General features: G+C 48.4%; 1 protein-coding gene across 1 annotated transcript; it reads left to right on the forward strand.

The window, feature by feature from the left end:
- The first annotated feature begins 33,438 nt into the window (after positions 1-33,438).
- SYNM (synemin) lies at positions 33,439-60,413 on the forward strand. The gene is made up of 5 exons (XM_059371654.1): positions 33,439-34,335; positions 40,994-41,118; positions 51,364-51,431; positions 54,147-56,596; positions 57,470-60,413. Exons 1-5 carry the CDS (start codon positions 33,526-33,528, stop codon positions 57,806-57,808), a joined length of 3,792 nt encoding a protein of 1,263 aa, XP_059227637.1. The 5' UTR covers positions 33,439-33,525; the 3' UTR covers positions 57,809-60,413.
- The last annotated feature ends 535 nt before the right edge of the window (positions 60,414-60,948 follow it).

Below are 60,948 nucleotides of genomic sequence, written 5' to 3' on the forward strand. Positions count from 1 at the left end.
TCTAATTTTAAAAAAAGATATTTTTTTAAACTTCAAAAAAATGGCATTTCTCTGACACATGTGAAACCACTGTCAAAGCTGTCCTGAAATCCCACCTTCTTTAGAAAGCCTTCCCTGATCCCTAAAGTTGGAAGTTCCGGGTCCCATGCTCCTGATGAAAGAGAGCTTGTGTCCAGATGTTTAGCTAGATGAGCACATCCTATGTCACCAGCTAAACCCTAAATTCTGGAAGGGAGCCACAAATTATTTATTTATTTATTTATTTATTTATTTATTTATTTATTTCAGTATGTCCCTTAGAACCTCACACAGCACTTTACCCACTGCACAGTTCAAATAGTTATCTCTATTACGATGCTGGAACAAAGCATACAGGAATTAATGGCATAGTTGATATCAGCTGCTTTGTACACAGTAGGCCCTCCCATTTGTTAAGTGAATGAGCTAGGACTGCTCTGCCCCAAGTGGCCCTTCCCTCTGAGAAAATCAAAGTGAGCATCTTCTCCTTCCTTGGGGACTTCTCGTCTACCAGGCTATTCATCATCTCTATTGGGCAACCCCTCAGGAGGAGTGGCTCTGGTTAGCTTATCAGGGAAGGGTAGCTCTTGGAATTGCTGGGAAGACTGGAGAAGAAGGCATGGAGGTTGGGCGGGAACAAAAGAAGCGAGGCAGAAGCAAGACGGAGCCAAGATCATGACAGACAGACCTCCCCTGGGCACTGCCACTATTCCCAGCGGACAACCCCTGCTATCGTCAGCTGCCCCTGCAGGAAACAGATTCTGTCCTGTCCCTTTGTCTTGGATTCTCTGCCCAAGAGTCAAAGCCTCAGATAGGATCGGCTGGCTCACCCCAAGTGACGTGCCTAGTGGTGTGCTGGTAAGTGTTAGCAACCTGCTCTCCAGTGGGAAAATCTGTGATCTGTAGCAGTTTGCTGATTTCTATGGTGTAAACATTCCCCCCAAACCGATTTTTATCTGCCAACCATTTAACACCCACGTCAAAAGATGCCCGAGAATTTAAGAATTGTTTTTGGTAGGTGGGCCAGTCTTACTCTAGAACACGCCTGTGTGTTGAGGTTCCGATGGTGGGGAAACCACCTGGACAGGTCCATGGATGCGAGGCAGACCAAAAGAAAACAGTGCATATGACATCCCAGAGCGATGCAGGGCACTACCTCCATGGCAGGACCCAATGCATAGATTAGTGGCCATCCCTTCTATGGCTAACAGAAGCTTCTATGGTTAACACCCAAAGGAAAGTAAATGATGGGATTTAAGAAGGTAGAGATGTTCTAAGACAGAGATGGGGGGTAGGGGAGATGTTCAAATCGGCTTCCTTCAGATCTCCAACAGCGCCTCTGCTGGTCCTTGTATGGTCGCCCATGGTCCTCCATTCACAAAGACCCAGCCCTGAATTAGCCAATAAGGAGTCAAGAGACGGGCAAGCCTTCATCAAGAGAGGTTTACCCTTTTCACCAGGTCTCAAGTCCAGGGGCAAGAACAATCACAAACATGGCTACTGGGGTGGACAGAGAGCTCCTTAAGTGTGCCAGGCACTGTGCTAACCTTAGTCCTTGGTCTAGGTGGTTTTTGTAAGGAGAGATCACTAATAAACAATTCCACTGGAATTTGATCTCTTATCTTCAAGATTTTCTGAGCAGCTGTCAGACACCTGCCCACTTGGGTCCCCTTTATAGCATGGGACACATGCCAGGCACTCCATGTGGTCCCTTTGAAGCCCCTCTCTCTCATGAGTGGGGGTGTCAGTACTCTTGGCTCAGTCCTGCCCAAAGAGATGCTCTTTATAAGTGGTCTCTCATATCCAACAACTCAGTTTTTGTATACCCTCAGGTTGATCCTGGTTTCAAGAGTCCTACAACTGGTTTTAGGCTCATTGCTTTGGAATGCAGCCTCTCTGGGCCTTGGTACCTCAGTTGGAAGTTCCAATTTAGCATCTTGCAAGGATTTGCCAATCGAGTGGTAATTACAGGGATCTTGGCCTGATGATAATTTACTAAATTGTACACTTAGGACTTTGGTATCTTTCTTTACATGAGTCTATAAAAATACAGACCAAAAGCATTAAAAAATGTATACATTTACTACCACATGAGAGGTGGAAAGCACTGGTAGAAAGGGAAATGGGTTGGTTCTTGGACAAATAGTGCAAGAAATGTCAATGCTAGTTTTAATCATCATCTGATATTGTAAGGGATTAGCCAAGTACTTGTATTATGCAGGGGGTGGGAGGAGGTGGGTGCTGTTGTGAGTCTGAGGGCACACCCCAAGGACAGGGAGCCTATGACACTGGCTGGTAGGGAGGGAAGATAAAATGAAGTCATACTTCGAATGCTCCTGTTCTCCTTTTTCACCAAAGTGGGAAGAACTATTGAAAAGTCCCCTTAGGACACCTGGGTGGCTCAGTGGGTTAAGCCTCTGCCTTCGGCTCAGGTCATGGTCTCAGGGTCTTGGGATTGAGCCCCACGCCGGGTTCTCCCGAGAAGCAGGGAGCCTGCTTCCCCCTCTCTCCCTGCCTGCTTCTCTGCCTACTTGTGACCTCTCTCTCTGTGTCAAATAAATAAATAAAATCTTTAAAAAAAAAAAAAAAAGGAAAAAGAGAAGTCCCCCTTATAGAGGCTGTGTTTCACCTGGCCCTCCACCTCTTCTTCTGTCTCCTGGCATCTTAGAGGGGAAGGTCAGTCATCAACCATTAGCCATGGTCTGTGCACTTCTGCTGAGAGCCTGTCTCTTCTCTGAATCTCGTCTGCATCAGTCAGTTTGGGACAGATCCCGTGGCAGTAACAAACAACCCCCAAGTCTCAATGGCTTCAAATAGCAAGAATTTATTGCTGGATCATGCCAAGTGCCCATTGTAGGGGGACTGGAGACTCTGCCCTGAGTCATCCTCACTCCAGGTCATAGGTTGACAGAGGAACCATGAACCAGAACATAGCCAGCTGCCGAGCAGAGGGCAAGAGAACTTGGCAAACGGTGCTCTGACTCACAGCTGCTGCCTGGAAGTGACACACGTTGCTTTCTCTCATATTTTGAGGGCCAAAGCAAGTCACACAGCTAACTGTGTCACGTGGTAAGTCACATGACTGACTCCAATCCTATCATTTCTCTGAGGGGAAAAAGAGTGGGTAATAGTTGATGAATACCACTAAGGACTAATCCAAGAGTCCTTCTTCAAGTCCTTACTTAAAAAAAAAAAAAAAGATAAATTTTCTGAATACTCAAAAGCAGAGAGATTAGTACAGTGAATTCCCATGTCTACATTCTGGAAGACATTTTCTTCAACTGCACTGTTATGATAACAGGATCACTGTGCTAAACCCCACAGAAACCAGGTCTCATCCAATGTGCATGGTAAGCTTTACTATTTGTTCCATTTTACAGATGAAGAAATGGCAACTCAGGAGTTAAGTGACTTGGCCAAGGACACACAGCCAGGGAAGACAGAGCTGATGCCACACTCACCCCTAGTAGGGCTGCTGGAGGGCACTGTAGCGCAGAGGGGAAGAGAACTTAAATGGAAGCCATGTCAGGAGAGGGGGGCATATCTATCTTAACGAAGGCCTAGCTGCTGTGCAAACTTAGCTTTCTTGCCAGCCTGCTTTGCTCTGAACAGGGGGCTTAACCATCGGAGGCTAAAGGAGGAGGCAAAAGACAAGAAATCAGAAGGGTCCTGTTTCCCAGGAAGGCATAGCCATGAAATGGGATGGTGTGGGCCCATGGACATCCATTTAACTATTGACTCTTCTGTGCATTCATCCAGTAGATATTTACTGAGTACCTGCTCTGGACCAGACATGGGAAGACAAAGACAAAAGAGCCAGCCTAGACCTGTACCCTCCAGAGGAGAATCCTGCCTCCTCCAGCTGGTTGACTGGATTTTCTCAAATCCTCCTTGGAGCCTCAGTTTCCTAATCTGTGCAAATGGGCATAATGACAGCTTTGATGTAACAAGACCATGTGAAGATTATACACAGAGATAAATGGGACCCATACACAGAGATAAATGGGACCCATTAGCATCTCCCATGACAGTGGGGGCGGGGGGTGGATAACACTCAAAATATCAAGTAACCCAGAAGGTATAGGTACCGTCTAATCAGAAAAGACCTCTTACTGAACAGAACTGGATTGGCCCGTGTGCTGAATATTGGCTTTGGTGTTGCTGTGTCTTCATAAACAGATGCTTAGAGAGCGCCAGTTGCAGGTGCACCATGATCTAATGAAGGAAATTTGCCCAGAGTCAGCTGACCTCTTGACCCCTGCTGGCTGAGGCCCATCTGTGTGTCCTGGTCACCAGGGGCTAGCAAGCATGTGTGGGGAGACCTCACCTCTAATGTCCATCACCCTCATCACACCACCCTTCTAAATGCGGGGCCAAGAGTATTTGGAGAGTAACAAAAGAATATAGAAATAACCAGATACTCACTTGGCGGGGGGGGCAAGCCCCTCCTCAAGGGTTCTTCATGTTCAAAGTTCCCACAGAAGAAAGAATCAGTCCTCCTGTACCTGCGAGAAGGATCGGGGTGTAAGCCAGAACTTTCGCTGCTACTAGGAACCCACCTGAAATAAATTAATTTGTTCTGCACTAGTTACAGGCATGTTACAAAGCTTCATCTTTTAAAGTGGCAGCAAATGTCTTCTAATATTAATGACGGTGATTCTGAAAAAAAAAAAAAAAAAAAAAAAAAAAAAAAAGTCTCTAGAAAGGTTTTTTGTTCTTCCAGAACATTAGGCTTGCTGCATTTCATTACCCAGAGAGGGCTCTCCCTGTCCTCCCTCTTCCACAGGATCAAAACCCGATTTGTTCCCATGTTGGTGTGTGGCTATGTGTTTAGTCCGCATGCAAGAAATTAGGGAAAGTTTGGAATTGGAATTGGGGTCGGATTGGGGAGAAAAAAAATCTGCCAGCTCCGTTTGGAGAAACCCACGTGGAAAGGTAAATTGGAGTGAGCAGCTCTGCCAGTCAGAGTCGTGTGAAGTGTTAATGTGAAGTATTTTAAACCACATTTCTCGAAATTATTTTCCCCATTCGATTACTACCTGAAAATGGAGATATTCATGTATGAGAGCATATGGGGCTGTGCAGCCGGGGTATACCATCTCTCCCACTGAGAAGCTCACCCGGGTTTGGAAATGCTAATGAATTACGTGACACATGACTCTCGGAAGATGCTATTATTACACCTACGCTACAGATAAGAGACTGAATCATCAAAAAAAAAAAAAAAATCAGAAGTCAAGTTAGAAGTCACTGGTAACTGTTTTGAAGGATCCCGCTGCTTTCCTCTGGCTGAGACAAAATCACTGTTTCCCCAGGTCAAGGTTAATAGACAAGAGTGGGGGCAGGATCACTTCTTCAACTGTCTGACCTTCCCCGCGGTGTGGGAGAGAAGGTAGGGTGTGGGTCCAAGCCTCCCCGGAGACTGCACCCCATTGGCTGACCACTGATGGGAGAGGCAGGACGGATTCCAAAGGGACAAATGAACGGCAGGTGGCCAGGGCCACGCCTTCAGAGCTGTCCCCCAAGCCTCCTCCTTTCAAAAGGTGGCCCTAAGAGGGATGGGGAGCTGCTGGAGACACAGGGCAGGGTTTGCCCAGCCCCTATCCAGACCGCGTCCATATTGAGACCAGGAGCCTGGGGCAAGCTTGCTTTTCCCAAAAACTGCTGGGGAGACTCGTCTCACCCCGGTTTGAGTTCCTCCTGACCACGGTCCAATGGGCTGAGCAACTCCGAGAGGACGGTAGATGCTGAAAACATCGTCATTTCAAAACCAAGAAGGGTTTTATGTTCGCAGGAGGTGGAGGCTTAAGGGCATCTTTGGGCTGGTGTTATCTGGATTCTGGAAAAGCCCTTCCGAGAAGAACCCAAACGTTTAGCAACGCAAATGTTTGAACATCTGCCCCTGTAGGAAGACGGGAGTCTTGAAAACAGAAGCTGCCAACTGCAGACCGAATCCAACTTTCTAATACGATTTGTGTAGCCAAAACCATGTTTTTAAAAGAAACAAGTTCCCATTGTAAAATCGGACTCTGCTCCTGCCTTGGAAAAATCACTGCACCTGACTTTGGGGATGGCTCCTGGCTGCCCTAATGGGACTCTCCAGGGCGCCTCTCACCACATTAGCATCAACATCACCCACAGCCTCCGAGCCTAGGAGCTGAACATCAGCTGTCATTTATCCCTTCATCGGCAACCTTGATTTGTTTATAGAGGACTCAGATTTTTCTTTGTAGCTGAGCCTCTTTCCAATGTGGGAAAGAAGGAAAAAGATGATAGATAGATAGACAGACAGACAGACAGACAGGAAGAGGGAAGGAGGGAGGGAGGAAGAGAGAAAGGAAAAAAAGAAGGAAAGAAAGAGGGAGGAAGAAAGGGAGAGAAAAAGAGGAAGAGAAAGAAGGAAAGAGAGAAAGAAAGGGAGGAAGAGGAAGGAAGAGAGGAAGGGAGGAAGGAAGGGAAAGAAGTTAATGTCACTTACTGATTCCTTGGGGACATTTGAGTTTGCCTCTCCTGACACAGAAGCTTGCCTCTCTCTTGGAGGCCAGATGTCAGTGAGGTGTCCTTTGGATGATATTTTTTCTGAATGAGGGAACTGGGCCGCCTGTGGCAAAAAATGTTGTTTTTGAAGAAATATTAATAATAAATTGAATATTTATCGAGCACCTTCTCTATGCCTGGCAATTTTCCAAACTCTGCACATGATTTAACTTCTGTAATTCTCCCAAGAAAATGCACTAAATACAATGATTGCTATTTTAGAGAGGAAGAAACAGGCATAAAGAGCTTGAGCAGCCTGCCCATTTTTCTCAGAAGAAGCAGCTGAGCTAGATTCACATGCACGCTGGTGGTTCCCAGAGATGGTGCCGTGAGCCCCTGTGCTATTCTGCCTGCATGGGTCTTTCCCAAAGCCCTTCCCATGGGTTGATCCGTCAGGATTGGCTAGCACATGCTACAGTAGCAACCCCCAGATCTGAGGAGCCTGCAACCACCAAGGTTTCTGTCTGGCTTCTGCTACGTGATTATTGATGGTCAGCTGATGTGTCACAGTCATCCTAGACAGACAGAGCTGGCCCACCTTGAACACAGCTAGTTGCTCTGGAGGAGGGGAAAGGACATGGCAACTATGTACCAGCTCTTGGAGGCCTCCTCTAGAAAATGGCCTTTATCACTCCTGCTCACATTTTGTTGGCCAAAGCCAGCCCAGCTGGAGTGCAATCCTCCCACAGAGAGAGGGACTGCCAAGCAGTTCACACACCAGGACATGGAGTTAATCTCCAGGAGAGACATCCATGCACCTCAGAGAACAAATGGAAGTGTGTGGGGCCTTAGAGGACAAAGTCCAGTAGAGTTAAAAAGAGTGCCTTCCCCCCAATCTATAATCTTGCTCCCACTCCCTAGATGGGACTGATGGCTTCAGGAACCTGGGAGGTCTACCTGTCAGCAATATCGGCATGGAAAGAAGCACATTCCTCTCTCCCTAGGGCCTTTGCATATGCTGTTCCCTCTGCCTTGATCTCTCTTCCCTACCCCCATGTCTACTAGTTCATATTCATCCCTCGTACTCCAGGAATAAGCTCAATTCCTCTGGGAAGCCTCTTTTTACACCTTTCCTTGTATCAGGCCCTCCTGTTATTCTTCATAGCACACCAAGGTTTGACTTCTCAGCACTCACGAAAGATTAACGTTGCATGTTGATTTATGTCATAATGTAATTTGTGCTTATCTTTCCTGTAAGACTGGAAGCTTTACCAGGGCTATTGTGGTCACCTTTACATCCCTGGTGTCTGCTGTGGTACCAGCAACATCACAGAGTCTCTCCTTAATACCAACTGAATGAATGACGGGGCACACAGGATGACTGGAGCTGAAAAACAGAGGAGCCAACAGGAGGGTCCCTTGGAAAACTCCAAAAAATAATTTAAGGGGAATTTCCAGGGATTGAGGTGGAGCCAGGATAAGAAAAAGATCATAGGAAGGTGAGCACTGTCATTTTCGTGGTCCCTGAAGAGCAGAAAGCGAGCCAAGGATCAGGAGCCAGTAGTACATGAGAGAGGTGATCCCGGGGTTCCTAGCAGGGACCTGGGCAAGTGAGTCAGGGGTGGGAGGAGCCAGTGCCTTATCAAGTTGCCTCTGTGGGCCTTTTAAGCATGCTCCCCCAGAGCACCCTGGGAGGGGTGCATCACACAACACTAGGGGTTATCCCATCATGAGGGGCGGGGAAGCCGGGGTATTTATGTGCCCAATCCAGTTGGTCATTTGTGTGAGTTGCTCCTGGGGGTCTGGTGAGTGGACAGCAAAGCTGACTCTTGAAACAAAAGAAAAGTTCAGGTAGAAATGCAGGTGCCCATCCATTGGGAGGAACAGGGGATATGCCCAGGGGGCATCCACTTCACTAAGAAAGAGTGAATTTACCTTTGTTCTTCCTGGGGCATCTTCCACAATGGTGAGAGCGTAGGCTCTCGTCCAGGGTCCTCAAAATCTGTTTCACGTTTTCTGGCTCTCTGGGACTGGGCTAGAAAGTCCTTGCCGTAGTCTCAGGCTAGTCTTGTGTCGAATGCTTACGGCTTGGCCATATCTCTATGATTCTTTCACTCACCATTCATCATCTCATTTAATAGACCCTCAAGCATTTATTGGGTCTCTTCTGTTTGGCAGGCATTGAGGTAGAGCCTGGGGTACAAAATCAGATAAAACACAGGCTCTGCTCTGAAGCATTTTATAAAGGAGTGTTCCAGTTTTCGGAGAGGTGCTAAATGCCAAACAAGATATTGTGTTAAATAAGTTTGGAAAGCTTTGCAAAGTATCACCTCTCTTGGATAATCACAAAGCACATTGACATATTAAAGGCTTTAAGAAGGACTGAAGAAAGAAATCTGTGTAACCATTTTACCCAAGATTTTCCAAACTTATAACATTGGAACCCTTTTATACCAAACGGACTATATTAACATCCCGAGGAACTGGAATTCTGTGGTACACCCTCATACAAAGCTATTGGATTTTCATCCAATCCTTTGAAGACCTGAATAGAACAAAGAGCCTGCGTAAAGGAGAACTCACTCTCTCTGTTTCATGGTCTTCTGATTTTGGACTTGAACTTACACCAATGGCTCCCCTGGGTCTCCAGCCTAGACTGGGACTTCTTGGGACTTCACAGCCTCCGTAACTGTGGAGAAATTTATTAGGAAATCACCAATTCAATTAAAAATATCAGACACATATATACTTATTTATATTTATTTATTTGTATATGTATACAGATTTGTTTATTCATATATACATATTTACATTTATTTCTATATACATATAGAATATATTTGCATAAATATGTATATCTTTCTATCTATCTCTCTATCTATCTCCTATCTGTTTTGTTTCCCTGGAGAACCTTGACTAGTATAGACTTGGGTACAGATTTTTGGCAGGATGGTCCATGGAGCCTCATAATTCTTGGACTACCTTGTGGTTGAATAGCTATGACAGAAACCTCAATTCCTTTACATGAATCCCCTGCTCTGGGATACAGCCATCATCTCCTTCCTTGGTGAGCTGGAGTTCTTTGTTCTAGGAAACATGCAAATTGTACATTGACTAAGAACACTAGAAATTCTGATGGGAAAAAGTCCAAACACTGATACAGTCATTACACTTTAGTTTTGAGGCTACTGTTTTTGCAAAAATTTTTCTTAAATATGTTTCTTGACTTTGCCCGTAATCCTTATAAGTTAAGCACTTAACCAGAAAATCAGCACAATACTCTTGAACGGATCAAGCGTGCCTGACCAAAAAGTGTGGAGGTCTGTATTTATTTTGAGATTATAGGGAGAAAAGGTAAGCCCAGAGATGTTTGTTTTCTGGCAAGTGTGTTAGGGGGATAGGGATCTTCTTAATTGAATGGTTTTCTCCTGACTGCCCTATTTACTCCCACCACAAATCTCAGTCTCGATGTAGGGTTTAAATATTGCCCTCCTGGCGATTTACCATAGTCAATTGTGGACTTTTAATTTAGAGTTTTTCAAAGAGCTTCATACCTTCTTACTCTTGCAGACAGACAACAGAGGGTGTGGCCTCATCACAAAGAATGACTTTCTGTCATTCATATCCAAGAAAAGACGCAGAGACAGGAAGAAAGGAAAGAGCTGTGCCTCTCTGACTTGAGGGAAAGTCAGACTTAGAGGAATCTCTTCCGAGAACTTTGAAAAGATGTGCGCTAACTCCATGAGAGGGCGGAAGGCTAGAACCTGGCGGGACACCTGGGCACGGAACGGGCTATCCGTCTCCCTTCCTTGAGGCTTCCTACTTCCCTACCCAACCGGGTTCTGCCAGGACGGGTTGGCCACTCGCTGTCATGTGGACAATGCTCCATCTAGTGGTTACCAGGACAATTGCAAAAATACCTCCACGGATCACGTGCCAAACCGTTCCAAAGCTGGAGTTCAGACCCAAGTTGTCCGTGCCAGCGTTTGCTGCACAATAAACATCGATAGGGGAGCTTGTAAAAATCGGATGCCTAGGCTACACACCAGACCGATTAGATCATAATCTCTGGGGGTGGGGCCCAGGCATCGGCATTTTTAAAACTCCCCAGATGATCCCAGTGAGAGAACCAGGGATCCCCGCAACCAAAGGAATGCGTTAAAATGCAGAAAAACTTCCCACACTTAATTCCTACTACATATTCCATAAAAACGTTTCCTATGTAGTGGTTTCTCCTCCTCCTTCTTCCTTTCCTTCTCCCCTCGCCTCCCCTTCTCCTTTCCCTCCCGCCTCCCCCTTCTTCTTTTTCTTCCCCCTCCCATCCCCGTCTTCCTCCCCCACCCCTCCCCCCTTCCGTCCCTCCCCCTCTTTCCTCCTCCTCCCCCTCCTTCCCTTTGTTGTTGTGGTTCCTCCTCCTCCTCCTCCTCCTCCTTCCTCTCCCTCTTCTCTTTCTCCTTCTCCTCTTCCTCCTCCTCTTCCCCCCACTCCCTTTTTTAAAATTCAATCATTTACAAAAATGGGATCAGTCCTATTGAAAACAAGTATCTCGGGGGTAAAAAGACAAGTCAGGGTTTGCTGTACAAGATGCTTGTCTTCAATAGGACGGAATCGGCCACTATCAGAATAAGTTCCTGCATTTATTCCAAATAATCTCGTTTATTCTCAAAAAAAGGGATCAACATGCAGAACACCAGAGAGGTTACAAACACAGACTCGAGTCTGCGTGGACTCAGGGTGCTTTGGGTTCCAATCCCAGCTCCACCACGAACGTGCTCTGTGACCTTCTGTTGCTACACCTTCCCCATCAACAAACCAGGACTGATGGGAGCCCAACCTCATTGGTCAGTCTTGCTGTTTCCACGAGTAGACAGATACCCGTGAATCACTTAAAACTGATCCTACTGTGTAGTAAATGTTAATTTAAGTGTCTATTATTAAGAGTTTATAACATTACCTTGCAGCTTGCTTTTTAAACCTAAAGCTGTTATGGGCATCTCATATAGTACGTACAATAGATCTAACGCGTTCTTCAGTAGCTGCAGAAAACCATCTGCGAACATGTGTCCTTTGAAGTATATCATCCACCAAATGGAAATGCTGGGTTAAATGGTATAAAGTTTTGACATTTTAACTGATGCTACAGACCAGTTCCCTTTACTGAAAGGAAGGAGTTCACCCTCCCCCTAGCATTGTATAAGCCGGTCTATTTCCTCTACAAGCCTTTTAATTCTTGCCAACATGATTGGTAAAAAGAAAAAAAAAATACTCTCATGTTGATGTATGTTGTAGTTCCCTGTCTAGAAGAGACTGAACAGATCTTTTCAAAACTTTACTGGTTATTTTCATTTCCTTGCCAGGTCATACCCTTTGCTCATGTTTCTATTGAGTTGAGTTTTTGTTTTTGTTTTTGTTTTCCCTTAAATTGGCCGCAAGAGCTCCTTGTGTATTAGTGATATGAACTCATCAGTCAAAAAAGTTGCAAATGATTTTCCCATTTTATTTTTGCATTTTTACTTTTTGTAGTAGAACTTGTTAGTCTTCTTCCTTTCGGACTATCGATTGCCTGTATTGTAAAGGTCTCTCTTGCCTTCCCAATCTTGAGGCTATGCAAATTTTCTCCTAAAAGTTTTCCGTTGTTTTTTGGCTTATGTTTTTCATTTCACGTTTTAATCTATTCATTATAATTTTGGATCAATAACCAGTTATGTCAATAACACTAATTAAATAATTTATCTTCTCCCCACTGAATTAAAATCTTGTTTTTATCATGTGTTAAATTAAATATATCCTCAGATCTTTTTGACTTTCTGGTCTTCTGATCTGTAAGCTTATTTATAAACCAAACTGTACAATTTAAAAAAATTATTACATTAATAATGTAGAACATTTTATACCAGGTAGAACAATTCTACATTGATATTCTTTCTTGAAATTGAAGAAAAAATCTTTTTAAAAAAGTTTTCAATTCTGAGGGGCACCTGGATGGCTCAGTGGGGTAAGCCTCTGTCTTCAGCTCACGTCATGATCTCAGGGTCCTGGGATGGAGCCCCACATCATGCTCTCTGCTCAGTAGGGAGCCTGCTTCCCCCTCTAACTCTCTGCCTCTCTGCTTACTTGTGATCTCTGCCTTTCAAATAAAAAAATAAAATCTTTAAAACATTTAGAATTTCTTCAATATAAGTGCTAAAATGCTTTTTTGTACAACTCTAAGAAAATATTCTGATTAGAAGTAATTTAAGGTGGGGTACCTGGGTGGCTCAGGGGGTTAAGCCTCTGCCTTCCGCTCAGGTCAGGATCTCAGGGTCCTGGGATCCAACCCCACAGCAGGCTCTCTGCTCAGCAGGGAGCCTGCTCCCCACCCCCACCCGCCTCTCTGCCTATTTGTGATCTCTGTCTGTCAAATAAATAAATAAAATCTTTTTTAAAAGGAAGTAATTTAAGGTAAATTTTTATTTGGAAAAAAAATTTTTTTCCATAAGGTAAATTTTTATTTGGAAATCATTGACACTCTTATGATTATCAATTCTTCCCATCCAAGAACATGCTATGCCTTGCCATCTTTCCAAATATTGTTTTCATGCCTTTGACAAACTATTATGGTTTTCTTCAGGGAGATCTCATAATTTTTGGCAAATTTTTATGATACAATAAGATAGTGCCCATAAAGCATATAGTAACTATTTTTAAAGGTTAGCTGTTATGATTGTTGTTGTTATTTTTATTATTTTTATTTATTCTCATTTAAAAAATTATAGAAAAGACAACGCTTATAAAATTCCATACTGATGAATGTGCCAGGATCCTCAATATTGCAAAAATGTCAGTTCTCTCCAAAACTGATCGATAGACTCAATGCAACCTCAGTAAAAGTTTCAGAACTTGTGTCTGTCCATCCACAGGCTGATTGTAAAATTTATACAGCAATACAACATGCCAAACATAGGCAAGCTAATGTTGAATATAAAAAACAGAATAAGAAGACGTATGCTACAGGATGTCAAGACTTGTCATGAAGCTCGGTCATGAAGACAATGTGTCACCAGAACAAGATTAGACAAATACTCAATGGACCAGAATAGAGAGGCTAGAAGTACACGCACATGCTCAGTTTATGACAAAGGTGACCCTTTTGTCATCAGAGCAATGGGAAAGGATGATCTTTTCAGTAAATAGTGCTGAGTCAAGTGGAAATCAATATGGGCAAAATTTATGTTGATCTCTATAAACAGTCTACACAAAGATCGATTCCAGATGGATTGTAGATCTAAATGTGAAAGGTAAAAACACCAAAGCATATAAAAGGTAATATAGGAGAACACCTTCATGATCTTGGGGTAGGCCAAGATTTCTTATACAAGGCACAAAAACATGAAACCTGAAGGAAAAGACTGATAAATTGACCTATATTAAGAACTTCTGTTCACCAAAGGATACCATTAGTTAATTCAACATAAGAAGATCAATGTAATACATCGTATTAGAATAAAATAGAGGGGCACCTGGGTGGCTCAGTGGGTTAAAGCCTCTGCCTTCGGCTCAGGTCGTGATCCCAGGGTACTGGGATTAAGCGCCACATCGGGCTCTCTGCTCAGCAGGGAGCCTGCTTCCTCCTCTCTCTGCCTGCCTCTCTGCCTACTTGTGATCTCTGTCAAATAAATAAATAAAATCTTTAAAAAAAAAGAATAAAATAGAACAAAAATTTTTAAATATGATCATCGCAATAGATACAGAAAAAGCATTTGGCAAAAATCCAACACTGCTTCATGATAAAAACACTCAACAAACTAGGAATAGAAGGAAACTTCTATCGCATATAGGACATCTATGAAAACCCCACAACCACTATTATATTTAAGGTAGAAAGGCCAAATGTTGAAATGGTGAATTACCTAACATCCTCCTAAGATCAAGAGCAAGGTAGGGATGTCTATTCCCACTCCTTGTATTTAACATTGTCCTAGAGGTTCTAGTCAGGACAATTAGGCAAGAAAGTAAAATAAAAGGCATCCAGATTGGAAAGGAAAAAGTAAAACTATCTCTTTCTGCAGAAGACATGGTCTTGTATATAGAAAAATTTAAGTAATCCATATGAAAGAAATCTACTGGAGATAATAAATGAGCTCAGCAAGGTTTCAGGGTATAGGATTAATATATAAGCATCAATTGAATCTCTATGTATTAGCAATTCTATGTACTAGCAATGACTAATCTGATAAAATGAAGAAAACAATTCTATTTACAATACAATCACAGGAAATAACATACTTAGGAATAAATTTAATAAAAGAGTTGCAAGATTTACCTACTAAAAGCCACAAAATGCTGTTGGAAAAAAAATTAAAGAAGGCTTAAATAAATGGAAAGAGAGGCCATGTCCAGGGATTGGAACATTCAGTATTGTTAAGATGACAATAGTCCTCAAACAGTCCAACAGATTCAACACAATCCCTGTCAAAATCCCAGCCATTTTTTTCTGCAGAAATTGGCAAGCTGATCCTAAAATTGATACAGAAATGCAAGGGACCCAGAATAGCCTTAACAGTCTTGAAAAAAAATGATGTATACTTTCTATACTATGAAGCGTTAACAATCAAGACATTGCATTACCTGCATAAGGATAGCCCATATATCAATCAATGGAATAGAATTAAGAGTAAAAAAATAAACCCTTACATTTACGATCAGGTGATTCTGACAAGGATGCCAAGGCAATTCATTAAGAGAAAAAATGGTCTTTTCAACAAACAGTACTGGGACAACTGAATATTCACATTCAAAGAAATGAAATCAGATCCCTATCTCACACCATACCCAAAATTCACTCCAAATGGATTGTAGACCAAAGCTAAAAGTTAAAACTATAAAACCCTTTGAAAAAAACATAGGTGCAAACCTGTATAACCTTCAATTAGGCAATGGTTTCTTAGCTATAACACCAAAACTACAAGCAACCGAAGAAAAAAATAAATTAGACTTCATCAATATTAAAAATCTTGTGCTTCAGAGGACACTATCAAGAAAGCGAGAAGAGAACCCACAGAATGGGAGAAATATTGGCAAATCATATATGCGATAAGGGATTTATGTCCAAAATATAAATAACTCTTATTACTGAGTGGTTTTTTAAAAAATGAAAAAATGGGCAGAGCATTTGAATAAACATTTCTCCAAAGAAGATATATAAAAGGCCAGACGGTACATGGAAAGATGCCAAACATCATTTGTCATTAGGAAAATGCAAATCAAAACCAGAATGAAATATCACTTCACATCCTCTAGGAGGGCATAGCAAAAAGACAGACAATAAGCAAGTGTTGGGAATGGGAATTCTCATATCTTACTAGTGGGAATATAAAATGGTGAGACTGCTTTTGAGAAGCTTAACCATTCCTCCAAAAGTTAAACATCAAGTTGCCATATAAGCCAGAAATTCCACTTCTAGTTTTAAATCCAAGAGAATTGGAAACATATGTTCCCAGAAAAACTTGTATGCAAGTGTCCAAAGCAGCATTATTCATAATAACCAAATAGTGGGAACAACTGAAACATCAACTGATGAACTGATGAACAAAATCTGTTTTATTTCTACAACGGAGTAGTGTAACCATAGAAAGACGTAAGGTAAGGTGTTGGCATATGGTATAACATGGATGAAACTTGAAAACATTTTGTTGATCATAGAAGCCAGACATGAAAGAAACATAGTGTATGATTCTCTTTAAATGAAGTGATCAGAACAGGCAAATCTACAAAGACAAAAAATAGATTAGTGGTTGCCGAGAGGGAAAAAGAAGTGATATTGAATGACAGTGGGGTTCCTTTTGGGTTGATGAAAATGTTCTGGAATTAGATACTGGTGATGAAGGCACAACCTTGCACTGAAATGTACACTTGAAATAGGTGTATTTTATGGGTATGTGAATTATATCTCAATTTTATTTTTTCATTTTTTTAAAAGATTATATATATTTATTTGAGAGAGAGTGAGAGAGAGCAGAAATAGGGAGAGGGGCAGAAGGAGAAGCAGACACTGCTGAGAAGGAAGCTGATGTAGGACTCGATCATGATCACTCCAGGATCATGATCCCAGCCAAAGGCAGCCGCTCAATCAACTGAACCACCCACGCACCTAATTATGTCTCAGTTTTAAAGAATCTCCATTAAGGAGGAGAAAAGCAAGACCCAGAGGAGGAGAAGATATTTGCAACACATATAACCAGAGGGGTGTAAACATAGATACAACAGAGAGGACTTATATCCAGAATATGTAAAAAATAAAACAAAAGGAACAAATGAGCAAAAAACACACCCCTAAAGAGAAAATGGACAAAAGATATTAACAGACATGTCAGAAAAGAGTGGCCGATACATATATAAAAAAGTATTCAACCTCACTAGCAATCACGATATAAAACTCTAACTCTCAAACTACAGCCCCTCCAAAACCTAAACCCTTACTCATACACCTGTTATAATGACTAAAACCGAAAATACTGAGAAACTCCTGGGACTTTACTCTTTTTATACACTCGCCCCCACACCCGCACCCCCTCCTCCGCGACCAACCGGCCAAGCGGAACCACAGCTCTGACTCCTAACTCCACAGTTCAGTTTTGTTTGTTTTTGAATTGCATATTTGTTTGACTATGACTTCTTTGGCTCAACATTATGTTTGTGAAACTAACCGATGGGGCTACTTGCAGCAACAGGTCATTCATTTGGGTTGCTGTGTTGTATTACCTTGCGTGAATAGATTGCAATTTACTTACTTGTTATTTCTGCCGCTGAGCGTTTGGGTTGTTTCCAGGTCTTCGTTGTTACAAATTAACACTGCTATGTGGAATGAAAGAAGTCAGATATGTAAGGATGTATAGTCTGTGATTCCATTACACTGGCTACACCAGTCTATGATTTTAAAAGGGGGGAGGATGGCGCCTGGGAGAGGAGACGAGGGAGGCTTCTGAGTGCTGGCTATCTTCTATTTCTTTCTTTTTCTTTCCTTTTTTTCCCTTTTCTTTCTCTTCTTTTCTTTTCTTTTCTTTTTTTTTTCTTCTCTTCTCTTTCTTTCCTTTCTTTCTTTCTTTCTTTCAGATTTTATTTGGGGGCACCTGGGTGGCTCGGTCAGTTAAGCATCTGCCTTTGGCTCAGGTCATAACCTCAGGATGGTGAGATCGAGCCCCTTGCTGGCTCCATGCTGGACATGGAGCCTGCTTAAGATTCTCTCTGTCCCTCTGCCTCCTCTCCTACTCTCTCTGAAAAAGACAAAATAAAAATAAATAATAAAACCTACTTCAAAAACACAAAACTCATTTGGGACCCTACCAAGCAATATGCTTTTTTTTTTTTTTGCTACCCATAATCTACTAAAACCCCTTGAAGACAGGCCAGCTAGAGCCACTCCAGACAGAGGCCAGCCCTAGAGATGTTTGTCTTGGGTGTTTATGGGCTTGCCTTTTCCTGCTAGGCTTCCATGCCTTTTGGTTTTAGTTCCTGGTTATCCTATGTTTCCTTGACTCACCAGATACATATAGAACTTCCTTGGAACTTCACCCCAACCTCGAAGCTGTTGATGGTGGCTTTTCCATCCTTGACTGTAAGTACTAAGAGTTGATAGTATGAATGACAGTAGAATCCATTCACTTGTGGACTTCCTGTACTATAAGTAAATTATTAACTATGATGGAGAATTAGGTGAAATGATCATAAGAAAAGTATTCATGCAATGGAACATTACTCGGCCATCAAAAAAGAATGAAACCTTGCCATTTGCAATGATGTGGATGGAACTAGAGGGTATTATGCTAAGTGAAATAAGTCAGTCAGAGAAAGGCAAGTATCATATGATTTCACTCTTATGTGGAATTTAAGAAACAAACCAGATGAACATAGGGGAAGGGAAGGAAACATAAAATAAGACAGAATCAGAGAGGAAGACAGAGTTAAGAGACTCTTAACTATAGAGAACAAGCAGGGTTGCTGGAGGGAAGTTGGACGAGTGGCTGGGGTAACTAGGTGATGGGCATTAAGGAGGGCACTTAATGTAATGAACTCTGGGTGTTCTTTCCAGCCAATGAATCACTAAACTCAATCCTGAAACTAATAATACACTATGCTAATTGATTGCTTTTAAATAAAATTATTCATTCATTAATTGACCCTAATTCCTTCATAGGACTTGAATAAGGATATTGGCACCAGTATAAATTGCTAGATAAATCAGAATGAAAAGCTACGTGTCAGTACCATTTCAACAGGCCCTGAACAACCACACTAATGGAACATATGAGAAAAGCCAATGACTTAACACATGGGTTTTTCTCTGTCCACATCTCCATTTGGCTTTCTGATAACCATAGTGTTAGTTATACACTATGTATTTTTCATTTATTAATTGTTTTTTTTTTTAAGCAGTAAACCGGAAATCTGAGACATGCACTGATTTGTATCACTTTGTCATGTAAGGCTCTTTCTAAATTCAGCGCCTTTCAGAAGAGGAGAAAATTGCTTGGAAACTGATATTTCATCGATATTTAATAATACCTACTAAACTCGTATTTCAGAATACAACCAAGCCTCACTAGTGTCTAGGGGGATGTATATAGTTTTTATTACCCTATGATATTTTTGATCCCCAAATGGTTTTCAGCTCCTTGAAGCCACTCTACATCCCTCTGTGCCTGCTTGTCTTCCCCACTTCTGTTTTCAGTGATCCCTAACCAGCTGTGGGCTCACTGCCTCCCATCCAAGTCCCAACATGGCCCCAAGAAGATGGCACCCATTACATCCTATCAGGCTGGAAGTGCCTGCCTCAGGCGCTGGAAGCCATCGTGGACTGCCTTGTGTCCAATGGCCAAATATCTAGGATGAACAGACCCATAGCTTAGCAATACTACCTCTCTTGCCCCTCTTGTCCAAGGCTTTTCTGTCTAGATTCACTGTGACAGTTAGAAATTTCCTCCGGAATCTTGTCGCTTTCCCCAACCAGTCCCCGTCCACCTTCCCCGGAGCTCTTCTGCCAAGATCAGGGTACAGAAACCCTTCCTTGGAAATCACCCCTCTATTCCTGGTCTCCTCAGCAACTCGTCCAGCCACCAAATATGGGGACTCTTCTCTAGTCTGGGGGCCAAGGGCAGAGAGCAAAAGGCACATTAATTCTCAGGTAGAGTTCTCCTGGATCTGCTGTCTATACCCCAGCTCCTTCTGTAACACCCAGACCCAGGAAAAAGCCAAGGCCAAGGCCCAAATCTTTAATTATCCTTTCTTTCTGCTGAGTCATCCCTTCCCTGAGCACTAGGGAAGGGGTTTGGCTGTTACTTCAAATGTTCTCCACTCTCACCCCCAGGATCAGCCCTGAGTCTGTCATGCCTCATCTGCAGTTAAACCCCAGATAATGATCTAATCTCCACCTGACCCTGTAATCATGTCTTCTCAGGCATCCTAACATGGTGTCTGGCTTTAGAAAGTTCAACGTAACTTATTTCTGGGTTTATGTGTTATCTTGGGTTGTCTTTGTGCCATGGCCTTCTACTCACTCAGCAAGTGAGGTTTGCATTTGCTGCTCTTCACTGAGGGAAACCCAAGAGGGTGCCAGTGAAAAAACATACCTCGGACCCAAGACATCTCCTGGAACTTGCTACCCCATGAGTCAGTTGGCCCATCCTGTCATACGGAACAGGTTGCTAAGAACTCTGTGACTTGGTTTTGTTGCTGCAGACTTTTCGTGACATTGGCTTCCTTTCTTCGTGACAGTTATGTTGCGAGAGTAGGAAGATGCGTGCTTCCCACACCAGTAAAACAACAGTTAAGATACCCTCAAACTATTACACATCTATCCTGAGTCTCAGCTTCAGGAAAAATAATCCTCAAATGCTGTACAAATATAAAGGGGGGAGAGAAACTGCTCCTTAATATTCTAGAAAATGCCTATGTTTCCATGAGTTCCAAAATTCCATCCCCTAGTACTTCCATTTTGACTGGATTTTCTGCTTTATGTTCCCCAAGCATATTTTGAGTCCATCAACAAAGGAGGCACGCCTACAGAGGAGCAAAGGTGTGTTCAGCCGTGTGTGATCTAAGACTTTGTAAGGCATCTCTTGGGAAGAGCGAGGGCTTTGCCTCAGTGGTCTTGGCGAAGGAGGCAGATTGATCTGAAACCATAGGAGCTTTGCAGCCAAGCTAGGGCACTCTCTGGGCTTGAGTGACCCCTGCAACCTCGACCAACAGTCTGGGCGTGGAGTCAGCTCCACCCTCAGCCCTGTCCTCACACCTTTTATTTTTTGCCCCGCCTCCTCCTATATGCCGTAGCAACACCAGAACCTGATGGGGTTTCTCTCCTTGTCAGCATTACTTACCTGAAAGAATATTGCCCTAACACCCTGTTCAACGAAGACGATGCTCTCTAAGGAATACACTTGCAATCCCCCGGACTCATCTCCTATAGGTCCATGCCTCTTTTCCTAATTTCCTTATCACATTCACTTCCGTCCTTTCCAGAAGTCTTTACTGTTGATGTCCTTCAGGATGCCCCAAGCCAGGCTATGTGAGCAAGTCAATTAGACCTCTCCATGTGCTTTGCTAGTTTCAGACATTCTCCTTAGACTCTCAGCCCCTTTTTACATGCCACCCCCCACCTCCGACTCATGACCTCCCTTGTTTTCCACTCAGATTCCTGAGGCCGTCAGCTATTTGTTTTTTATGGGGGGGGTACGTACGAGGGCTCATGCCCACACCCAGCAGAGACACACATCTTTATGAACCATGCTCTTAATTTCCTGCCCCTCCACACCCCCTGCAGGATGGGACTGGGGTCTCCTTTTAGACAGAAAATCACTTCTTGTCACTTATTTTTTTTTCTTGTTGATTTTAAAAAATTGAAGTATAGTTGACATACAATAGATTAGTTCCTGGTGTACAACACAGTGATTTGACAATTCTATACATTATACAACGCTCGCGTAATTACCATCTGTCACCATCACAACGTTATCACACTATTACTGACTGCATTTCCCATGTGGTACTTTTCATCCCTATGACTTATTTATTTTATAACTGGAAGTTTGTACCTCCTAATCCCCTTTACCAATTTTGCTCACCCGCCCCTCCTCTCTGGCAACCACCAGTTTGTTTTCTGTATTTATGAGTCTGCGTCTATCTTTTTGTTTATTTGTCTTTTAGGTTCCACATATAAGTGAAATCATATGGTATTTGTTTTTCCTAGTCTGAATGATCACTTCTTGTAACTTCAGCAAACTTTCCCGTCTTTTTTTTTTTTTAAGATATTTATTTCATTTATTTTTTTAAGTAATCTCTACACGCAATGTGGGCCTCAAACTTACAACCCCATGCTCTACAGACCTAGCCAGTCAGGCACCCTTCAAGGCTTTTCTTTCCTTTTTTTTTTTTAAGAACAATCTGAGGGTTTTGAAGGGGCAGGGGGGGGGGGGGGTTGGGGGGGCCAGGTGGTAGGTATTATGGAGGGCACCTATTGCATGGAGCACTGGGTTTGGTGCAAAAAACAATGAATTCTGTTACGTTGAAAAGAAATTAAAAAAAAAAAGACTCTATTTATTTATTTGACAGAGATCACAAGCAGGCAGAGAGGCAGGCAGAGAGAGAGAGGAAGGGAAGCAGATTCCCCACTAAGCAGAGAGCCCGACGTGGGACTCAATCCCAGGATCCCAGGATCATGACCTGAGCTGAAGGCAGAAGCTTTAACCCACTGTGCCACCCAGGTGCCCCACCTCAAGGCTTTTCTTAATCCAGGCCGACACGATAACCCCATTGCGGGGCTGTCCCTCTCTAGCCTCCAGCTGTTTTTCTGGAGATGACCTAGCATGCTTCTCACTGCTGCCCTGTCCTACATCCCCTTGGGATTTCACTGGGCCGGTGGCCTCCTGGGTAGACGTGTTCACCTGCTATCGCTAGTCCAGACAAGTTTCTCAAGGTGAACCTGGAGACCAAAAGGTGACCTTGTACCATGTTTTTATTCACCACTGGAGGAATGCAAGTGTCGCAAAAATGAAGAACATCTGCATTATTCCCATCACCTAATTTATCTGTATTTCCACCCTCATCTGTGAAATAAAGGGTTCAGTGAAGTAAAATCAACATAACTTTGGGAACTCTCACAAGCACAGACAAAATAAACATTGTTACTTGAAAATATATTTTGACATATTTTGTATTCTCTCTGTACGGATTCTAGCTGGGGCGGGAGGGGGAAGATTGACAATTGTTATAAATCAGGCTTTCCACGAATGCAGTCGCATATTTTCAACACAGGGACTTTGTAGGCTTATAGGATTTTAGAGACTGCAACTGTTCCTATTAGTTATATCTATTGCTGCCTAACAGATGATCTCAAACCAACAAATATTTATTATTTATTATCTCACGGTTCCTGAGGTTTAGGAGTCCAGGCTTGTTTGCAGAATGAATCTGGCTTGGGTTCTTTCAAGTGATTGCCGTGGAGCTGTGGGCCAGGCTGCAGTCATCTTCAGGATTGACCCGGCTGGCGAATCCATTTCCGAGCTCACTCCCAAGCTGTTGGCAGCCCTTTTTTCCTTGAAGGCTGTTGGCCCAACACTTCCATTCCCCACTGCAGGCCTCTCCGAAGGCTGCTCATGCCATGGCTTTTGACCTTGCCCAGAGTAGGTGATCCAAAGGAAAAAGTGACTTAAACTCCAGGGTCATGCCAGCTCTCCCTGGCAGAGTCAGGGAATGAATAACAGAAAGAAGGATCGTTGGGAGCCTTCGTGGGGACTGGATACAGCAGAACCTTAGAGATAACGTAGTCCAGCTCCCTCAGTAACAGCCAAGGAAGCTGGGGTCCAGAGACACCAAATAAATTGACCGAGACCGTACCATTCGTTAATACCCAAACCAGGACTTGAACCTGGACTTTCCATATTTCAGGACATTTCAGTTTAGCAACGATTTTTTAATTATTTGGTGATTACCAAAAGCAAGGACTGGACAAGGCAGTATGGATTCTGGGGTGAAAATTATACTCACGATCCCTGCCCACGAGGTCATAGGAATGGGGAGGAGCAGAATATGCTGAATGGGATTATCTGGGAGATTGGAGAACATTTCCTCCAAGTTACCAATGAAGACCCTAGAGTTCAAGGGAAGACCTTCAGTCACAGGCAGCATCAGGGAAGGCTTGGTGGATATAGTGACATTTGAGTTGGGCCTAAAAGTAAACATGGAATTAGGCCAACAGGGACAGATGAGATGGGGCTGGGCTGAGAGTCCGTGCTTTGACCCTGATGTCTCCAAACCTAACTGCATGAGGTTCAAGCACAGCAGTATTAGTCACAGGCCCAAGCTCTGAATCACTTTCTTGGCTACTGATGACTAAAATTTGGGGCTATCCAGAAGGAGGACTCTGGTGGCTTCCCTGAGAGTGCTACTTGTCTTAGCTGCCACCACTGTTTTTACAGTGGAGCTCATATTCTGATCAAGAAATCAAAGGAGTTACTTGACCATATCTATGTTATCAGACAGTCCATAAAGCCCAGGGAGAACATGTTAAGTACAATTGGTGAGTCAATGTCCGTTCGTTTTGGAGAACCATCTTCACCCACTCGTTTACCTGCCTGTGAGTTGGTCTTTGAGATTTACCCCTGAGCAGCTGGTAAGAGGTTAGAAAGCGTGGGCCAGGGATCAGGGCTGCATTTCCCTGAGAGAGCAGGGAGATGACTAGTGGAGGTCCATTCCAGAATGTTTCATACCTGATCCATTAGCCATCGCATTTAGATGTTACAGATTAAATCTGTCAATGTTACAGATTAAAACTACAGCTGGCATTATTTAGATGAGTTTCGAAGTTAGTGTTAACACCCCATCAGTGAGTCGTCATATTAAATTTGTAGATCCAAACCAGCATCTAATAAAGATGAAAGTATTGGAAGGGTAAGTAAGGTTTTGTAGAACTTGTGTTTCAGTTACCTGTGTCCAGTGTAAACCATATTTCCTCTCCGTTGTGATCACCAACAAAGCAGTTTGAAGTCCACTGATGGAGAACAATTTTGCTCACCATGAGAGGAGGGAGAGACAGCCGGCTCCAACAGATCACGTTGGATCCTCTGCTAAAAACCAGCAGAGTCCATTACAGAAACATACCACAGTGAAAAGAGACATGATGTTAGGCAGATGTGAATGCAAACATGGAAAGCCTTACCAGTTATGTGTTTATTTAAAAATATTTTAGAAACAGATAATTGATGTTTCTAGTGGGTGACATTGTTCCATATATCAGCCTTTTTTTTTTTAAATCAACTTTATTGGGGCACCTGGGTGGCTCAGTGGGTTAAAGCCTCTGCCTTCAGCTTAGGTCATGATCTCAGGGTCCTGGGATCAAGCCCCGCATCGGGCTCTCTGCTCAGCAAGGAGCCTGCTTCCTCCTCTCTCTCTCTGCCTGCCTCTCTGCCTACTTGTGATCTCTCTCTGTCAAATAAATAAAAATCTTAAAAAAAAATCAACTTTATTGAGGTGTGCTTGATATACAGTAAAGCTTATTCATTTGAACTGTGTAGTTCAAGGGGTGTCTGGGTGGCTCAGTTGTTAAGCGTCTGCCCTTGGCTCAGGTCATGATCCCAGGGTCCTGGGATCGAGCTTCGCATTGGGCTCCCTGCTCAGCAGGAAGCCTGCTTTCCCTCTCCTACTCCCCTTGCTCATGTTCCTGCTCTCACTGTGTGTCTTTCTCTCTCTGTCAAATAAATAAATAAAATCTTAAACAAACAAACAAACAAACAAAAAACCCCCAATGAACTGTGTAGTTCAAGGAATTTTCACAAATGTATGCAGTGGTGTTACCACCACCAGTGTCAAGGTATGGAATAGTTCTGCTATCCCGGAGAAGTTCTCTTATTTCTCTCTTTTCAGTTAAAACCCTTCTAGCACCTCTGCTCCTGGGGTGCGGCAAGGAAGCCAAGGTATCTAGAGTAGAAGCACAAGGGAGGCCATATCATCATGTACCAGGGATCTATGTTTTTGTAGGTCATAGGAGGTCAAGCCAAGGATTTGGGATTTAGTCTGAGTGAAATGGGGAGGTATGGGAGGGTTTTGAGCAGGAGAGTGTTCTGACTTAGGTTTTAAAGAGAATACAGAGAAATCACATGTACACTAGGATTGAACAAATAAGTTAATATACTATAGATAATAACAGCTAGGCTTCTCACTGTCAGAGAAGGGAGTTACAAATAAGGAAAGAGGGAAGGAAGGCTGTAATGGATACTGTGGTTTGGAATTGGGCATCAGTATGGACTCATGTTTGTGGACAGATAGCTAGCTAGCTAGATGACAGAAAAATATAGATATATGTGTACACATGGTGTGTGTGTGTGTGTGTGTGTGCATGTTTTGCCATTTTAACAATATCAAACCTTCCAATCCCTCCATGAACATGGGATGTCTTTCCACTTTCTTGGGTCATTTTTAACTTCTTTCAATAATGTTTTGTAATTTTCAGAGTTCAAGTTTTGTACTTCTTTTGTTAACTTTATCTCTATGTGTTTTTTTTTTTTTTTAAAGTTTGGGGTGTGTGTGTGTGTGTGTGTGTGTGTGTGTGTGTATTTTGTTTTGTTTTTGGTCCCATTGCAAATGGAATTTTTTTCTTAATTTCATTTTAGGATTGTTCCCTGCTAGTGGGTAAGAATATTGATAGTTCCCGTCATGGTGAGATGGCTAAGAACTCGATGAATTGGGATGGGTTTCAGGCAGAAGGGGAGGCACTAGCTGGTGCAATATTGTGGGCTTTTGAGAGGGTTGGAGGAAACGTTAACTAGAGGGACTGTGGGATCCAGTGATTTGCTAAGTGCCACTGAGTCAGCAAGAGAGGAAATGTCCACCTCAAATCTATTGCTCAGGGATTTGAAGCCAAGTGTGAGAGTCAGAGCACCTAGTTGCTTGTTCTGCAGACGGAAGGAAAGATGAGGCACAGTAAGTATGCATAGAGGAGACAATACTTCTGGGAAGCTTGGCATGTTTCCTATATTGAAGTCAGGGTCCTGATGGGGGAGGAGTGGGACTCAGAGATTTGGGATGGAAGTACCTGGGTACCACAAGCAAGCACCTCTGGCCTGCATGTTCCCCTGCACCCATGAAGTGACTCACTCCCACTGCTGGAGTATAAAGCCCCCTCCTGTCTCCTATAAGAAGATGATGCAGAGGTCACACATGGGGCAGGTGCCTTCCAGGAAGATGCTTGCTCTTGGGGTTGACCACCACCTCCCTCCTGGCCCCCAGACTGACATGCAGGGAGAAACGTCAGCATACATGATAGGGAAGGTGCTGAGCCTGCGTAGGAAGGGAAGGAGCTCTACCCCAGAGCTGCTACAGGCCCCGGCTGCCAGCAGGGATGAGCAGGGTGCTGGGTCTGGACCTGCTAGAAAGCTGGGTCCAGGGAAATTTATTGGGGTGGGGGTACCGTCCTGCCACAGGGGCCCCGGGTGACTGTGCCAGCGTTCTGGTGGGCTGGCCCACTTTAAATGAAGTAGAGATGGCGGGAGGATGGGGGCAAACTCAGGGAAACAGAAGATAGCAGAAGTGGGCCCAAGACCAGAAACCTACCAGGCTAGCCACGTTCCGTGGAGGCTGCATGCAAAGTCCATCTACCAAAGTAGAAAGGCACACGTGGCGGGGTGTAAGGAGCTGAGAAGCTCCTTGGTGGCCATGTCCTGCAGGAGGACAGATAAATGGTAGGAGAGGATATAAAATTGGCTTCTCTGGTGGGGACGCTAATGAAGCCACGGTGCTCAAACTTCAGCATGCATTAAAGTCAACGTGTCAAAATACAGAGAGGGTTCGTAGGTCCGGGTTTGGGGCTGGAGAATGTACATTTCTAGAATGTTCCTAAGCAATGCTGCTGGGTGCTCATCCCGGCACCACTGACACACTCTGGACACAGGCCTAAGCGGAGGGCAGGTGGCAGCCTTGTAGTCTTGCTGAACAGCCATCAAGGAGAGGAAGCTCACACTTACAGGGACACTGGGGAAGCATCAGACACAAGAGGGGTGCCATTACGGTAACAAGCTGCAATGCTGGGGTGGCAATCGGGGGTAGGGGAGATGACCTAAGGGATCTACAGAGATGATTCATAGAACATCATGTTCCTAGGGGAAAGATAAATGGGGCTGCTGACAGAAACATCACTAATAAATACAGAATCCTAACTGCCCTTTCGCCAAGTCATCAGTCAATTTTCTTATGGTAAGTCATGGCCCCATATCCAGTCCTGAGTCAGCTCTCAGACCAGAACCCATCCGGCAAAGGCAAGACCTGGCAAACTCCAGGGCCTCCGGGTCTTCTCTCAAGGGATGAGAGCCATTCGTCCTGGAGAAAGGGGAATACCACCTCTTTCCAAAGTGGTTGAGTACCCACAGTCAGCTCCCAATTACCACGTATACTCAGGGACCCCAAGCACCCTTTATGGCTCTCCTGTTCAAGTAGGAACCTCTGCAGATCATATCATGAACAGAGCCCTGACTCTAGACACAGCAGAAGAACAGTCCAAGATGAAGTTATACATTTGAAGGTCACTGGCACGTGGCTGGTATTTAGTCACAAGACTGGATTAGAGCATCGAGAGGGAGATAGAGAGAAGTCTTGCTGAGCAACCACTAAGGGGAGGAAGTTCACACTTACAGGGGCACTGAGGAAAGACAATATCCTTCTCCAAGCCTCTGCATTCCCCCTACACCCTCAGTCCATGAGCAACAGGGCTGTGTCTCCCTCTGCTCTGCGTCCCCAGGGTCTGACACAGGAAGGGGACTTTAGTAAACTAGCTTTTGAATGATCCGATCACGGCCATCCCTAGCGAACTCCACGGAAAGTGTGTTTGCGAGGGCAGTGATAGCAAACGTGCTGTTCCTCTTTGAGGGCAGATCCTTCTTTTTTTAGTTCTTAGGATGAAATGTGAGTCTTGTTTCTCTCAGGAAGATTAACCAGGGGAGATCTTTTTGCCATCTGGGGCCCTTCCCAAGTTCATTTGTAATGTATATGACATGACTTTCCAAATTAAGAGAGGGAGGTGATGCAGGTTAAGTTACTGCGCATTTTTTTCATCTGACAAATGCTATTTTTGCCCCTTTTAAAAAGGCAGCCTATATGTATCCCCAATAAACACCTGCTGTGCTCCTATGAAACAGGGATAAACAAATGATCTGCCCTCTTGAAATAGCCAGAGAGCCGTGACCCAGTGGGGAAACACTCTGTGCTCCAGGCAAGAGTGGCTGCATGCAAATTCTTTTTTGAATGGAGTAGGGCAAAAGACTCCTAGTCCTTTAGTTGCTGTAGCAATCGGGTGCGGGAAGAGTTATCCTCACCTTACAAACGAAGAAATGGAGTCTGGAAGGTTCAAAGACCGGTCTGTGACTGCTCTCCTGCCCCTGTGGGCTCTGCGGTGCTGTCCGTCCCCTGCATTGGACTCCTGGGTCCGGGGCATCTCTTCCTGGCTTTCCTGAGACACACGCTTGGCTATGAACTTCTGTGTCATTCTGTGTCATTCCTGGCTTGCAGGACTTGGCCCAGAAGGATGACCAATATTTTCTGGGTGGTGTGCGACAAGCGTCCCCCAGTATCTATAACAGGCAGTCTAGTGGAAATGGGTAGGGGCAGGGAGGGCTCAGATCCTGCTAGTTTTTACCTGCATGGCTTTGGGCAAAGCTGAAGGCTCTGTGGCTTGGTTTCCTCATCACTAAAACAGAGTTGCTAGTACCTACTTCCTTAGGTTGCTGTACTGCTGAAATGCCAGGACTGGGCCTGGCACATGGTAAGGGCTAATGCAAGGACTAATTCGTCCAACCCAGAGGCTCTCCATGTGTTATTCTGTCTTTGCTGTGACATGGGTAAGGAAGTCGGGGGTGGTGCCCAAGTTCATGCTGGTAGTAAGAGCCAGGACATGAAGAAACTCAGTCTACTCTATACCCTTGTACCCAGCCCAGCCCCACTGCACTTGCCCCGCCCCATGTGCTTCATTTGCTACCTAACCAAACCTGCAGGGTGGCAAGCGTGCCTCTCAGACCAAACTTGGGTGTGCAGGAAATAACAACAGCAGATCTGTATTTCTTTTCCCCCCTATATTTCAACTTGATTTCTATTTAGGACCCTGATTCTCACAAGGGTGATGAAAATTCAACCTCTATCAGTTCAAGGTTCTATCCTCCTTCCTTGGGGCTGCACTAGAATTGCTGAGGACTTACCCAGTGCCAAGGCACTGAGGTTGGGTCCTCCCTGTTCTTTGTGTCACCTGTCTGTGCTGGTATCCAGCAGTTTTCCTCTCCACCCCATAGAGCCCTTGGTCTTCATCCACATCGGCGGAAGCCGGCACAGTGGGCTGCCATGGACAGTTGAGTGGGTTGTGCACTTGCAAAAACATACTTGGATGATGGGTGGGTGGAACTGAAATCCGGTCCATTCTGTGCTTCCTAAGTTGTGGATGTAAGTGTGGGACTGCTTCTACCCTAAGAGGGGATATGTTTTCTTTGCACCAAAGGACTCTTCACTGGTCTGGCCATTGCCTCTGACTCTTTCACCCACCTCTTTCGAATTTGTACAAAAGGCATCTTCAAGCCAGTTGTGGCCCTGCTGGAGTCATCCCTTCTCTGTCTGAACGGCTCCTTCAGGTCCTCTGACATTTCTGAGTGGTGCTTTGGCTCTTGGCCTCACCCATGCTGGGGGTGGGTGTCTCCAAAAGGCTTTCCTATACATGACAGCAGCCCTTCCTCTCAGGCCTATCATCCCCCCAGAGGTGCACCTGGGGAGTTGGGCACAAGGTCCCTACTCTTGGAGCTCACAATGTAGCTGGAGTTTTGCTGTCTCCCAGGGGGCTCTGCCCAGAAAGGGGTACAAAGCTCCCCTCTCTAGAAGTTCTCAAGGAAGTACTGTTCTTTCGCCAACTCCTCTCCATCGCTCCTCCCCATCCCCACCTTGGGGGAAATTTTCTTGTCTCCTGGGAACCCCAACTTCCCTCAGCCTCCAGCTCTGCCATTCCTTAGGATTTCCTTCCTGGTTGTGGTCTGGTCAGGAGTTCTCTTCAAGCCTTTAAAGCTCGCCAGGAAGACATTTCTGGTTTGACCTTCTGCCTCCCCTCGGGCAATGGATTGGGAGTGGGATGAACTATTTTTAGGAAATCCATTAACCCTCCTTCCCCAATTATCCCACCTTGCTTGGGAGGCCCACGGGGCCCGGGGCGCTATTGCAGTCCTCCAAGTAGAGAAAAGCCCTGCTACTCCCACTTCCCAAGCCCTACGCAACCCCCCCCCCCCCCCGTTTCTAGGGCTTTCCATGAAATTCTGCTTCCGAGTCCTCCCTGCCTCCGGTCCACAGCGCCCCTTAACACAGACTGGAGGAGGGGACCTTTGCCTGAAGGGGCGCTGGAGCTGGAGCCCTTTCTAGGCTCTCCGGCCTCACGCAGCGCCCCCTGCCGGGAGATTGGGGAAGTTGCCGCTCTCCTTCAAGGCGCGCGGTAAATCGTTAATTTTATTTTCAACAGCGGCTGCGTTTAACAACTGGCTCATAAAATTCCTGAAAATTTAACATTTGGCTCTCACAAGCCGGTCGGAGCTGGCCCCAGCACACCACTGAGGCCTCATTGACTTCTGGTTCCACAATGAGAGGCGCCTGCGGGAGATGGGAGGGCAGGAAGAGAGGTTTTCTTTATCTGCTCCCCACTCTCCTTCTGCTCCGTTGTGCAGCTCCTGCTTTTCTAGGGGCCCCCTTTCCAGAACTCCAGGCTCCTCCAGTTTCAGCCAACATCCTTCCCTCCTTCTACCCCTGGAGTGCTAATGGCTTTTTGACTTCTAGTTCTTGCTAATTCCTGATGTATCTGCATCTCACCTACCCCTTTGTAAATAGTCTTCTCATTACATCCCATTAATCCTTCCTTTCTCTTTGCGTGCACTTCTGTTTCCTGGCCGGGATCCTACCTGCTTAAGTTTGCTCCTGTGGTCACAACTTTTTAATATTTCTGTTCTCCACTTTGGGGACTTTATGTCCTCAGTCAAGTTGCACACCTTCTCTGAGCTACAGTTTTATGAGAATTAAGTGTAATGCAGCAGGACATTATTTTGAGGGATTAACCAGTGGTTCCCTTGCTTTTCTCTTGTTTTTTATTGCTGCCTTATATCTCTTTCCCAAAAGGGGCTACTGTGTCCTATAGTAATCATTTCTCAAGGACAGGATTTAGAGCAGAAATTGGGGGAAAGTTTTGACTTTCAATATCTAAGAGATTTTGCATATGAAAATCGGGGCAAGGAAAACCTAATGAGTCAGAAGAAAGCATCCTGCTGGAAGATCCACCAGTCCCCAAGAAGGCCCTCCAACTCTGCCAGGCCAGGAAAGGCCGGCCAGCAGAAAGGCTGCTAGCCTGGCAAGTGGAAGAATTGAAAATATATGGCTGTCTCCTGGGTCCAGGGAACTGTGCGAACTTCAACTTCCTCAGTCTCCTGGTGTCCCGGTTGTGGTCCAGGAAAGACACTCATTACTGGTGGGGCCCCCAGACAGGTCTGGGTGATGACATCATAGCAGCTGTGTGGTCTGACAAGAAAGGGCCGGGTGTGATGTAGGCCTGAGGGAGAGAGAGAAGGACAAACAATGACAGGGGTCCCGAGTCCCAGCCGTATACCTCGGCCTCATCCCCTCTTCCCCTAACTTAGCCCTGGCAGAAAGGGGGAAGGATTCTAAATTGAAAGATACACACTTCTACCACATGCAGAATGGGGTCTGTGATAGGAGTTCTCTAGAAAAATGAAGGGCCACTTCTGCTTCATTTGGTGTTGAAGACTCATGCCTGTCCCAAGGAGAGGCCTGAAGTTATCTCCAGGGAACTTCCCTGAACCAACTTGCTGACTAGCCCACCTTTCCACGCCACCTGCAAAATAGATGCCATCAGAGGGGCCTTCCCTAAGCACTTCTGTCCCCACCAGTCCAGGAGTCCCCCCACCAAGGGCCAGGCATGTGTGTTCTCATGTCCCTCAGTGCCACCAGTACTGGTTAATTGCTATTTGTAACTTGAATGACTGTCATGAAAACTATTGAAAAGCTAAAGCAGGCAAAAGAGAGCTGTGGTTTCCGTGGCAGTTAAGTTGAGGCACGATGTTGGAAAAAAGACAGCTCTCACATGAGGCGTAGCAGTGATAACTGTTAAAGTTTGGGGAGGTATGAGGTGTCTTGGAAAATTCTGCTATCGGAGCACTTCACATTCTCTTTTAGTTCTCATTTAGAAAGAAAGAAACTGATATTGGAAAGTGTAGACTATGTCCTTTACGGGTAGTTTGTATAAGGCAGGCATGGAACTCGAGTCAACCCGTATCAAAAGAAAAGTCTTGGCTGTACACTGCAACTGGCAAATGAATATGTGTTTATGTATTAACATAGACTATTTAATGTGCATCTATGTATGTGTGTGTATATGTGTGAATACTAGATTTATAAGAGTATGTTATATGTATAAATATAATTTCTTTAGGTGATGTGTTAGGTAATATGTTTTTTTAGTTTCTTTTCAGTGTTCCAGAATTTGTATATACATAATTTTTAAAAATAGGAAGGCCTCGGATATTCAGGACCGCGGATGAGAAGTCTCCCATAAGCGACCAGCTCTATCTCACTTAGTGGAGGCTTCTGTTTCTGTCCATCAGCGCCAGGACGCTCGGGTGCTCCAGGTGCGTTTGTCCTGCAGCAACTGGGACCTGTCCCCGGCATCCCTTCTCCGATCTCTGCCCAGCGATCCCGCCGCCCGCCCCAGCTGTTATCGCACTGCCGGGAGCCCGCGCGGCCGCTGTCATTCCGGCAGGGGGCGCCGTCCGGCCGCAGTGGCCGCGCCGGGCCGCGCTCTGATTGGTTGGAGGCGGTGGCCCGAGCCCACTCCCGCCCGCCCCGTCCGCTAAGTGCCGCAGCTCGCGGGCTCCTGCCCCAGTCTGCGGGCCTCCCGGATAGCGGCGGGGCCGGAGCGGCTCAGAAGAGGGGACAAGACCAGGGCAGGAGGGAACCGGCCGGCCGCCAGAGCCCCCTACGCCTAGCAAGATGCTGTCCTGGCGGCTGCACACGGGCCCCGAGAAGGCCGAGCTGCAGGAGCTCAACGCCCGGCTCTACGACTACGTGTGCCGGGTGCGGGAGCTGGAGCGCGAAAACTTGCTCCTGGAGGAGGAGCTGCGCGGCCGGCGCGGGCAGGAGGGCCTGTGGGCCGAGGGGCAGGCCCGCTTCGCCGAGGAGGCGCGCGGCTTGCGGCAGCAGCTGGACGAGCTGAGCTGGGCCACGGCGCTGGCCGAGGGCGAGCGCGATGCGCTGCGGCGCGAGCTGTGGGAGCTGCAGCGGCTGGGCGAGGAGGAGCGCGCCGCCCGCGGCCGCCTGGACGCCGAGCTGGGCGCCCAACGGCGCGAGCTGCAGGAGGCGCTGGGCGCGCGCGCCGCCCTCGAGGCGCTGCTGGGCCGGCTGCAGGCCGAGCGCCGCGGCCTGGAAGCGGCCCACGAGCAGGACGTGCGGGAGCTGCGCGCGCGCGCCGCCCGCCTGACCATGAGCTACCGGGTCCGCGCCACCGGCCCCGCCGCGCCCCCGCAGCGCCTGCGGGAGGTGCACGACAGCTACGCGCTGCTGGTGGCCGAGTCGTGGCGGGACACCGTGCAGATGTACGAGGACGAGGTGCGCGAGCTGGAGGAGGCGCTGCGGCGCGGCCAGGAGAGCCGGCGCGAGGCCGAGGAGGAGACGCGGCTGTGCGCGCAGGAGGCGGAGGCGCTGCGGCGCGAGGCGCTGGAGTTGGGGCAGCTTCGCGCGCTGCTGGAGGAAGAGCTGCGGCGGGTGCAGGAGGAGTACGAGCTGCAGGCGGAGGAACGGCAGGTCCGTGCGCGGGGGACGGCCCCACCCCGGGCCCCTACCTGTGTTCAGGGTGGTGGGGGGTGGCGGGGGGCGGCGGGGCTGCCTGGACCCGTCGCATGCGCCCGGGGCGTGGCGCCGCCGGCGGGTGGGGGGCCAGGCCAGAGGGGGTTCGACCGGCCCTGGCAACTTAGCGCTGAAGGGGGGTCCCTCGCTCTGCGTCGGAAGAGGAGCGCGGTTTGTGGATCAGCTAGTGCCGGGTGGTGGGTCCAGGTGGAGAATTCCGTCCCTGTCATCTTGTTAGGTTGTCAGTTTCTTTCGATCTTGCCTTGAGCGGGTGCAAACTGACAAAAGACCCAGGACCCAGCCAGCCCTAGGCTCCCTTTCAGCTTCCCGTGCTTCGCAGACCTAATTCACATAAAAGTCCAACAAGAAGCCCCCTGACTTCCAGAAACGACTTCAGAAGCGACAGCTCTGTTCCTTCTGGGCTAGGTCTCTGTGTTGGGAGGTGTCTCGGCAATGTCAAGTCCCGACCGGCAGCTGTTCAAAATGACAGCCCCTTGGCGGTAGGGCACCCCTGGGGAAAACTTAAATCATCGCGTAAAACGGTTATTTTGCCAGAGTGATTTCCCAGTAGGAGGCGGCCGGTTTGGCTCTCTGAGCCCTGCCTTGTGCGTTCTTGGGAAGGGCTGCCGCCTTCATGCAGGCAAGAGGTCCTTCGGGTATGTTTTTCTCGAAGTCTCCCCAGCAGACATCAGATCTCTGGGTAGTGGAAAAGTTGTGGAAAGGGGCTGCTCCCTGTGGCAGGATGTGATATAAACAGTTACTATTTCAGAGAAGCAAAGCCCCAACGGACACTGAGGGGGGGGGGGTGGTGACACCTGTGCGGGTTATTGTCCCAGTTGGGTACTAAGATGGGACCTGGTCCTGCCTCCCGGAGGCCAGAATTGAAAATGTCCCCAAATCATACCATCAGTAGTTTTCAGGACAACAGTTTAAAACAACACCCACAAAAATTCAGAAATATTTTAAGGGGATAATTTGTAGCTTAGGGTTAAAGATTTGTGGTAGAGGGATTGTGTGTGTGTGTGTGTGTGTTTAAATGCAGGAGTAAAGGGAACACAGAGGACTGTGGGGATGTGACAGGTGTCCACAAAGAATCAGCGAATATCTATCGACTGCTCCTAGGTCTTGAGCACTGCCTTGGGTTTTCAGTATTCAAAAAGCTGGCGTCTAGATGGGAAATCCTATAAAGCAGTGCAATATGAAATTGTTTGGAATGTAATCTTGTGGAATGTGGGTTTTGCTGGGCCTCTGCCTCATAGTTTTCAAAAGCATTCTCCTCACCATTCCCTTGCAGTGGGAGCTCCTTGGCTCATTTCTGCTTGGGATACGATGTCTGAATCGGGGAGGGGCCCACCTGCGAAGTGCCTTCTCCGGGATCTTGGGGTGGGGTGTGTGTGTGTGTGTGTGTGTAACTAGACTCAGCAGTCTGTCTGGTGATTCCTCTCTCATTGGAATTTGAGTCTTTGCCCTAAAAGTAGGGAGCAAGGAATGTCGACGGGACTTTGTTGTTGTTGTTTTTTTTTCCACTTCCAATCTGTATGTTTCATCGCACTGAATATGCCCTTATCCATAGCTCAGATCTTTCCCCAGTTAGCTTTAAAGCCAGCGAATTTCAAATTGCATCTTTAAGATTCAACATCAAACCATTAGCATTTTTTCCCCGAAGATTTTATTTACTTATCTGACCTAGAGAGAGAGAGAGAGAATACAAGCAGCGGGAGTGGGAGAGGGAGAAGCAGCCCGATGCAGGGCTCAGTCCCAGGGCCCCAGGATCATGACCTGAGCTGAAGAGCAGATGTTAATGACTGAGCCACCCAAGCATCCCCCATCAGTATTTTTTTTTTTAAGGGTAAAAATACTAGGGATTTTGTTAAAGAGTATCTGTGATTTAACACCAAGCCCTCGATTTTTTTCACATTCTATAGAAGATCGGTCTGGGGAGACTGAAAACAATAAAACCCGGTTTAACTAATCTACTGTAGTGAATGTTTCATTACTAAGAGTTTTTAACAAGTGCTTCTGGCATGCCAGATACCCCAGGAACCAGGCCCTTGATATCTACCTATTCACTCTTAGTCCTCAGCCCGATCTTATGAGGTAGATTCCAGTAGGAGCCCCATTTCACAGATGATGAAACTGAGGCACGTATGTTCTCTTCAGGTGCCAGTGTCTGAGCCACTAACCCCAGATCCAACATTTCCTCTCTTCTCTGATCCATCAAAGAGAAATGTTAAGCCAGCATTCTGCCTTCATAGAAGAATGGTAATTATTCTTCCTAGGGGCTGGCCCAGAGGTGCCCATCAGTCTGAAACCTTAAAACACTTTCTGATCCTTCCAGCCGGCTGTCAGTATAGTTTTCGTGGCAGATCTGTTTCATTCATTTACTTTTTGCCTACGCTGTGGTTTAGTGGGAACCCTCCCCTCCCCCACTCAGTGCCCACTATCTCCCTGCCTTGGGGCCTCTTCTGTGGCCCAAGAGAACCGGACACTGGCTGGAGCTCTCTTTCTGGGAAAAGCGGTTCTTCCCCGAAGAAGGCCTGTGTATTGGGCCCCGCACCCCAGATCTGCTAGAGAGAATTTTGCTGAACTGACATGCAAGCCCCTAGCATTTTGTATACGGTTGTGATCCCCTAAAGCCTGAGTAATTCACCCTGTCTCCCAGCTCATTGGAAGAAGCTTTGGACAAAAACTCAGGAAAAAAAAAACACACCTCGACATTTTTGGTTGAGGCTCCACCCCTCTGCCCCACCCCTCCGCCCCCCCTTACCCCTATAAACGCTGAGATTTTTGCTTATGAGACTGAGCTCTTAACCTTTTGAGGCTGACTAGAAAAGGCTTCCAAATCCCCAAAACGTGACCAAATGAGAAATTTCTTTTGACCGGAAGGGGGTGGGGTTAGCTGCCCCACCTGGGCCTGAATTCTGGCTCTGCCCCCGGTTGTGTCTCTGTTCCCCCATTTGTGGAACAGCGGTAATAAAAACGGCTCCCAGGGTGCCCACGCTGGGTTCATTCGTTCATCCGACCACGACAGAGCACGTCGTGGGCAGAGCCTGGGTCTTGAGTGCCTGGGATATAGCCTGAACGAAACAAAATAGAGAAGAAAGTCCCTCGTCTTTGAAGGTCTTGAGGTGGAAACAGTGCAGGGTGTCCTGGAGGTGGGTGTGGCCAGGCGGGGGGGGGGGGGGGGGGAGTGGCCTCTACGAGGACTTGGGCTTTGGCTCTGAGCAGCATGGGTGATACTGAGGAGAGGTGAATGGTGACCGGCTATATCTGAATGTCCTTGCTCTGGGGCTTGTGTGGGACAAGAGTTGGGAGCAGGGAGAACTCTTTAGGGGACCTCTGTACTAATCAAGGCAGGAGGTGCTGGAGGTTTGGACCAGGGGCAGCCACGAGGAGCTGAGAGGAAGCTGTTCTCTGAGGTCAAAGCCCAGCAAGGCCTGCAGGTGGGTTGGAGGCAGTGGAAGAGAGGGGGGACATCTAGTCGACTCTAGAACTTGTTGCCTGAACCACTGGGGGTGTGGAGGAAGGAGTGCTCGTTGCTGAAGGGGGTTGGGAGCAGGAGATGTGGCCCATTTGGGTGGGAGATCAGAGTTCACTCTGAGATGCCTCTTAGATGTCAGCCTCGTACTGAGAGATACCCTCCCGAGTCTGGAGTTGAGCATATTATCTGGACTAGAGCTAAAAACAAATAAAATTTTTAAAAAATGTAGCCTTCTATTAACGCTCGTTATTCCAAATGCATTTAGTTTTGATGTGTCAGGGAGGTCGTCCCAGTATCTAAATTCACTCGAGCTCCACCAGTCAGGATTCTGAGTGACCGTGACATTCGCAGGCTCTTCCTGTTTTGTCCGTGGGACTAGCTCAGCTGAGAGCAGCTCCCGCTGGGGGAGGAGAAGGAGTTTTCTTCGGACCTGCCCAGCAGCACGCTGTCCCTGGTACGGACCTCCATTGCATCATCACCCGTGATGCCATCCGGAAGTTCCCGAAATAGCAACTCAAAAAGGTGACCTCTCTCCCCAGCTTTTATACCGTTAGGTGGGGGACTGCTCTTGCTTGGTTAGAATCAGCAGTGCTGGGTGTCCTGCTCCAGCGCCTCTGGTTCGAAAACTTCTGGCAAAGTCAATGCCACGCCGAAGCTTGCTTCAACCAGCAGGATCGGTTACAGTCTCTATGGAGACTGGCGCCAAAAGGTCTTATTTACGTTCCCGCTTCCAAAAGCCAAGTCATTTTCCTTTGACAGTTTTGGGAGAGTTGAATCACACGGAAATGTGGTTGGAACTATACTTATTTTAACTACAACACAGTTTGGGTTTCTGTGCCCCCCCTCCTGTTTTGTGGAGGTGCAGATCTATTCTGTGCCCTCTGGGAAGAGAGAGAATCTTTGTGCCTACCTGTGGTTTCGCATGGCGGGGGGATTCTGACCTCCTCAGGATGTTCATGGATAGAGAACCTAGTGTTTGTGATAACTTAACAGTTTAACAATAATTGAAGTTCTCTTTAAAGAAAAAGATCAGTACTGATTTCCAAGTTTTGATATTCAGGTTTCATCTCCTGCAGTGAAAAGGTGTAATATTGGGATGTTTACAGCATGTCTTACACTCTAATCTTAGACCTGGGATTATACTCCCTCTAAAATGGGGGGGGGGGTGTAGGGTTTTAACACCAAAACTTGGCAGAAGAATGTTTAAATATCACGGCTAAATTTTGGCAGCCCTGTCACTTTAGTCAAGACTGGAATGGTCTGCTTTAGGCAAGCCTCACTATCTACTTACATGCCAGTTTTGGAGAATATTAATGTAGATCTACCCTGGGATACTAGCTAGAGGTTCTTAAATCAACTCCTCAGCTTTCAAACCTAAATGCTTTCAGTTTTGGTTTTTAGTGTGCTTTATGTACACAAAGAGAACCTAGCAACAATCATTAGCGGGTACAGAACTCTCAGGGAGGTAGGATTATTTACATGCCGATCATGCATCGTTTAAAGTAGTGGATCCAGCGTGAGATCTTAATTTGTCGGTTTTTGCTGATCTTACATTTTTACTGCGGACCTTCAGCATATCACCTGGTGCCTTTGCTGGAGGGATTACAAAGGGGAGTAGAAACAGATCCCCTCTCCCGACTGTCTTTTTTGAATTCCCCAAAGATCAATGTCTAAAAATGTAGCCAGTTTAGTTAACTGTCTTCAGAAATAAGGCTGTTTTCCATTACCAACCAGAAGTTAAAGAATATGGACTCATTTCAGTGTTTAAATATTTGCTCAGTTAATTATTCCCCAGAGCAACTCCGAAGTGTCGAAACGAAACCGTAAAATGGTACAGACGAAGCCGCTGTGTTTACAAGCTCAAAGACAGTGTCGATTTAAAATAGCATGTTTTTAAGGAGGCAACACGCATTATTGTGATCATTTCAAGTGCAGTTCACTGATTGTGTACAGGGTGACTTGTAGGGGATGAGCGCTTTTCTAGAGGTGGGGGATGCGCAAGAGAGCCGGCCATGCCCTGCAGTGTCTCCCAGCTGGTGGGAGGGACAGAGGGGTAGATGTAATTAGCCAGGTGTGAGTGGACGTGCCCTAAGGGCTGTGAGCATGATAGGAGCACTGTGGGAGGGAGAGCTCATTAGTGATGTCTTCTGAGCACAGTCAAGAAAGAGTCACATCCGGGTCCACGTTGATATTTATGCCCTGAGGATCTTCTGTCTCACCAGGGCAGCTTTTCTGGGTGAAACAAAGAGCTCGGTGGGAGAACCTGCTTAGTGTTGGGGGAAATTATGTGTCTGGGGGGAAATTGTGTTTCAAATTGGTGGGGCTTCCGTTTCAGATACTGTGAAAGCCCCGTGTTGTGGTCTGGGCTCTCTTTGAAGAGGATCCCCTTAGACCGATTGGCGGTGTTGACTTTCCTAAGCAGCCGGGTAATGTTGGAAAGACAAAGATGCTTTCAGGAACTTCTAAGCATTCGTTCTCACTAGAGAGTGGGAACAGAGCAGTCAGTCCCCTGTCAAAATCACCCCTATGTAATAATAATAATTTAAAAAAACTACTTTTTAAACATTTTTAAAATTTTTTAATAAACATATAATGTATTATTAGCCCCAGGGGTACAGGTGTGTGAATCGTCGGGCTTACACATTTCACGGCACTCACCATAGCACATACCCTCCCCAATGTCCATACCCCCACCCCCCTCTCCCTATCGCCCTCCCCGCTGACCCCCCCTCAGTTTGTTTTGTGACATTAAGAGTCTCTTATGGTTTGTCTCCCTCCTGATCCCATCTTGTTTCATTTATTCTTTTCCTGCCCCCCAAACCCCCCACATTGAATCTCCACTTCCTCATATCAGGGAGATCATATGATAATTGTCTTTCTCCGATTGACTTATTTCGCTGAGCATGATACGCTCTAGTTCCATCCACGTCGTCGCAAATGGCAAGATTTCATTTCTTTAAAAAAAAACTTCCATGGGGAAGACAAACTGTATTTAAGATCACCCTTAGAATGACTGCGTCTTTCATAAGCCTAGAGACTTTTTTTTTTCCTTTTTGCATCCTGATCTGTTGGTACCTTCAGTTTGACTCAGGAGAACTCAAGCCCTCCCATCTAAAAGCCCTTTGTTCTCTTTAGAGAGTGATAGCCTGCCTGGAGGATGAGAAGGCAGCCCTCACCTTGGCCATGGCTGACCGGCTGCGGGACTACCAGGAGCTCGTGCAGGTGAAGACCGGCCTCAGCCTGGAGGTGGCCACGTACCGGTAAGGATGCTGCTTGGGTGAAATCCCCCATAGCCTCTGGAGTCCCTGGGGCCACGTGATGATCAGACAGCAGACCCCTGGCATGGCCAGGCGAGTACTGGGCCAAAATGGGAGGAGGATGGGTGCCACACTTAGACCGCCAAGCAGATGCCTCCTCCCTCCCCCTGATGGGGCTCATAGAACTCGTGCCCTTGCCTGGGGTGTGTGTGTCCTGGGCACGAGGCAAGAGGCTCACACCTGTCAACTCCTTGGATCCTAGGAATTAGGTACAGCATTTATAGGGGGAGAAGTGAGGGAGCTAGAAAGTGGAGGACTCAGACCCAAAAAGTCTACTTCCAAGTGCCCATCACACTGTGGCTTCAAATCCCAGGGCTCTGACTCAACTCCCCATGGGTTTGGCCTCAAGGCACTGCTCTTCTCCTGGAAGATGAGTGTGGTCCTCTAGGCAGCCGGCTTTCTTAAAATGATGACTTGAATTGGGGGTGAGCATTCTGGAAGAAACAGTCTCAAAGCCCTCAAAGGGGACAGATGGGGGCTGGGCGGAGAACACAGTCTGGAAAGCGATGCTTCTCCTTGGCTCTCCCCTTCCTGCCCCCGGGGGGTAAGAGGTCGGTTGGGGTGATGTCCTGTGTTTCCTGCAGATTCCATGCTCAGTGAGGACTGGTGAAGGGGGCAGATCTCAGGCACTTACAGCAGAAGGACTTTTGAGATACCCAGGTTTCCCACTTGGAAGGACAGTACCAGCCACTAACATTCTCGAGCCTTTACTGCCTGTGGGACACAGCGCAAGTGCTTTGCGGCTGCTCACTGCCCGCAGTACTGTCTCTGGTGGGTGGAAACCACTCGCCCCTTTTGCAGGTGAGGGCAGGGGGGGCCTGGAGACCAGGGACCCAGACTGGTGAGAGATCTGTGCCTTACCCACCAAGTCATATGAAGTGGACACAATGCCCCCTTCATTCCCAGGGGACATCAGAGCATGAATCAGCCGTGGCTGGGACTGAGCTCTGGAAAGCCTGCCTCTCCGCGAGTGAGAAGATGCAGTGGTAAATGCCATCCTCTGACGTCATCACTGCTAACAAATGGGGGGCATTAAAACCTGGAGAGGCTAAGAAGGGATTAAGGTCCACTCCCTTGGTGGGAGGCAGAGCCTGGACAGAGCCCAGGCACATTTCAGCACTCCCTGTGGGCTGCCTGATCATGACTTTGCTCTCCTAACAGCCAAGTGGCCTGGGTTAAGAGAGCATGTCTGGCTGGGGTGTGCAGGTAGTCCGCCTTGCAGCCCTGGGCTAGCCCCACCGTGCATTGTCTGGAAGACTTGCCTTAGTCAGCCTGCCACCAGGGCCCTTCTGACTGTCAGGGCAGTCCTTGGCCTCAGCCCGATGCAAGGGGCAAGGCCTGCCTAGGATACAGCAGCTCTTGGAAGAGCCCCAGCTGGTCAGAGAGGTAGGCAAGCCACTGGGGGCTGAGCGCTGTGATGTGGCTGCATCCTGCGGAGGGGAGGGGGCTCAGGACACAGAGAGAGGGCAGAGGAGGCCCAGACAGCCCGTCCTTCTCAAGGGCCATCTCTCACAGTCTCCTTGGAAATCTCATGGGATGGAAAATCACAAAATTAAATCAAGCTGGGTCAGGTGATCCGAATTACTAATAAGGAAAACTTCAAAACAGGCTTCATTTGGTGGGGAAGGAAGTATTAATCAGGACTGACTGAAGCCCTTCACAGACTGCCTCAAGCCAACAAAGGCATTTATTCCCCGCTTGATGGAAAAAGTCCCTAGTTGCAGGCACAGTAGGTCTGGGTGTGGTCAACAGTGACTGTCCCTGCTGCTTTCCCTGGGCTCTCCCTTCTTAGCTTCTCAGCTCTGCCCACACTGTGGCAGGATGGGCTCCAGCCAGCTCCTGGCTCTGTCCTTCTGGTCTTGCCCCCCTGGTCAGCGGAAGGGACTCTTTGCTCATCCATCTCAGCTAAACTCCTGGGCCCTGCAATCTGGCTCCACTGGGCGATGTGCCTGTCCCTGTCCTTGGTCGGGGGAAAAAGTACTCTGGAACTTAGAAGGGCCCACTGTCCTGTGAGCTACATGGAGTGACTCTGGGGTGGGAGGTGCCCCAAACTGGCACTGTCCTAGAGCAAATGTGGGGTTATCCCAGCAGACCCACAGCTGTGCCTGTGTTAGGTGACATCAACGTCGCGTGACTCTTTTCTGTACAGAGGCAGTTGGATCTTCCTTGTCATAATAGTTCCGTAGGTTGGATTTGGAGACTTTCATCTTGTGCTTTGTCCTTCTGGGATTCGAGCCCTTTCTTTCCTTGCTCTGTCCTGCCCCTCGTTCTCTGTCAGAGAAGTCAGAGGGCCTGTCGGCGTCTTGCCCGAGCATCTAGCACCCGACTTTTTGGTAGTTGTTCACAACCTAGCTTTTTTCAAGGGCATCGACAGGGAGCTTTTTTCAAGGGCATTGACGGGGAGCCTTTGTGCTCACGTCGGCAGCCCGATTGTCGGCGGAGACAGAGTTTATGGCCTCTGTCTGTTTCTGGCATTGCTCTAACCCAATTAGGGATTGACTTGGCTTCCTCCTCGGAATTTAGAAGGCCACAGTACTTTCAGGGAAGAGGGTGATTGATTTCACTGTCTGTCTTTCTGACGTCCAAGTTTGTACAGGGGAAATGAGGAGCCCGGCCCTCATCCCAAGCCCAGGGTTCAGAACGGCTGCCTGCCTCCCTGCCTCCCAGTGCTCAGGGCATCTGGGAGATGCCCACAGACCGAAAAGATATACGGGCAGTGGAACATAACCCATTTCTTTGTACGAGCCGAGCGCCTAGCATTTTTGTCACTGCCTTGTGTCCTGCAGAGAAGCCCTTGGCATCTCTTATGTGACTCTTCCTATATTTTGTCCTGCTGCCCCAATTCTGAGAACAGGGATGAACATGCGTATTTGTGTCAGTGCCCTTTTGTTCTTCTGAACCCTTCACAGGTGCCTGCTTGATCTTTATAACCCTTGTCTTTGAGGGAGTTCACCTTTCTTCCACACCTCCCCCAGGGAGGGCAGCAGGGACCGTCAGCCTCTTGGGGACCACGGCCCAGGGCCCCGTGCAGTGTGACTCCTCACCAGCCCTGTCCAGAGGGGTCAAGGGTGGCTGATGGTGGATGGCTAACGGTGTGGCTGGCACAGCTTCCCGCTCCTGACCGAGATCGGGTGGATTTGCCCCAGGTTTTCCCTGCAGTGGCCCATCCCCCGTGGCTGCGGAGTTGATGTCGGTGTGTTGACTTAGCATCTCACCTAGAAGCCAAGCGGCTGAGGAGCCTGCGAGCTGGAAGCCCAGACCTGTACAGCTGGGACTTGTCAGCTCTGCTGGGGCCAGTTCTCAAGTGTCACACACATTCCCGAACCCAGATATGGGCCCTTTCCGGTTGGCCTTCCCAGTGAATAAGAAACACTGATAACAGAATAGTGTCATTTATAACTAAATGTAGACATAGGGTTTGCAAGTAAAGACGCAATTCAGTAAAATAACAAAATTCGAACAAAGTGAACCCCAGTGTCTAAGGCTGGAGGACATCCTCAAACCTAGTAGGCCAGTCACTGACCCGGGAAGACACTGGTGCCTTGTTCGGCAGGTGAGTGTGAGAACGAGCCCTCTCCTCCCGCACTACAGGGGACAACGGGTGGTAACCTGATGGCCGAGGCACCAGGGGGAGTACAGGAGAAGATGGGCCCCCCACCAGGGGCCAGGGCTTGCCCATCCGCTTGTCCCCAGTGAAGTTACGTGGGGCTAGAGGGGCTTGTGCACCACATACATAGTCACAAGGCCTCCTGGGGCATGAGTGTTTATTACACCAGCCGCCGAGCACTGAGGGGAGTGTGGTTCCCAGCCTCATCTGTACCTGGGGGTCTGCTGGTGAACCTGCTAAAGCATCGTCCCCTGGGCCCATTCCTGAATATTCCGTTCTGCTTGGCACGGGAAGGGCCCAGGCTTTGTCCAGCGCGGCCAGGGTAGAGAACCACGGCTGCGGGCCCTCGCCGCTCCAGGGGCCATGGACTGACAGCATTGGCATCGTCTGGCTTCCCAAGCTGGTGGGAAATGCAGACTCTCAGGCCCATTCCAGACCCTCTGGTCAAAGCCAAGCTCCTGACAAGATCCCCGGTGACTTAAGGTGTCCCCCACTCTCACCAGAGCAGCGCAGGAGCATCCCGAAGGCACTGAGCCGGTTTCACAGTGGCCTAGAGGCAGGTGAATGATGGGCAGGCCGAGTGGTGTGCAGGGAGCCGTGGCGGGGGATGGTGGGCGAGGCCTGTAGTGCGGGCTTCTAGAAGATCACGTCGGGGAGCACTATCAGGCAGAGGGGCCGTCTGGGTGAGAACCCAAGGACTGAGCTAGTGTGGCATCTGTGGCCACTGCCAGGCATTTGGGCTTCTGGGGCAGGCGTGCTTTTGGGGGCCTGGCCTGAAGGGCTGTGTTTGAAGAATGGGCAAGAGCCACGGTTGTGAGGCCGTGTTCTGTAAGCAGGGCCTGTGCTCTCTGGCTGCTCCAGGGATGCTGGCGGGCAGGGCGCCACACCAGCTCAGAGGAGCCCACAAACCTACAGAACAGAGTGGGGGTTGGCATTGAGGGTCAGGTGCTGTGGACAAGACCACATGGACCTAAGTCCCTCCCCACCGCACACCATTAGAAACAATGCCTTGTAAGACACACGAGTACCAGATTTCTGGGGGGGAGAAGGGAGTTGTGAGAATCTGGGAAGGCTTCAGGAGGGAGGTGAGCTTGATCGGGGTCCTGAAGGATGGTGGGGATTTGAACAGACGTGCAGGACAAGGGGCTGTTGGGGAGTCAGGGGTGCACGTGGGGAGGGACCGGTCCACTCAGGTCCTACAGACCGTTTACTGGGTCAGATAAAGACAGTTCAGAGGCGAGACTGAGAGCTTCCAGCCGAGGTTGGCAGGAAGAGATTTTCAAAAGAGGTGAGATTTGAGTTGGCCTCGAAGGGTTGGGAAAATAAGCATTGAGAAGTGGATGGGCAGGGAGAGACTCGGGAAGGAGCTCCAGGTGGGGGAGTCCGATCGGAAAACACGGGGAGGAAGGAGAGTGCGAGGCGGGTGAGGGAGGCAGAGGCCTGGGACAGGAGGCCACTGAGGTGGATTTTCTGTGGCGGTAGGAGGGCGGGGGGCAGGGGGGAGGCTGCTCGCCGCTGGCCGCTGGCACGCAGGAGGACTGGGTAAAGGGAAGCCTCAGGGGTCCCTACAGTCACTGGAGATTCAGGTGAAAGGAGCTGACAGGGTGGTCAGGCCAAGGGAGCCTCCGCGAAGGCTGACCAAGGGCCTGGAGCCTGGCTGGGAGAATGGCTGGGAACAGACTGGGCAGCTCCCGGCTGGAACCCTGGGAGAAGATGGCCACTTCTCACATGCTCTGGCAGACCAGACCACCAGAGGCCAGCCCTCTCCATGAAGCAGCTGCTCCCCCAGGAATAAACCGAGTCCCAAACCCACAAAACTGCGGGCTCTGAAAACCGAGTACGTAAGAGGCCCGTCCTGGCTTTCAGAATGGGGGACAGATAGGCCTTCTCCCTCAAAATTTAAGAGAGCCTTTTTTTTTTTTTTTTAAGGTTTTGGGGCTCACATACATAAGAGGTTTTCTAAATGTCACCTGAAAGAATGGAAAGCAGAGCCAGACCATTTTTCAAAAGAAAAATACTGAAGGGAGTCTTGGCTGGCCAGATATGAAAATGGAATGCAAAGATTTGCTGCCTGGGCGCTTTCGGGCACAGTCCTTTTAAAAGGTTAGGTCAGGGGGCGCCTGGGTGGCTCAGTTGTTAAGCATCTGCCTTTGGCTAGGGTCCTGATTCCAGAGTCCTGGAATCCAGCCCCATGTCGGGCTCCCTCTGCAGGAAGCCTGCTTCTCCCTCTCCCTCTGCTTGTGTTTCCTCTCTCACTGTGTGTGTGTGTCTCTCTCTGGAAAATAAATAAATAAGTAAAAATCTATAAAAATAAATAAAAGGTTAGGTCGGACACAACGATGTCAAAACACCCGGTCTTTGTGTGTCTGTACAGCAGGGACGTAGGCGCTTCCTGTTTTCTCTTACACTGGCCGGGAGAAGAAACAGTGTTTCAACTGGAGGAAATACATACTCCATCTCGATCTGGATCGCTCATAAAGCAGTAGAGATGATGCTTACTGCTGGCAATTTACCTGTTGTAATGATATTTCCGGCCCCTGTGTTATTGTGTAATAATAATGAATGAATAATGAAATAATGACTAATGAGAAGGGGCTCACCTACCCCCTCTCATGCACCTGTTCGAAGGAAAATGGTTCTTTGGAATTTCTCCAGTGCTTGGAGAACTCCATTTTGTTTTGTTAAATTAAGTCCCGCTCTCTTGAAAACTTAGAACCATGTGTGTGTTAACACGGAGACTTAGCTGGTTATTAGGCAAAATGCTTGAAATTAATAAAATCTCGTAGTTTCGAGGAGAGGCGGCTGAGAGGAGTAACCCATACACGTGGCTGTTAGCTCTCCCCACATCACTGCAGAAACGAGTTGCTCTCTGTCCACCAGGATTTTAGGTTTTCCATCATCTCTTCTCCTCAACTGAAAGTCCGCTTTCTTCTCAGGTCCGTAGAAGATGATGATCACGATGACTGTGACCATTGATTGAGCCCCTATTCCGTGACAGCCTTTGTTGCGAGAACTTTCTAGAAGAGCCACCACCACACACCTGTGAATGCTGCCTATTTCAGCAGTGAGGAAACTGAGGCACAGAGGGTTTAAGTGACTTGCCCAAGGTCTCAGTACTAGGAAGCAGCAGGCGCGGGATTTGGAACCAGGCAAACTTCCTCACTCGGGAAGTTTCTCCATCAACCACTCCCAGTGCTGCTTTTCTCTGTTTTATTAGTAATCTAGGTCTGTCTATCATTTGATTTATTTTTTTTTTCAGTCTCTAGAACTGATGGATGCATTTGGATATGTGGTTTAGAGCTGAGCACAGAGGAAGGACCAGAAGCAGCATGGCCTCGGTATTATCTCCCATTATCTGCCTGTGGTGTGGGGCAGGACCTTTCCAATTCAGATGGCGATGCTTGTCCTCTCTCCCTGCTTCCCCCTTCTGTACCCAGCCCTGCTCCAGTCAAGGTGGCAGGGGGTTCCCCACCCTCGCGAGAGCTGGGAGGCTGGGGAGGCCGTTCTGAGGCTTCTCCCAGCTCCCATTCCCTTTTCCTCCCACCACTCCCCACCTGTGGTTGTCCAGGAAGCACTTTGTGATCCATCCCATTTGGCTGCACTGACCTGCCTTCTGGAAACATCCTCCAACTGTCCCTCTTTTGTCCACATTTCTCGGGGACAGGGCGTGCCTTGTGCCCCCAGGGCAGAATAACAGCAAACACGCCCTGAAATTCCATTAGGATAATCTATCCTGGACAGAGAGCCCCAGCCTACCCTGGGCTCCGCTCAGATGACCAGTGGGGTCTATTAGGGCCTGGAGCCTGGCCAGAGGCCACATTATAGCTCACTTACGCACTATGGAGCAGTCTTGGACACCTTAATGAGGCCGGGGACTTGGTTTTCCCACACGTGTTTGCTTATCCTGCTTCAGAGGCCGCCAAGCTGTCGGGCTGTATGAAACGTTCCCTAATAGCTCGTGATTCAGGGGGTTGGCATTTCACACAGTCACCACGGCTTGGAGGCCGTTTTCCGCCAGTGCTCTCAAAATAACCAGGGAATGCTCTACCCTTTTCTTAAAGTTGCATGAGTCTGTTCCTTAAAAATGTGCCCTTTGGAGCTTTTGAGGAAATTTCTGGCATCTCCTGAGCGATTTCGTCTGTGCCTCTGTCCTCTTAGTCCTGGTGGAGGGCAGGATGTCATGTGTGGCATGAGAGGCGTCTGCTAATTAAGGTGTGAATTAAACGACGGGTGCCTCGACGGTGCCCAGAAGGCCGTGTGCCAGGTGCTGGGGTGGGGAAGGAGACCCACGCCCTTGCCCTCTAGGAGCCAGCCCTGCACAGTAGGACTGGGCTCCTGTCCAGGAGAAGTTTCATAGGCTCTGAAGAGCCCCGGAGGGGTGTTTGGATGCAAGTCACCAAAAGATGTTGAATGTGCTTGTGTTAATATAGTCCAGGGGGTCCGGCCACAGGATTTGTTCTTTTGAAAGTTTGTACACAATGCCATTGTCCTGGGCTTGGCAGGGGTGCCCAGGCTGCCAGGGTCCCAGTAGACTCTCCATCCTGGGGAAGGAGCTGGGTGCCTTTAGCCAAGATGCTGTCCCTGCCTGGCAGTCCTCTAACCCCAGAGCCGGATGCTTATCATTGGCTCTGCGTGGGGGCTGCTAGAAGTGCTTCTGGGATGGCCGAGGGGAGGGTCCGAGCCATGCTAGGTGTCCAGTCTTAGCCAGGCCTGGTGACCAGCACATGACCTCACATATGCTGGGGTGGGAGAGACTGGCGGCCACTCCCAGGTAACCAGCGTGTCCTGGTCAGGGTCCTGGACTCCGTTGAAACTGGATGGTGGTTTGGATTTCCCCTGAAAGAGGAGCAAAAGCATTCCTCTTTGAGAGATGAGGGAAGCTAGGGCCCCCAGCCCCCTGCCCTGCCCTGTCACTGAGTTCTCTGCTGACCTGGTCTCGTCACAGGTGTTTGTGTCCTGGCCGGGGCAGCTGGAGGAGGCAGAAGCCCTGTGATCCCCAAGCTTCCCGCCCAGCAGGCGGAGGGAAGACCTCAAGTGGAACTTGGCCTTCCTACCAAGCCCCGCCCCCAGCGCTGTGGCCAGTCGCCTCTCCGGCCCTCAGCCTCCGGCGCAGACCCTTAGAGTCCGACTGCTCCCCTCACCTTCCCCTTATTATGCACAGACGGCAGAATTTTCTCGGCAATGGAGGCTATTTGTGTTCCTGGAACCTAAAACGCTGGGTCAGGAGGGTGTGGGATTAATGTGTTGGTGTCGGGTTTCCTGGCTTTGGCGCCAACTGGAAGGGCTGGGGCTGTATAAAGCCCCTGCCCCTAGTCTTCCAGAACGTCCACCTGTGTGCACCTCAGCCCCCCGCTTCCGTGGTGGGCCCACCCATGGACCCCTCGAGTGGAGTCCCACTCTTGGCTTTTCCCCGCGGGGCGGGCCCTCCCTGGCTGCTCTCTACCTGCCTGTGGGGTCCTCGCCCTCGCGGGAATCCCCGCGTCTGAATCAGCGGGAATGGAACTTGGCACTGGTTTGCCCGAACCGCCGAGTCCCCGCTTGGCTCTGGCGGCCCTGCCCTGTCTCAGTGCCCAGCTCTCCATGGTTACCGCTATTTCCGAGTGGGTCCTGCTTCTGGCTGCCCTTTGCCATATGTGGTGTACTCCTTGGAACCGAAGGTAGTGACGACTTCCCACGTTGCTCTAGCGACCGAACAACTGTTGTGCCCGCAGCAGCCGGCGTCCTAGGGGTCTCTCCGTGTGACGGGCCTCCGCTGCTGACCGGGGCTGAGCTGTCCCAGCCCGCCGGCCCCTGCACTCTGTCCCCGGGGCTCTCGGTTGTGCATGGGAATGACAGCTTCAGGGGGAGTCTGCAGTTTCAGACTTCTAGATGAGGCCGAAGGGCTCACCCAGTCAAGTGCTCTTTGCTGTTTTGTTAAAGGAGATAAGGGGATGCTTCTGTGGGTGCCCCAAGGCTCCTTGGAGTGGTGCTGGTGGGGGTCTACCACTCTGCCTTTTCCTTGTCTGCCTGACTGCTTTCCATTTCTCTCCTTCCCCAGAGCTCCAAGATGTCCCCAGAGAACCCAGCATGAAAACCACACATGCCCTCTGCTGCCTTATTTACAAACAGATGGCATCCTTGCTCTGCTCCTAGTCAGCCCCCCAACCTGGGACTCCAGGAGGACCCCAGTGGGGGGTTGTAATTGGCCTGGGGTGACCTGCCATGTGTGGGCCCCTCCCTGCTTCCCAGATGAGCCAGACAGACCGCTGACCGCCAGACAGACCCTCCTTGGTCCTCACCAGTCTACCTCCTCCTTCCCCCCATCCTGGGCTTAGAAGGGTTTTCCAGAAGGGCTTGCCTCTCCAAAACTTCCGTAGCCCTCACCACTTGTTCTTTTCATCGCTCTGTCCAGCCAGGACTGCCAGCGGGCTTTGCGCCCCTCCGGTGCTGTATCTTCAGACACGAGTCCTAAAACACAAGGCACTGTGGCACTGTGGTCACTGGCCAAGTACTACGTACCGTGACTTATAGCAGCACATCTCACTCTTCTGTTTCCTGATGAGTTTTGTTGTTTTTTTTTTTTTTTTAAATTATTTTTACAGAGCCTTACTGGAAGGTGAGAGCAATCCAGAGATAATCTTGACTGAGCGCATTGAAAACATACCACAAGGTAAAAATAGAAGAAAAGCCAATTATTTAATTTTGGGACATTTTCCGTCTGAACAGTTTCATTCTGTTAAATGGTTAAATTGGAAAGCATCATTTGCCTGGAAGAACTGGGGTTAGACAGGATTTTTTTTTTTTTTTCAGGTGAACGTTATTCATCCCTCTGTCAAGTACCAAATAGATTTTATTTAATGGGTCTTGTGGTTTAAGTAAGAATGTAAACGGGAATGTGTGGGAAAACACTTAGGAAACTCATTGATTCCTCTGGCCAGTAGGGGAGGGAGGCGAAGGGGCTGGTGGAGACGAGGGGGGGAAGGGGGGGAGATGCTGGGCGGGCGCTTGTGTATCCCACCCTTTGGAGGGACCGCCCTGTGCCCTTTACACACGGAAGACTTACAGCTTTAACACAAGTATAGGGAGGTGTGACTCTGTGAAGCATGGAGTCAACATTCTGGAACTTGCTCCCCCACGAGAGGCAGAGGTGGGAACGGTTACACCATTTGTATTGCCCTGGGTCGGCCTAGGCAGGTCAGGTTGGTGTATGCCGCAAGTGTTCTTGGGAGCCCTGAGGTCCGTCTTGATGGAGGCTGGAGGCTGCAGAATAAAGCTCATATTCCTGGTAGCCGCAGAACCCACAGAACAGGGTAGCGTCCGTTAGAAGGACCCTAAGAACCTGTAGAATGACTTTAGGAAAAAGAGAAAAAAAAGCTTTTAATACCCTATGGAACTTAAAGGGCTTTCTGGCCGAGGAAGGACAGATTGAATTACGTACAGTACGCTCAGTCTCCGGCTAACTCACCAGGGTTTCAGTCTCCCTGACTGTTACCATATTCAAAATCGTGGCACTTTGGGAATGCACGTTTTTGGTACTTGAATCCAAAGAACATTTGGTTAACTGCCAATCTGGATAGATGGCAGATTTAAACAAACAAACAAACAAAAAACACTCTCCATCTTTATTTTTCAAAATTTGCAGCCCTCTTAGGCGCTTCACAGCTTTCAAAGGTCACTGGGTTGAGAACCACGGTTTTGGTTCCAGGTATCTGTGACTGGTTTGGATTTGGTCGTAGACAGCATCCAACAAGTTTGCCTTCTGATTTTGCCAGTAAGGTTGACAAAAGCCAAAGATACTGTTCACCCGATTTCAAGGTTTACTTAGCTACATTTTGTACTTGAGGGTACATAAGTCTTCACTTAGCTGGGAGAGAGGAGAAAAGGGGTAGGGCCAGACTGGGGGGGGGGGGGACCAACAGTTTAGGGCTAGGGCTTGATGGATCTCTGCTGAGCTGTGGTCACCGGTCTAGGAAGAGCTCAGCAGGAGGGCTCCAGGGAGCCTCTGTTTCATTCCTTGATTGTTTTGTCAAGCTTTTTAAAGGATACAGAGACAGTATTTGTAAACTAAACTTAGTCTGGCCGTTACAGATTATGCCAAAAGCAAGGAGGGTTAGAAGAAAGAGGACAGGCGATGACATCTTTCATGAAGCTTTGAGCTTCCAGATCATTCTCTGTCCTGTATGATATACATACCCATTAACTATTCACTGAGTACACGTACAGATGTGTTCCTACATAGGAATTTCTCAGTGCTTATGGAGACGCTTATGTTTCTCCTGTAATATGGTCTAGAATAATCCTGGCCACTTGCCCACAAGGTGATAAAACCTGAAGCCAGTCTGTCATCTTCCATATTTCTCCGTGGACCTTAATTAAAAACCAGATGCTTCCTGTGCTTTTCTAGGGGTTCATCTTCTGGAGCATCTCTGTTCAGGATTAGTATGTTGATTTGAAAGGAGGAATCTTCATAGAAAATGTCCTGGCCTGGCTTCTCTCCTGTGTCCTGGGATCTGTCCTCCAGGGGCCCCTGCCCTTGGCTGCCATGACAGGGACACCAAGCTGGGGGAGTCGGCTTTCCCTGGCTCAGCCAGATGGGATGTGGCAGGCACCAGGGGGCGCTCTCCGGGCACCTCCGAACTACCAGCTGCCACTCTGAGGAACGGGTCCCCTAGTGGTGGAGTTTGGACACGCCCAGGGTAGCACCCTCTGTGGGTGACCCCAAGCCAGGCAGGGAGCCCCGCGGTTGGCCTCCCACACCTAGGATTCTGATATTAAAACAGACCATAGTGCTGGTGCCTGGTCGGCTTCAGGCTCTTTCTCCCTATCAAGATGAAAAGTTTGTAAAAATAGAAGGGTAAAAGTAGAAGTCAGGGAGCCTTCGAAAGAGTTAAATTCTGCAGGACTTGTTGGCCCAACGTGGAAACCAACGGCAAATAAGAACCCATGGGATGGTGGAGGGACAATGCTGGCTGGTCCTTAGTAATCCTGCACTAAAGCTCTAATCCGCTGAAACGTGTCTCAGAAACTTAGGTCAACAAAGTCAAAATGAATGTTTCCAAATTACCATGACATTGTGACATTTCAGTCCTGGAAACAGGCACCCCGGGCCTCTCTGCTGCATGTACCGTGCTCTGCGATCACGCCTTTGATACGTGTGTGAAGATTCATGACGTTTTCAGACCGGTAACCGGAGAAAGGTGTTGGTTTGAAGCACGTGTCGCGCTGTGTTTTATTGTAACAGGATTTTTAAAACCAGCAGAAGAAATGATTTGGGGACCGACAGTCTCTCATTCAGAACGCCCGTTTTGCCGTGACCGTACGCTTTTATGATGGCGCTATGGGGTTTGAGATGAAAGAACGTAACGATCCCTGTCCTTTTCTGCAGAGCTCAGGAGCACGTCCTATCGATACGCCAGCTCGGTGTTACACAGGGAAAACGAGAGGAATCGGTTTGCAAGGCAGAAAGCACCCGCAGCCAACTTCAGCCACAGCCCGACGTGGCGCCCTCACCTGCTGGCACAGCCCACCATTGGGAGTGCAGCCAGAAGAGGCCTCCTGGGTTCAGAATATTCTTCCCGGACCACCACCCAGCAGGAAACAACTTACGAAAAAACTTCCAGCTCACATGAGAAAATCTCCAAGAGTCCAACCAACTTCAGAACTTTCTCTTCAACACACAGTCTTTTAAGAAATACTGAAGCTCCGGTGAAAACATTCCCTGAGAGGCCGAGAACCCCGGTTCCACAGGACACCTCCGCCCGTGCGGCCCGAGAGTCTGCTGTGGCCTCCAAGTCCTACCGTGAACCCCGGGGTGACGTGTCCACAGGTTCTTTCCAAAGCACTTGGTCGAGTGAGAGGACCATCGCTGTGACAAAGACAGAAGGTGACGCCACGAAGGAACAAGACAGAAACAGGCCAGGAACCGTCCAGAAAAAGTGGGAAGAGAAGATGTTTGATTCCAAAGAGAGGGCTTCAGAGGAGAGAAACCTAAGGTGGGAAGAGCTGACAAAGTTAGATAAAGAAGCAAGAATGAGAGAAAGCCAGCAACTGAGGGAAAAGGGGAGAGGGAGGGAGTCGGCGCAGGAGAAAAGCGTGAGAGAGAGAGAGGTACCCATCAGTCTAGGAGTCTCCCGCGAGAGCTCGCCACAGGTGGCCCCAAAAGCTTTCCAGACGCCCCCACGGGAGGACACTCGTGACGGTACCGGGAGAGGCGTGGAAACCCGGGAGGCCCGGTTCAGGCTGGGCCCCGGCGACACCGCCAGCTCGCCGAAGGGCGAGTCCACGACCGAAACCGTGGCAGAACACATCGTGTCCAGCATCCTGAAGCAATTCACCCAGTCTCCAGAGGCGGAGGCGTCTGCTGATGCTTTTCCAGACACAAAGGTCACTTACGTGGACAGGAAAGAGCTTCCCGGTGACGGGAAAACAAAGACCGAGATCGTCGTGGAGTCGAGACTGACGGAGGAGGTCGATGTGTCAGACGAAGCCGGCCTGGACTACCTCCTGAGCAAGGACATTCAGGAGGTGGACCCGAAGGGAAAGGCGGCCGGGAAGATGGTCGGAGACATCGTCAACCTAGGTCTGAAAGGAAGAGAGGGCAGGGCGAGGGTCGTCAACGTGGAGATCGTCGAGGAGCCCGTGAGCTACATCAGTGGCGGGAAGGCAGAGGAGTTTTCCACCCCGTTCGAAGTGGAGGAGGTGGACGATGTGTCTCCGGGCTCCAAGGGGCTTGTTGAGGAGGAAGAAGGTTACAGAGGAGCAGACGTCACGTTCTCAGGAAACCAGCGTAAGAAGACCAGGTGGCCCCATGAGAGTGTAACCCACGTCGAAGAAGTCACGGAGGCGGGCGACTCGGAAGGGGGAGAGCAGAGTTACTTTGTGTCTACGCCTGATGAGCACCCTGGGGGGCAGGACAGGGACGAGGGCTCCGTGTATGGGCAGATCCACATTGAAGAAGAGTCCACCATCCGGTATTCTTGGCAAGATGAGATTGTGCCCGGGTCTCGGAGAAGAACCAAGAGGGAAGATGGGTCGGGAGAGACAGTTGTGAAACCACCAGACATCTGGGAAGCTCCACCGGAGGAGGACGCGGGTCCTAGTCACTGGAAAGAACAAACTAGAAGTGGTGAATTCCATGCTGAACCCACAGTCATCGAGAAGGAGATTAAGATACCACATGAGATCCATATGTCCATCAAGGGGGCCTTCAAGGAGCCCCGACACCAGCTGGTGGAAGTGATCGGGCAGCTGGAGGAGAACCTTCCAGAGCGCGTGAAGGAAGAGCTGTCGGCCCTCACCAGAGAGGGTCAGGGTGGGCCCGGGAACATGTCCGTCGACGTCAAGAAAGTGCATACCTCTGGCGGGAGGGCCGTGACCTTGGTTGCCGAAGTGAACCTCTCAAAAACCGTGGACGCCAATCAGTTGGATCTGGAGGAGCTGAGCAAAGATGAAGCCGGGGAGATCGAGAAGGTTGTGGAGTCGGTGGTACAAGACAGTCTGGCCAGGCAGCACAGCCCGGGCCCCGGGAGCCCAGACAGGGAGAGCGCGGCGGAGGCCCCGGGGGCCGGCCTCCGCTTCAGGCGCTGGGCCACGCAGGAGCTGTACCGCCCCCACGGTGAGGAGGACGAGGCCGGCCGGGCCTCCCCCAGCACAGAGCCGGTCACGTCCCAGGGGCCCGTGTCGGCCACCGTGGAAGTCACCAGCCCGAGGGCCTTCGCCCAGTCACACGTGCTCGAGGATGTGAGCCGGTCTGTGAGGCGCGTTCAGGTAGGCCCCGCAGGCATCTGGAGAACTGAGCACGTCTCCCACGAGGGACCCACGGCACAGGTGGTGGAGGTAAGTGGAGAAGGTGACCTAAGTCAGGCAGCCAGCTCGGCCGGCACCACCTGATCTTGGAGGCATCTCACCCTGGGTCCTCATCAAAGTCAAGTCTTCCTCCAGGATCTGTCCCTGCCTCAGGAGTTGGGCGAGGGGGTGTGCACAGGAGAGTCTGGCCCCATGGAGCTTTCCATAGACACAGAGAGGCACAGTGTGTTTGGCTCCAAACAGTCTCATGCTGAAAGGGAAGTTATTTTTCAGGCCCCATTTCTAAGGGTGGGGAAGGGCAGTGATTATCTTCAAACTGAGACTCTGCGGATCCCCAGACTTCCGTAAGGCCCCTTCGGGTTGGCCCTAGAAGGGGGTTCCGTGAGCAAATCTAGGTCACAGCCCTCAGACAAAAGGGGGTTGGGTGTCACAGAAGCTTGGTCAGGGAAAGGCAGATGCATTGGGCAGGTCAAAATCAGGTCTCGGGGACACCCAGCCGCTGAGCAGATCGTCCCCCTGCCCAGAGCACTTAGCAAATGGCACAGCAGTGCCCACAGACAAGGCTCGGTAGACGGGAGCCAGGCTGCCCATAGGTACTCTGTGCATGGTGAGATCCTGGTGACCAGAGAGGATGCCTCCCAAGGCCTGGTTCCCCGTTGCCTCAGGATGCCAGTGTGGGAGACGCATTAGGGGCAGAAGAGGCCTGGGGCGTTAGCAGGTACACTGGGCTGGGTCCCACAGCATACAGAACCTCCACAAACAGTGGTCTTCCAAGGACCCGTGTCTGAAACCCTTGCACCTGCTGGCTCAGTGGGCTCCCCCGAGCAAGGCAAATTAGCAGACAGCCACAGAGTGCTAAGGCGGGTGGCGCTGGGGCCCAAAGACACCCCGTTTCCCTTTCAGGTGGACGTGAGTAACATAGAAGTGACCCCCCGCTGGACACGAGAGACCACAGTCATCTTCCCCGTGGGGACAGAAGCATCCGCACATGGCACCCCTGACCCTGGTGCCTGGAGAGTTGGGGGCAGCGGGAAGGCCTGGGTGGCTGACGGGAGCTTTCAGGGCTCTGCTGGGGACGGACACCAAGTCCCCGGGGAAAAGGGCAAGGAGCAGGCTGAGTTTGACAAAACGGTGCAGCTACAGAGGATGGTAGACCAGAGGTCGGTGATTTCGGATGAAAAGAAAGTGGCCCTCCTCTATCTAGACGATCAGGAGGAGGACAGTGAGGGACACTGGTTTTGATCAATATTTCCTTTTCAGTGGTGTTTGGTAACATGGCAACACACAGAGGCCTTTACTAATTAGAAGGAGGGAGGCTCACTCTTTATGAAGACGCCCCCTTTTTCTTTCGCCAGAGTGCTCCGGGCGATGTCAATTTACATTGTCATCTGTAAAGGTTTCAAATTAATTCACGCCTTAAAAGGCGTTGGAATTTTATTTTTGAGTTGGAACTTTGACAGAAATATTTTTTATCATTTTAGTCTTCAAAGTTCCTTTTCCTGGAGTTTTCTCTCCACTCCTAGAGGCAGTTTCTACCAGTTCTGCTCCTGGTCACAGAAATGCCTCACGTCTGTATAAAATCATAATTAACTATCCATAGGTCAGATGCCTATACGGTGACAAAATCCAAGTAATATATTTACGAGTCAATCTTATTTGCATGTGCTCATATGAAGTAATAAGACTAGCATCGGAAAGAAAAAATGTATGCATTTTTCTAAGTCTTCTCGAAAAGAAATCCTAGGAAGGAAGTAGCTTGCTTCCATTAAGGAAAAAAAAAAAAAGGCTCTAAATGATTTTTATCTTTAGGAAAAAGTTAAAATCACTTTAAGACATGAATGAATTGCTTTCTATATGCAGAGCTTTATAAAAAAAACATATATAGTGTTTTATTTATGGAGAGGATGGCCTCAGCCTAATGTGGTATTTCAAGTCCCTAATATACCTGCTATGTTTGCACAGGTCCCAGAACCCTGCATTGGGCCTGAGTGTGCAGGGTAAATGATCCTTGGAACTAGCTTCGGGTACTTTCTTGCAGCACTAGGTGGTTAAGTAGTACATGGTCTAAATAGCCTTTTTTGTTACAACCCAAGTTCTGGAGCTTCTCTGCACCTTAGCCCTAAGCACCTACACATTGAATTTCCCTGGTGGGAGGCAGATCCCAAACACCATAAAGAGACCATTGATTCTCGGACAAGAACTTGGCTTCCCATATGGTCATGCAGTGACCCCGGGAGCACAGAGTGGATGGTGCCCCCCAAACAAGCCCTTTGAGCCCACTGTGGAAAGATCCGAGGTCTTTGTGAACTCAGAGCCTGGGGGATGGAGAACAAGCACTGACCTCGAGGAAGTTTTTGAGCTTTTAACAGAAATCGTTACCATTGGGGTCGTTTGCTCAGGGGAGAGAATACTAACGTTGAAGAGAAGATGATGTTTGGGGGGAAGGAGCTGGGCCTCCATCTGGCTGTCCGGCACTGAAGCATCCAGGAGGGGCCCCTGGAGGAAGGCAAAGGCCCTACCCACCCCGGGCCATAGGATGCCGACCTTCAAGTCTATATCGCAGAGTTTAAGATACTAGAGGGAGGGTGCTTTTATTTTACATAAGGGCATTACTTTTAAGGCTTCCATCTGCAAAGGTCTGGCCTCACGCAAAGATAGTATCTCTCACAGCATAGCATTATTTTAATCCAAGCTTGTTCCTGGCATATCAAGTTGAAGCTGTATTTCCTCTAACACAGAAGCTAGAACTGTGGGTAGTGAGCTGAGGAATAACGATTCGAAGTGACAGCAGCCTCAAGTGGGTTATGGTGATGGGGGTGGTGGTTATGGTACGAGGAGTTGGCGGGGGGGGTGTCACACAGTGTGGCTCTGTGGCCCCCAAGACCTCCATCTCCTCAGCCCCCAGAAATGGCAACAGCCGACAGTCCAGGGAGAGCGTATTTTCTTAATAAGTGGAGGTAGGAGACAGCAACGCTTTCAGGATGATCTGACAAACACCGAATACGGGGGTAGACAAAGTTGACTTGCCCATTTGAACCGTTACTGTCGGCCAGATGAGCTAGTACCTGTCACAAACTGGTCCAGAGGCGACAGCTTTGCAAACAGAGGCTCCTTATTTCTAGTACAGAGACGGGCTGATTTTGTTAGCAGTAGTAGGTGATGGTGTCTGTAGAAGTAGAAAGGTATAGAAATCACCTTGATTTGTTGGTCAAAGGGACAGCCTATGGGTTTGATGTCCATACAGACTGAAAATGGGGAGAGTCTCTTCTGTGAGTCAGAGTGGGCTTAGTTTGATGGCCCTCCCCCGCCTTGTGATCTGGTAAATGCGTACTAACGAGGACAAATGATTCCTATCACGACCCGCCTCTATTTGGAAAATATCCGAGGCCTTCATTTATATCTCCATGTTAGAACGCGCATCTGCCGGGAGGGCTCGCGGATGCAGACTCCCGAGAGCAGGGCAGGCCTCCACGCTGTGCATATCAGCCCCACAGCTCCGGGTCCTTTAAAACCAGTTGCTCTGGAGGCAACAGAAATCAGCTCTGGGGGAGGGACAGAACCAGTATTTACCGTTGTGGACACAGAACAGTATTAAGAGAGTGCTTTTCACCCTCCCGCGGGCGGTTGCGATATTGTATGGTTTTGGATGTATATTGAGGATGGAATCATCGAAAAAGCTGATCTTTCTAAGCTTCTGTTCCCTACAGAGGGAGATGTCACAAGAATGTATAAAAATAAAAATTGGAGGGAAAAAACAAACCCCACCTTGTTCCTGGAGAGAATGAATGTTTTCTAGTAGCTATTTTTGTGGTTTCTATGTAAACTTGAATTAAAATATATGTGTTTACATGCATGGTAGTTTTTTTTTTTTTTTTTTTTAAGTAGTGGTACAGATTCACTGGGGAGACTCTGTCTGAGAAGGTCCAGTCCCTTACCTGAATTAGAACTTGGCATTGTTCACACAGAACTAGAAAGCATGGCAGACAGAGCAAAACCCAGATGGCTTGTATCCAAATACAGACGGACAGTCTGTGGTAAGAATGTGGTCGTCCCAGCCTGGAAGGCTAGTGCCGTAGGGTGACCACCATCCCACTGTTGCCTGGGATGGAGGTGTCTCCCAGGACATAGGACATTCAGTGCTAAAACCAGGACAGCCCGAGGCACACCAGCATGGTTGGTTCACCCAGTGAACCCAGTGTAGACTGGAGAGGTTAGTAAATCATGGCTGTTTCTTAGATGCTTGAAAAACTTGCAACTGTTTGAGACACAGAAGAGTTTTTAGATACACTTACCTGTGTATAACTTTTTACCACGAAGACCACAAATATCTATAGTCTTCCTCTCCTGCTGAAGTTAACACATTTAATGGACAAGAGATGTTT

This window comes from Mustela nigripes, chromosome 13 (genome assembly GCF_022355385.1).
Source record: "Mustela nigripes isolate SB6536 chromosome 13, MUSNIG.SB6536, whole genome shotgun sequence".
Lineage (NCBI taxonomy): Eukaryota > Metazoa > Chordata > Mammalia > Carnivora > Mustelidae > Mustela > Mustela nigripes.

Coding starts and splice junctions, on each gene's coding strand:
- SYNM (XM_059371654.1), top strand. CDS start 33,526: ATGCTGTCCTGGCGGCTGCACACGGGCCCCGAGAAGGCCGAGCTGCAG. Junction 41,119..51,363: donor CTGGAGGTGGCCACGTACCG/GTAAGGATGCTG, acceptor TTATTTTTACAG/AGCCTTACTGGAAGGTGAGA. Junction 51,432..54,146: donor CATTGAAAACATACCACAAG/GTAAAAATAGAA, acceptor CCTTTTCTGCAG/AGCTCAGGAGCACGTCCTAT.